The sequence below is a fragment of the Quercus lobata genome, chromosome 8 (assembly GCF_001633185.2).
Source record: "Quercus lobata isolate SW786 chromosome 8, ValleyOak3.0 Primary Assembly, whole genome shotgun sequence".
NCBI lineage: Eukaryota > Viridiplantae > Streptophyta > Magnoliopsida > Fagales > Fagaceae > Quercus > Quercus lobata.
Window position 1 is genome coordinate 24797571 of NC_044911.1, and position 72089 is coordinate 24869659.

At 35.5% G+C, this 72089-nt stretch overlaps 1 protein-coding gene and 1 long non-coding RNA gene across 4 annotated transcripts; one reads left to right on the plus strand and one right to left on the minus strand.

The window, feature by feature from the left end:
* Nucleotides 1-16916: 16916 nt before the first annotated feature.
* On the plus strand, nt 16917-20773 carry LOC115954644. Its single transcript, XR_004083935.1, has 5 exons — nt 16917-17037; nt 18273-18430; nt 18962-19029; nt 19859-19950; nt 20617-20773. It is a non-coding gene; the product is annotated as an uncharacterized LOC115954644 (long non-coding RNA).
* A 7523-nt stretch (nt 20774-28296) lies between these two features.
* On the minus strand, nt 28297-31699 carry LOC115957732 (protein FLX-like 1). Of its 3 annotated transcripts, none has more exons than XM_031076046.1 (5): nt 31548-31699; nt 30396-31067; nt 30121-30284; nt 29083-29159; nt 28297-28930 (listed from the first exon to the last, which is right to left on the minus strand). In XM_031076046.1, the coding sequence occupies exons 2-5, from the start codon at nt 30998-31000 to the stop codon at nt 28838-28840; spliced, it is 939 nt and encodes a 312-aa protein (XP_030931906.1). In that variant the 5' UTR covers nt 31001-31067; nt 31548-31699; the 3' UTR covers nt 28297-28837. The 3 variants fall into 3 exon arrangements, with proteins under 3 accessions (XP_030931906.1, XP_030931905.1, XP_030931907.1); XM_031076045.1 differs by having other exon boundaries at nt 29083-29165; nt 31548-31698; XM_031076047.1 differs by lacking the exons at nt 28297-28930; nt 29083-29159 and adding an exon at nt 29893-30003.
* Nucleotides 31700-72089: the final 40390 nt, after the last annotated feature.

The window sequence follows — 72089 nt, forward strand, 5'->3', positions numbered from 1 at the left end:
ATTTAGAGTCTAATGTGAAGCTTAGCCCTTGACATCTTCAGCGGAATCGCCACTATGAGAGATCGGGAAAAACTATGGTGCTCTCAGAAAAGGGGTTAGGCATTGGCACCTTCCCTTTTCAGGATTCTTTGGAGTCGCCACTTATTTTATAAGTAAAATAAGAAAACCTTACAATTTACAATACACCTTGAATAGTATGCATCTTTATTGGTTGGAAACAATTTACATCTTGGTAGAAAGAACTTTACATCGCTTTGATTCCTAGGTACAATCTAATAAAAAGAAAAATACAAAGCTTTGTTTCCTAGTTACATTCTACACAAAATAAAAATAAGACACTAAACTACCAACCTAAAATTCTAAGGTTCGGGGGCTAGGTTACAGGATGGGAAGGTGTTAGGCAACCACCTTGCCCAGACCGAGTCTAGTCTTTTAGACTTTAAATGACCTTTTAAATACCCATAAAAAATGACATGCAAACTACTGTGTCAATATTCCTAGATCTAAAATTGGTTAATATGCAAAATACTAGATTTGTTGCATTTATGCAAAGAGAAATTACATCTTAATTTTATTTGTGAAAAGAAAGATTTTTTTTTATGAGAAGTTTCAAATTAGCAAAATAAATTTTGTGATAAAATTTTAGATTTGATTTTTTTTTAAATAACAGGGAATAGATTTTTTGAAAAGTTCCCAAATCTGATTTCTTAATTAAATAATAGACTAGATCACTAAAAGGAAAATCCAAATATGATTGTTTAATTAAGAAACATAATAGGTTTTAAAAGAAATTTCAGATTTTATTTTTTAAACTGAAAAGAATGAATTTTTTTAACATAAAATTTAGATCTAATTTTTTGCTTTAAGAAAACAATGGGATTTTGGAAAAATATTTCAAATCTAATTTTTGTTTAAGGAAAACGGGAGGTTTTGGAAAAATATTTCATATCTGATTTTTGTTTAAGGAAAACAATGAGGTTTTGGAAAAATATTTTAAATCTGATTTTTGTTTAACGAAAACAATGGGGGTTTTTGGAAAATTATTTTAGATCTGATCTTTGTTTAATGAAAAGAATGAGGTTTTCAAAAAATATTTTAGATCTAATATTTTTTTTAAGGAAAACAATGAGGTTTTGGAAAAATATCCCAAAATCCTAATTATCTACAGCCTTTAAATATTATCAGCTTAATTGTTTTAATCCCATGCAACAAATCTCACTTTAAGAAAAATACTTAATCAATCACAAAAATTCATTTAATTAATTTTAATCATTAACCAATCAAAATTAATTTCAATTAATCACATGTGATCAGCTTCACCCTCATCAATGCATGCAAACCGTGAAAACTTAATCTTGTGATATCTTTCAATCCGACGGTCCGATTTGGGAATCGGGCATATCGTCACGACCTTTAGAATCTCAAGATCATTCTTAGAATATGCAATGAATGATTTGATGCATGTAATGCAACTATGATTTTTGGGTAATTGAAATGGTCATTTTAGTCATTTTCCAAAACTAAATTATTGGTGCAAAATCGAGTGTCTACAACTTGATGGTAGGTCCTCTCAGCTAAAAAGAGCTCCCAACTCAATAAAGCACAGAACCAACGCCACACACGCACTTTGTATGATGGACTCTCATGGCTACGTGAGTAACCCTCTCTAGTCATGAGAGCTCTTGACCTTGTAGTGTGGGTATGTTCTCAAGGTCATTGTTGTACGTGCATATTCATACTATATTGTGTGCATGATCATTGCGGTGTGATTGTCTTGATCCATGTCAACAAGTGACATTGGTTTCCCTGTGTATCTGACACGCATCAATATGCTTAACGCTTTGAAAGGCTTTGGCTCATCACAGTATGAGCATGTTAATGCGCACCATATACATAGACGTGAAACCTTGCTGGTGCGCCATAAAGCACCAAATGCGAAACTCTGCCGAATTTTCACCGTGAAAATGGGATATCCCCATTGTCATATTCTCACATCGAAAGCTTGGTAAGAATGGTATTTTGTGTGCTATGATGCATCTGAGGCAATGTGTTGCCGGATTTCCGCCAAGAAAATAAGGCAAATTGCTACTGAATTTTCGCCATGGAAATTTGGTAACGACTCCAAACACACTTGGAAAGCATCGATCAAGACCATACCCATTCCAAAATCAAACCTCAAAGCCCAATACATTTAAAGCTTCGGAAGCTAATGCCAACAACTTGTTTTCAACTGCCAATGTCCAAAAATTAAGGTTTTACCAAAACAAAGGATTGCCTTTGGATAGGTGTTATAGGGTGCCTAACACCTTCCCCATACGTAACCAAACTTCCAAACTCAAGAATCAAGAATTTTTGCCCATCCACATTAGATTAGGAAAAAGACCATTTTCTTAGCCTAGGATCAGTAATAAAATCAAATAGAGTCAGGAAACCAATCATTGGTAGCAACTTCACTTACCCTTGGTATTTCCTTAAAATTGACTCAGATTCCAGTCACACACACTAGTTACGACAAATCTCTATATTTCTCGCATCAAGAGAGAAGGCACGCGAGCATCGCCGCGATAGGTGGTTGAGTAGCTGCGGGGCATCGACAGCCCCCCTAGTGCAAACCCACACTTATTCTATGCTTAAATCCAAAGGATGGAGTGTTTTGGACAGCTCTAGAGCAAAGATTCCCTTGGTTTTTGCACTAACAGTGGTGCGCGACAAGTTCAGCGGCAAACTAGTCCCTCAAGAAATGATTTTGCACAACCAAGACTGCCAAAGCCTACACTAGGGCATTTTATCTTTGTATGTCTTGTCCGGCATCCTGGAATATCTTGAACCTCATTTTCAAAATCCGGTTCACCCGGTTCAGGGGTCAATTTAGCCCTAGTTGTCAAGACGTGTAATGGGATAGTGCCAAGGCCATTCCAAATCACTAATAGCAATACATCTAGCATGGTGTAAAGATTGCAATAATCAGGTCCTGTATGGAACCTTTTTCAAAGCATCGTTCGGTTCAGTTGATAGCCCGGTTAGTCAGTGCATTCCGCCGCCCGACAAGTCCAAAATCCTGCTAGGGAAATCCATGATCATCATTAAGGTTGTCAAGAAACCCACATCATCCAGTGTGATTCTAATCCCACATCGAGTCAGTTGATCATTTTAGAACCACGCAAAACCCTACACTGGTGCAGGTTATTTTGCGTGGTTCAGTCTGTTTTTTGCTAGTCAATATGCTCAAGAACGAATCCATCCCGCCAAGAACCTTTCCTCTCATGATAAGAATTGCATAAAACTTACCCTGGGGTGGTTTTATTTTATTCGGTCTCTCCTTTTTCCATATCCCTCAACAAGTCAATCAATGTTAGATTTTATTGGTAAACTCGTGAAAATACAGTGCAATGTGAATGAACTGATGCATGAGTAACAACCGTGGTGCAATTGGCTCATAAATACTAAAGTGCTACTAGCAAACATACATCCAGGCCTACTAAGGGGTGATATCAACATACATAAGGAGCCTACTAATAGGCGAAATCTAGAAGCATACATGTAAGGCCTACCAAGGGGCGATATCAACATACATTTGAGCCTGCCAAAAGGCTTCTAGAATCATACATGTAAGTCCTACCAAGAGGCAATGTCCATACAAACATCAAGAGCCCACTAAGAGGCGATATCAAGAATCATGCAGTCGAGCCTACCAACAGGCGATATCTAGGAACATACATGTAAGGCCTACCAAAAGACAATGTTCACACATACATCAAAAGCCTACCAATAGGCGAAATCATACATCAGGGCTCACTATAAGGCAATATAATACAGACATGCCTAAAGCCTACCAAGAGGCAATATAAAGATATAGTCTAAAAGCCTATTGAGAGGCAATATCAAAATACAATGGCCTGCTATGGGAAATATAATACATATATATCTTGCCTGCCATGGGGCAATGTCTACAAAATACAAGAATGTCTACAAAGTACAAAAAATGAAACATACCCACACAGGGGCTACATCATTATAATGGTACAACATACATAACTAGCCTACGGTGAATCATCATCTCTAACAACATCATTAGCAAAGCACCTAATGCTGCCGTCATCGACATTATCACTTACAACGGGACCTATAGAAGGACCGGCTTGATCCGCTAAAGAACCTAGGGCATATCCTGATTTGGTACAGGGCCCCATGCCCAATCATCCAAGGGGGCATATCCCTAACTACTGGCTGGTCATGGAGGAGCAGGCATATACTGTAACTTATGTCACCAAATAGAAGGGTCTCCACCAAGAATATAAGGCAGAGGAGGCACAAGCATCCTCTGCCCCCGCATCTTGCCAATCAGAATGGTAATGTACCCATGAAGCATGCCTATCTCAACCTGAAGATGACCCCTCTCTCTCTCTACCATCGGTCCCTTTCTCGAGCTAACAACCTGACAATCTCCTCCTGCACATATCAATCTAAAGTGGTAGCCGCACCCTCAAGCTCTCTCACCCTAGCCTATAGGGTATCTATATGTATTCTTAAGTGGGCCTCTAAAGTACGATGGGCGCTCACTATGCCCCTAAGCACTCTACCACCACTCACAGGGCAATCATCGATGATAGACATGGTCAAGGACTGTAGGAACCAAGTGATGTAATCAGTGCCCTCTATGACAAAGCCCTCAAAGGAGCCTATCCCATAGTTAAGGTCGTCCAAAATCATCGTGGAACAAGAAAGCTCACGAGGCGAATCCCTAGGCACTCTAAAAGCTAACATAACCTGATGATAGGTCCTCTCAGCTAAGAAGAACTCCCATCTTGATAAAGCCTAGAACCAGCGCCGCACGCGTGACTTAGCCATAGTAGGGGTGACCTCACATTTAGCCAACAACTGCCTATTATAGGGGTTGTTGAGTATCTCGCCCTAGGTGACACAATCCAACACAGCACCGATGGTGGATGGCTATGTCAAAACAACTCTGGTGATTGTATAGAGGGACTAGGCATATGCGCTAGGATATATCTTTGAAGAAAGAAGGGACTAGGTGTATGCCCTAGGATATATATCTGAAGAAAGGCCAGAATACTATAGAGACAGGGCTGGGATATGCTCATATGCCCACTATGTCAAAATCTGCTAGTAACCCTCAAACCTACAGGAGACCTTTGACACGTTTAGATGATCTAACATGAAGCTAAATCCAAACAAGTGTGCCTTCAGGGTTTTGTCAAGGAAGTTCCTAGGATTTATGGTGTCACATAGGAGAATCGAAGCAAATCCTGATAAGATCCAAGCAATACTGGACATAGAGCCACCAAGAAATATCAAGGAAGTCCAATCTCTCACTAGACAAGTTGCAGCCCTTAACAAGTTTATTTTGAAAGCTACTGACAAATGTTTGCCATTTTTTAAGGTTCTAAAGAAGCTGTTTGAATGGACGGACGAGTGCTAGAAGGCCTTCCAAGATCTTAAGGTCTATCTTACAATGGCTCCTATCTAAGTCCATCTATACCAAGTGAGGAATTGTATTTATACTTAGCAGTGCCCCCACATGCAGTAAGTTTAGCATTAATCAGGGAAGAAGGGAAATTATAGAAGCCTATTTATTATACAAGCCGAGCACTAAAAAGGGCAAAGGGACGATATCCTATGATGAAGAAGTTGGCCTTTGCACTGATAACAGCTTCCAGGAAGCTAAGGCATTACTTCCAGGCTTACATCATCAATGTATTAATAGATCATCCACTCAAGAAGGCATTGAACAAGTTGGAAGTCACAGGACAACTGATCCAATAGGGTATAGAGCTTAGTGAGTTTGATATCAGGTATCAACCTAAAAGTGTAATAAAGGCCCAAGCTTTAGCAGATTTCATTGTAGAATTCACTCCAAACCATGGTGATTTAGACGAGGTGGATGAAGTTAAGAGATGGGCCATCTATGTAGATGGTTCGTCCACATTATATGCAAGAGGAACAAGAGTTATACTGAAATTCCCGGAAGGGGACAAGTCGAAATATGCAACTTGTCTACAATACTAAAAAACCAAAATGAAGTTGAATATGAAGCCCTCCTTAAAGGGATGGAATTGGCTAAGTCCTTATGGTCAGAGTTAGTAGTCGTCCAAGGAAACTCTCAATTGATCATAGGTCAAGTGAATGGAACATGTGAAGCCAAGGAAGAACAGATGAAGAAGTATCTCAGCAAGGTGAAGCATCTTATTAAGAAATTTAAGGAAGCTATTTTTCTTCAAGTTCCAAGGGAGGAAAACATGGAAGTAGATGCCTTAGCAAAAGCAGTGTCAGTAGATGGGTCGGTGGACGAGCTTGATGAAGTCCAGTATGTACCTAGCATAGATCTTTTAGAGGTGCAGCAGATAGAAGGTGAAGAAAACTGGATGACCCTGATAGTAGCTTACCTAAGGGATGGAAGGCTTCCAAAAGAAAGAGACGAAGCCAGAAAGCTAAGGATTAGATCAGCTAAATATGTCCTTATAGACGAGGTGCTATATAAAAGAGGCTTCTCTCAACCTTATCTAAGGTGTTTAGCTCCAGAAAAATCAAACTATGTATTGAGGCAAGTTCATGAAGAAGCGTGCAGAAACCATTCAGGAGCAAGAGCACTCATCCATAAGGTCATCCGTTTAGGCTACTACTGGCCGACCATTCAAGAAGATGCTAAGACTTATGTTAAGGTGTGTGATCAGTGTACTTAAGCAATGTCCCTAGACAACCATCAGAGTACCTCACCTTGATGATGGCCCTATGGCCTTTTGCGCAATAAGGATTGGATATTTTGGGTCCTTTTCCAATAGGAACCTAGCAGATAAAGTTTTTAATAGTGGGGATTGATTACTTCACTAAATGGGTGGAAGCTGAACCCTTAGCAAAGATTACACAATAGAATGTCAAGAAATTCGTTTGGAAGAGCATCGTCTGTCGATTTGGGGTTCCTAGGGTACTAGTGTCAAATAATGGAAGGCAGTTTGATAACACACGCTTCAAAGATTTTTGTGAACAACTTGGAATAAAGAATCATTATTCCTTACCCTCCCACCCATAAGCAAATGGGTAAGCTGAAGTTGCAAACCGATCCTTGTTAAAGATCATTAAGACTCAGCTTGAGGGGTTAAAGGGAGTATGGCCAGGCGAGCTACCAGGTGTTCTATGGGCCTACATGATGACTGTGAGGACCCCTACAGGGGAAACTCCTTTTAAATTAGCCTATGGAAGTGAAGCAGTCATACTTGCAGATATACACATGACTAGCAATAGGGTAATGAAGTACAAGGGTGAGGAAAATGAAAAACAACTTTGTCTCAATCTTGATTTGATAGATGAGGTAAGGATAGGTGTAGAACAAAGAACAGTGAGGTATAAAAACCTCATGGCTAGACAATATGATGCAATGGTGAAACCTAGACGCTTCAACATTGGGGATCTCGTCCTAAAAAGGGTCTCCTTAGCAACTAGAAACCTGGCCCACAGAAAACTGGGGCCTAATTGGGAACAACCCTACAAGGTTATCAATTGCAAAAGGCAAGGATTGTACTACTTGGAAGCCCTAGATGGACAAAAATTAGAGCACCCTTGGAATGTTGAGCATTTAAGAAGATATTATTAGTGAAGTATCAGTATAGTCGAGCATCACCCTGGATAAGCATCATCCAGGATGAAGTTTAAGTTATGTTTTACTTTCCTTGTGTTTATTTGTATTTGGTACTACATGTTTTTAGTATTCTAATTCCCTAAAATGCACTAGCTTCTAGCTTGCGCACTGTTTATGGACATAATTATGATGGACGAAGTCATGAACTTAGTTCGTTTGTACATAAGTGTTTTCAATTCCCTTAAGGCACCAGCTTCTAAGCATGTGCCATGCTTGTGGACGATGTTTATGTTGTGTAAATATAGTTTGGATTTCCAATGTATATAATGTTGTGTGAATTTCCAATTTTCATGTTGTTGTTCTCATTAAAACTAATCCACAAGAAGGCTAAAGGTCTAAGATGAGTAAAATCTCGGGACGCAAGGATGTAATGTCTATAAGCTTTTCTTAAATAAGGTAAAAGCAAAATAAACCTAAGGTTTATTCGTCTAACTAATGGATGAGATAAAGCATGCATGTAGAGATATTTAAAATCCATGGATAAATGTGACTAGCTAAACAATCCAATCTATGGACGAGTGAATGCTGGAAACGTCTTGCCTAAAGACAAATAAAGAGTCGTCCAGCCTATGGACGAAGATTAATGCAAGCTATAAGTCGAATTTATGGACAAAGAAAGCTGGCAAAGAAAATTCCATTCATGGATGAGTTACACTTATAAAATATAATGAATGGTATAATGTTGAACATAAAAAAAATTATCCTAACATGGACGAGCTAAATGCGTTCATAAGTGGACAGACCACACTTAAAACCATAGGATATAATATGGATGATGTAAACAAAGGAAAATCATTCATACACAAAATACAATGTGTTCAACAGTAAATGAAGAATGAAGATGGAAATACACATTCATTCATAAAAAATTAAAAAGGGTAGACGATCATTGTCCAAAAATCCTTATCGTGTTTAATCTAATGAAGGTTATTGTATTTGTTATACGTCCATAAACTTGGACGAGGAAATTGTACTTAAATAATTTTTAAACAAAGCCCAAAACAACCGGCATTCCCAAGAAAATAAAATAATTTAAAAAAAAATGAAATAAACATTATGGGGATAAACCACTGAGGGCATTGCCCCCAGACTTTGGGTTGTCTTTGGCTAGCTCGGCAGCTTCCTTAGATGGCTTTCTTGAGGCATCGTCCACAACAATGACGTCCTCAGATCTCGTTTGAAGCAAAGAACTTTCTGTTGCAGTAGGAATTCGGAAGGAGTTAAAGTCCATCTTAGGTAGGCCTCCTTGCCATCAAAGTGGAAGTCTTCATAGCCAGCAACATAATATTGGTCTAGATGATTGGTGAAATCATTTGACTTCATAAATGTTGCAATGGCTTCCTTTTTAGCTTTCTCCAAGGACGAAGTAAACTCTTGACATTTCACCTCAAGGTGATTGATACGAGTCTCCTTCTCAATGGAGTCTACCTTGAACTCTCCCACCTCGTTCCATAGTTTCTTCTCTATTCCCTAAAGATGAGTAAGCTCCTCAGTCAGCCTGATCACTTCCCCCTTCTTCAAAAGGAACTCATCCTTTAGTTCTTTGCACTTTGCCTTAGCAGCCTTAGCCTTGTCACAAAGCTCAAGGCTTGACTAGACGTAGTATAGAAATTTAACATGGCCTGAAAAATAGATGGACAAAGAAGAGTTAGAAATTTTCCTTAAATTTCATAAAAAATAAAATGAGAATAGTAAGAAAACTACATACCTTGAAAATTTCATGGATGGCAAAGCGTTCAAAGTCCTTCACTAACATGTCATAACATGCACTCACTTCTCTATCAGTGATGATCCCTTTGAAAGTCTTCCAGGTATAATCCTCATCCAACACCAAGTTGGGAGGATGTTTGTCTGGAACTGAAGGATAAATTCTATGAGGAGACTTGGCTGTAAGGGGTGTAAGGTTTTTAGGCTGGATGGTTGAAGAAGAAGCTTGAATGAGCACCTGGTTCACTGTCGAGTCATCCAGGACTACCGTTACGTTCTGAGGCTTTGGAACCTTGGGAGAAGAAGTCTTGCTAGACTTTGTTTCTTAAGACATCGGCATCTTGGAAGATCACTAAGGTCAATATTGCTTGAAATGCTTTTCCTCTTCCTAGCAACGATCTGGACGACAGACTTTTGGACGACCAGTGGAGTTGGCTCGTCTTGAACCTGGACGTCTTCCACTTCCTCAATGATGTTGGTCATGTTCTTCCCTTTGTTCTCCTTCATGGTGGCTAACCCTATGATGAACAAAGATAAAGTTTAAAAAAAAAAATGATGATGATGAAATACAATGGACGACACTTACTTTGATGAGTGGTCTCCTCGTGTGCAAGGTTTTCTTTAGTGGGCTCAAGACCAAGTCCCCAGATAGTAAGACGACGAAGGGTCACCAAGCTATGGAAGGACCTCTCAGGGTGAGCACTAGCTTTATCAATACGCTCCAAATAAAACTTGTCCAAGCGTGGACGAGGTAATGGCTGCACAAATAAAAGATATGGTTAAATGAGGAAAAAAGTAAATAAAAATAGACAAAGTAAAGGGTGAAAGACGTACCCTCAGGACGAAGACGACCTAGGGCACTGGTAAAAGGAGGAAATAGGGCTTTATTTACATCACTTGGGTGCCCAGCCCAATTTCTAGAAACAAAGAAAAACTTTTTCTTCCATAACCTATCAAAAGAACTATGACCCCTAATCAAACTAAATTGAGGGCCCTAAAAACTAGCAAATTGTTTAATTTTTGAGGGTTTATAACAATAGAGGAATTGGTCCACTATGATTGGACAGTTCCCCTTAAACACCTTACACCATAGCATTTGCATGGCCATTATCGTCCTCCATCCATTAGGGTTGAGCTGGTTTGGTCCAATACCCAACCTATGAAAGAGACATCTAGAAAAAGAATTAAGAGGAAACCTAAGACCTACTAACAAATAAGAAGCATATACAACAAAACCAGAAAGAGGAGAACAACACCATTCTCCACTCTCAGGTAGACGAGGTCTAAACTCATGGGGAATTTGGTATCTACTTACAAGGGTTGTTAACTTATTTGCATCCAAAGTGGACGCTACCTCTAAGGCACAGCTATAGATGACATTTCATCCTCCTCTTCCTTTTGAGGGGGACTAAGTGACTAACTTCTTCTGGACGAGCTAGCCTCAGTCCCAGAAGTCATCCTACATTGCATTTCCTGAAATTCCAGGAACCCCAGACGAATAATACTTGTCTTGGGAACTACGATCACTACTACTCTCATAGCTGCCACTACCACTGGGGGACTTGTCCTGATACTTGTCTAGTTCTCTCTATGTACTACCACTGGAAGCAGAAATATTTATAAAAATGTACAGAATTTCCTAAAAGATGAAAACCTTAGGACGAAGGGAAGGAAGTGCCTGACGAGCGACTAAAGATAAGGATGACTAGACAAAGCTCTTGAATGAGATGGGAGAAAGAAAAATATTGGAAAAATGAAAGGGTAAGAGAGAGAATGTACATATTTATAGGCCCTAGAGGTGGGTCAATGAAGCAATGCAGACCAACCAGGAGTTGACATGTGGCATATTCCTTGAAAAATAAATCGAAGCGAAAAGTCAATCAATAAGTTTGTGACACATAGCGTAATCTGAAATGAAAAAATCCAACCAAAGCAAGGATGACACGTGGCATATTAATTAACCATTAAAATATTGACATGTGTCAAAAGCAAACAGTTCTACCACAATGTCCAGGACGACTCTTGGACAAAAGGGGCTACTGATGGTGAACCAAAATTGGACTATCTCCAGTTTATCCATAGTGTCGTCCAAGTCTAGAAAGGTTGTCCCAATACAAGAAGGTTGCCCAAGTGTAAGTAGGTCGTCTAGCATGGAAGCACCTGGACGACCTCCCAACACTTAGAAATTATTAGAGTAAATTTGTGTTTAAGAGCTTATAATTTAGAACACGTTCTATTATTCTGAAGTATGAGCAAAATCCTTATTCATTGCTCTAAATTCCCACTAATTTCTTAACTTCTGATAGTAGTTGTAGAAGATAAGTCTGAACCTTCTAACTTCCATAGCAATTGTCAAAGTTAAGTTGGAACCTTCTAACTTCCATCCATGTTGAGGAAGTTACCAAACAGGTAACCACTCCAAAGCTCACTATAAAAGGACTCATCCATATCAAATGAAGGTAAGTTTTCACCACTCCTAATTTTGGAAATCTTGAGTTCTAGATAAAAAACTAACTTATGCATTAGAGGGTTCTTGGCCGGTTCACCTCGGTCACCTTTGATCTTGTGTTTCTTTTCTTTCAGGCCTTCCAAGCAACTACTGGCCCATTGAAGCCCAGAGCTTTCAGCCTACTGATTTTCTATACATCATCATATACTTTAGCAACTTCTTACTAAAGTAGTTAGGCCTAACATTCTAAATAACCAAACTCATTAAACTTATCTCAAGGGAAGATTTTATATCTTTGTGAAGAGATTATGAATTCCATCTTGAGAATATATGTTCCTTTAACATTAAATGTGGCTGCCCAACATACTGAGGTTTTGATTGTGACTTTAGATCTCACTCTTGATATATCAAAGCAACCTACACTTCATGATCAGGTTCATTATTCTCTCTAGATTAAGAGTTGATGTAAATAAAAGTTGTGAGATTTATTATTCATTTGACAGTTGTTAGTAGAATAATAAATCTCACAGCGGTCGAGTTCAATATGTCTTAACACTTAAAACATATCAACATATCAACTAGAAGTCTCCACTTCCATGATGAAGACAAATCATCTTAGTTGATATGTTATAATCTTAACAGATGAAATGCCCAGTTTTGTCAATGACTACAAACTAAAATTCTAAGTTTACAAAGAACTTGTGATTTATATCTTCTGTGATTAAATCACATAAATCACATACTATGCATCTCATGGACTATATGATAATGTCCAAATATTTATGTTACCATTATTTTAGATAATAATAAAACAACTTTATTAATCAGAATATAATGTCATACATTTAAAGGGCACATATCCTAACACGAACTTCCTCAACACCTTGTGGTTCAAAGTTTTAGGTAGATTTATGTTGTTTGAAGTAACTAACTAATTATTACACCTTTTTTTTTTTAATTGCAATCCTTTTCGATACTTATAAATAGGTGGCTTTTTTGTTTTCTTTTTTTCTTTTTTGCTAAAATGTTACTTTTGTCCCCCAATTTTGCACAAATTTCACTTTCATTGCCTAAATTTTAAATAGTTTGCTTTCATCCATAAACTTTTTATAATTTTTTTCTCAATAGTTTAGGGACAACAAATAAGTATTCTATTCAATAGCTTAGAGATGAAAATGAAGATTTTAAATTAAAGATTGATAAGTGTAACATTTCCAAAAGTTTGGAGATGAGAAACAAACTCTTTTAAGTTTATAGATAAAAAGTAAAATTCTTGCAAATTTTAGGGGCGAAAAAAATATTTAGTCTTTAAAAAAAATAATAAAAAAACCCTAACTTGGTACTTATAGGTATGTATTGTTGGAAATCAAAATTTGTGAACTTTTGTGGTTGTAAATATGTGTTTATATATATATATAGAGTTATGATCAATAGTACTCAGTGATCCGCCTGAAAATGGACCATCTAACCAAAGGTGGGATACAAATTATTTCCTCCAATTTGACAATCAACAATTGATTGAAAACTAAGCTAATCCAACTTGATTTGTGAACACCCCTAAATATGGGGAAGGGGAATTAAGTGCCATATCCTTGATACTTGCAAAAAAAATTTCACACCAATTAAGTTGGTAAGTTTTCATGGTAACTGTTGTACCTCATTTGATACATCAACAAGGATTAACTCCTAAAAAAAAATAATAATAATAAAAAAAATAAAATAAATAAGAAGAAGAAGATTAACACCTCACCCCCACCCCCCAACAAAAAAAAGAGCTTCGGAATTATTTATTAAAAAAAAAAGGAAAAAAAAAAATGATGTGGAGTACAATCCGTTTTTATAGAATCACAAGGTCAAAATAGACAATCCACTCCTTAAAAAAAAAAAAAAAAATGTACTCACCCAGCCTCACTATAAGTAAGAAATGAATGCATAGGGTTTCATCAGGTGCCTTCGAGAGAGCAGGGCGGCCGCAGTGTGATGGCGCTCGTGTTCCGTTGCGGGCACATAGAAATCTCAATTCCTTTCTTTCATTTCATATATATACTCTGCATATGGTAATGCTATATAAGAAAGGTCTTGTACATCATTTTCGATTTTTTTTTTTTTTAACTACTTAATACTTATGTATTCTGGGTCTAGGCCGTTCCAATGGGTTCTCGCTTAACATAATTTTGTTAACATGTGCGAGTTCTCTATTTCACCCGGCCAATATTTGATTTTATGGGGCAGCCTCAAGGTTTTACATGTTTTCCCCAATCATGTTTCAATTCAGGGAACTGCCCTAAATCACCTTTCATATCTCTATCTTCCATTTTCATTTCTGTTGCAATTGGTTTGGTTTGCATGATTTTTCTTCAATTAATTGTTTTGATTCAATAGTTTGTTGGATTGGTTTGATGATGGAGGGATATGAATTAATTTTTTGGACTTTAGTTTTGTAGACATTTGCTTGATAGTCTGCTAGCTCTGATGCACCGATACGGCAAAAATGCCATCCTATCTGTATCGGATAAAAAAAAAATGAATAGGATGTTGTTATGTGATTATTTGTTTATTTGAACTCTTGTTTGTATTTGAGACAACATTTTATAATATCATTGTACTTGATTGTTGTTCAGTATCTTAGATATGTTTGACATTTTATTGTTATCTCTATATATATATAGACATTTGCTTGATAGTCTGCTAGCTCTGATGCACCGATACGGCAAAAATGCCATCCTAACTGTATCGGATAAAAAAAAAAAATGAGTAGGATGTTGTTATGTGATCATTTGTTTATTTGAACTCTATATATGTAGTTAACGATAAAATGTTAGACATATCTAAAATACTAAACAACAAACAAGTACAATGATATTATAAAATGTTGTCTCAAAGTACAAATCAAAAGTTCAAATAAACAAAACATAACAACATCCTCTACATATATATATATATATAGGTTTCGGTTTTATATATATATAAAATCGAAACTCTCACGATTTTTCACGTTAGCAAAATCAGAAAAGCCCTAAAATACTAAACAACAAATAAATACAATGATAGTATAAAATGTTGTATTAAATACAAACCAAGAGTTCAAATAAACAAATGATCACATAACAACATCCTATATATATATATATATATATAAAACCAAAACCTCTAAAACTTCCACGATTTCACGTTAGCAAAATCAGAGAAGCCTTTACACGCTCTGCCTTCTCCTTCCTCCAAAACGCAGACAGCACTTTGTTGTTCCCCCACACACAAATCGCATCTCAACGGCTCCACCTTTTGTCCAAAACGCAGGCCACCATCAGTCCTTCTCTTCCACAACTCAACAGCTCCACCTTCTCTAGCACCACCCTTCTCTAGCTCTATGTTTGTTGGCGCTACCCATCTCTCACTCACAACAATTTCTCCCCTTCTCTCCCCCTCAGTTCTACCCTAAAATGCTAAACAACAAGCAAGTACAATGATATTATAAAATGTTGTCTCAAATACAAACCAAGAGTTCAAATAAACAAATGATCACATAACAACATCCTATATGTATATATATATATAGGTTTCGGTTTTATATATATATATATATATATATAAAACCGAAACCTTTAAAACTCCCACGATTTTTCATGTTAGCAAAATCAGAGAAACCCTAACACGCTCTGCCTTCTCCTTCCTCCAAAACACAGACCACGCTCTGCCATTCCCCCACATGCAAATCGCAGCTCAATGGCTCCACCTTCAGTCCAAAACGCAAGCCACCATTAGTCCTTCTCTCCCACAACTCAACAGCTCCATCTTCTCTAGCACCACCCTTCTCTAGCTCTATATTTGTTGGCGCTACCCATCTCTCACTTACAACAGTTTCTCCCCCTCAGTTCTTCTCTCCCACAACCCTGTTGACACTTGGGTTTCTACCACCGGGTTTGTTGTGTAGGGAATTTCACCGAAATCCCAACCTATGAGAAACAAAAAAAAATAGAGAAAACACACGCCCAAAGAAAGCAATCACATGCACAAGACAATATTTACGTGGTTCGGCAATTTGCCTACGTCCACGGAGTTGCAGGGATTTCACTATTATTAGGAAAAAAAAAAAATACAAAGTGCGGCTACAATATTTTTCTCTCTCTTTTTAAAACACGGCAACACCACCCACACAATAAAACCCTAATCACTAAAGTCGATTTCTATATAAAAACGGGCCAAAAAATATTTTTCCAGGGGCGTTGCCCTCGGACCCCCAAAAGGCTTATCCATGAGCATTCCGACTTGGGCCTATCGACCCAAACCTCCACTCCATGGATTAAGCCTCAATAAATCTCCCATTAAAAACCACGCAATATTATTTGGGTTGTCGAACCAGATCAAACAATACTAGGCTCCATAAAGCCCAACATGCTGTTGGGTTCTACCCCTATCAAATTTTTATTTTTGGTAGCTAATTTGAGTTTGGGGTGAGTTTGTAGAGAAATTCAAGTTTGGTTTTGAGAATATTTACTTATACATGGCTGTATTTTGATTGAAATCAAAGAAGCCCCAACACCCTAAGGCAGAACAACCCCACTTGAGGGTATGGTTGCCTTTTTGGTTGTCATCATTGGAAACCAATAGGTGTTCTTTATCACATAAGAAAAGAACAAAATGCCAACACTTCGCCCTTAAAGTGTTTGATAAAATTCCTGAGCCAAACTGAAAAAGGGGCTTTGGCTTGGAGGTATGACGCTTCCTTTCCTCTTTCTCTTTTGTCTTAATTTAAGTTTTTTTGTTTTTGTAGAGTTTCCATGTCTTCTTCTTCTTCCTTTGGATTGGATTTTTGGTATTGGACTTTATTTTTCCCTTTTTCTTTGTATGCAATTTTTATTGGATTTTAACAAGTATGTTTTTAACATGGAGATTGAGAGACTACAAACTAATGAGTAATGACCCCCCGCACACTAAGTCAAAATTTATTATTTCAACATGATTTGGTTATTATGGTGCATGCAAATATTATGTTCTTACTAACGATCATATCATGGTTTTAAGCCAACTTCAATTCTTTGTTTTTCAATGACTTTTACACTTTTTTTTTTTTTTGCTCAAAACCTAATTTCCCAATAGCAAGATGCGATTAGGCTAACTATATATTACAAATTGCAAATGATATGCTCCCATTATGCAGATGATTGCAGTGGCTAATATTGATTTTTCCTTAATTGATTCAGAGAGGGCAAAGATGCCAATTTCCAAGGTAAGCTCTAAATCCAATTTCTAATAATAAAAAAAAAAAATGCCAGGGTTAAGAAATAGAGCCTTAAAATTTATAATTGAGTAGATGACAGATGTCTTTAACTTATAAGACAATTTTCTCCTAAACTTCTCTAAGCTCAACTGGGATGGTTTGAAGTAACTACCTAATTGGTAATCCACTTGGAGTGGGTACTTTCTCCTTTTAGGTAGCTGTGAACCAGTTGCCCCATCAAGCACAATTATACATCCCTGACACTAGGTGGATGTGATTTTGATAATAGGCCTATATTCTTGAAGCTAGCATGGTATTTTAACAAGTATGTTTGATTGACATTGTGAGTACAAGCACTAGAAATTTGGTTCTTTACAGACTAATATTACTACTTCTTCCTAACATGGGTGTCCAGAACTCTTCAAGCACACAACTATTTATCTGGATGTGTTTAGTATCCCCATCACTCTTACATGTACATAAGCTGTTTGATAAAATTCCTATGTGATTTTTTTTTTTTTTTTTTTTGGGGGGGGGGGTGGGGGGGGGGGGGGGTTACTCTAGGAGTCATATTACATGGAGATTGGTAAGGAAGAAGATAAGTAAAGAATGTGATGCTATGTTGCTGATTTAATCAGGTTAAGATGTGTTTGTCGACCTTCTTTTTTCAATGTCATTTTTTGCGATGTAAAAAAATGACTGGCTAGGTTGCTTATGCCTTTAGACAATTAAAGAATTTTGAACAAAAATTACCCAAACTCATGATTTGGAATTGGTTGCTGTGGTTTTTGCTTCAGATCTGATGGTAAAGTATTGAATGTTAATAATAGGCCCTTGGTTACAAAATTGTTATGATCCAATATGTAGGTATTATATATAAAAGGTCCATATATGATTTTGGATGAGGGATAGCATGAATGGTTTATATAAATAGTGTAAAGAACTCCACTCATTTTTCTTATGCTTTTTCAGTTGAACCAGGATGGATTTTGTTTCTCCAACTTAAAACGAATGATTGGCTTTTATGTGCTACACCTATTCTTTGAACTTGCTTTCAAGTTTCATATGATTGTATTCTTTACGAAAACATCTATTAAAAATTTGTTGTTTTTTACCTTCTAGAATATGCTTTTACATACTTTATAAGATTTCGAGTTACCAAGATTTGCTATAGCTCAGTTTGTTATATAGTTTATAGTGGTGGAACAACTGAGTGTGTATTTTGGCTTCTGCAATGAAAATAGTTGGTTTAAGATCTCTAAAGACAACAATTATCTGCAAAGTTGTGAAGTTTGTTTAATGGTGGGATACAAAATTCTGTGTTGGGCAAGAAGCATAGACAACCACAAAATTTCAAGGGTGCTTAGAGATGATAACCCAGAATGGAAGTGGTGACCAGATGGTATGGATGATATAATGTATTAAGTAAATTCTATTTAGGAATGAAACTTTTTCTTTTCATATCTTTGAGTTGTTTTAGTAGTGAATATTATTTTTTTCACTTTGACATTAGAGAAACCGTTACATCAATTATAAAGTTATATATATATATTATTTTTTTATCAATATATTTTATTATATTTTCTCCTTAAAATTTTGATAGAGATGGTAGTAGCTTTAAGGCATACACATGTAATTTCTTCATATTATTCTTTTCCAATAATTTTTTCTTTCTCCAAATCGTCACCATTAGCAATTCATTACTTTTTTTTTTCTTCAAAGTCATAATACATTTAGTGTTAATTTTGTGATTTTTCATGGGTTGTCCTTGATTAATTTAAGTTTAATCTTTGAATTGAACAGTGATTTTTCCTGTTACATTTGTAGTTTTGCAATGATTTATGACTATTATGCTACTATTTTAAAGTTGAGTATAGACATTTTTAATAATGTTTACTTTCATTAAGTGTTGTTTCTTTTACATGTACATAAGGTGTTTGGTGAAATTTCTTATGAGTTCTAGAAGCCATAATACATGGAGAGTCGTAAGGAGGAAGATAGGTAAGAAATGTAATGCTCTATTGTTGATTTAATCAAGATAACCTGTGTTTGATTCTTATTACTATTTATCAATTAAAAATGTATTGTATATAAATGTTTTTTTTTCTTCTAAACTTTGTCTCATTATTTTTATTTTCTTTTTTCACCCGTCTCCACCAAATTTTAGATGCCTTTTCAATTGAACTAGGATAGACTTATAGATATACATACTCCAACTTATGGATAGACTATCCATTTGGATTAATTTGTTGTTTTTTACCTCCGGTAATATGCCATTACATCATTTATGAGATTTGTGTTACCAAGATTTTGTATAGCTCAGTTTGTTGTATTGTTTATAGTGATGGAACTATTGAGAGTGTGTTGTGGTTTCTTCAATGAAATTGGTAGGTTTAAGAATATTTGCAAAATTGAGAATATTGTTTAATGGTGTGGAACATAATTTTTTCTTTGGCTGGAAGCATAGACAACCACAAAATTTTAAAGGGTGATTAGAGATGATAACCCAGAATATGGTAGGTGGATGGTATGTTGATGCAATAGTTTCAGAATTAGTCCCTTTTAAATTTGATGATTTTTCTACACAATGATGATGGACTATTTAGTACATTGATACAATTCTTTATTATGTTCAAAATCCTAACTTCCTTGATGTGTGGCTCTAACAACCTTTCATATGAAAGCCAAGAAACTTTGAAATTTTAAATTAATAATATAGATCATATAGTCCAAACAAGATGTTCAAATTTATGATTTATGTCCCTTCCCATTCCTCTCTCTCATTTTAGATAAAAAATTTCATCGGGAATGATCCTAATATGTATATCAGATTGCTTGCAGCCTTGCAATGTTGTTGACTACAAGTATTCTCTACATGGGCTATTAGTGGATTTTGATGAGTACCTTCGCATATTATATGAGGTTTCTTTTAAACCTTCTCTCTTTTTGTGCCATTGCAATTTTTTTAATAATGATTTCTGTTTGGTTACTAAGAAAGTGTAGCAATAGAATACATATAGTTTTAGGTTTTTATTTAGTTTGGTTGGGATTTGAGCATCTTCTTTATATAGCTGTTTGGGCTTCGTTTTTTTTTTTTCTCTCCCCCCCCCCCCCCCCAAAAAAAAATCTATTTGGTTGCTGAAGGAAATAGAGTTCAAATTAGAATCTCAAATAACTTAAATTGTCGGCAAAAGAATGCAAAAATATTTATATTTTCACAACATTATTAGATTGTATGTATGGGATCTCTTATGGGCATTCTCTCAAAATTTTACACTGTACTACTAACATATGTGGTGACTCTTGACAACATCATATGCATTGAGAATTGACTTTTTGAAAATATGTAACAAATTTTTGGAGAAAAAACACCATTTTCTAATCCTTTAAGCAAATATAGATTCTAATTTAAAAGTGGTTTACACATTCCAATCATTTTAAAAGGGTGTTGATGATTTTGCTTTAAACTACTGGGATTGTTTCTCTAATTAAAGGAGTTGCTGATATTTCCTAAAGGTATGAAAGGTTTGATTTAGCATTGACAAAAAGTAGATAACTCAATTCAATTATGATCCTGCTTTCATGAAGGAAATGAGGACAAGAAGACAAACATCTCACGAGTTTCACATACACAGTTGCAGAACCAGTTCATAAACCATAGAAATATGGACTATGCAAATGGACAAATGTCCATGTACAATGATAGATTTGCTAAGAAGTGTTCATAAAAGAAATATTCAACTTGTGGTGGTGTTCATAAAAGTAACATTCAACTAGCATTGATAACATCTACTCTTCTAAGTTTATGAAATTTTACATGTACTACTTTTGTGATCTTTTGAAATTATGTTGTTTTAGGTTCTACAAGTTCTGTGTTTATTTTTATTTTTATGTGAACTTTTATTTTGAACAAATTGTTTTTATTTTCATATATTTTCAAGTCAATACCTTGAACAAAATAAATATATTTAATTCCTATTTAACTATTTTGTGCATTGCACTGGTTAACGACTAGTTATTACTTAATTTAAAACTTAAAATAACATAAATTATATACAAAAATATTTAAATATGCTTAAAAATAAATAAGCTTAAAAATAAATAAATATTAATTAATTAATTTCCGTATCTACTACATATCTTATTCTAGATTTTTTTTAAATGTTGTACTCCCGTATCCTTACCGTACCGATATCTATATCCGTATAGTCTGCTAGCATAGTGCCCGTAGAGTCAGACAATACAGATTTGGTTCTGTAATATCTATATTGGAACTCTAGAGTTTGTAAGCAACACTTTTCTTTCATCTCAAACATTTTCTGGAGTGGTGGTTTATGTTCATATTGTATGTGATATGTACAGCATATGCACAGAGCAGCAGTAATTTATAGGAATTGTGTTAAAGGATCCTAGCGTTACACTGTTGCATCCGCAGTTATTGAATTCATGTCCAAGCTGAAGTGTGCTTCTCAGGAACCCTTACTTCAAAACTTGATGATATCTTTGATGTGAAATTCCATAAGCATAGGTTCTTAATGCCTATCTTAAAGCATACACGTTCACTCTGAGGATGTGATGTTTTTGCAATCCTAGCAAGTACTGATACTGATACAGGACATCGGTACTATATCTGGTAATAGGGCAATTCTTTTAAAACTGGGTTACAATATAGCATAGGTACAGCAGATTAACAATATATATTTTACATAAATGTTTAATTAATTTTAGGTTTAAAGAAAAAACCCAAAAAATTAAACAAAACAATATTATCATTTTTTTTTTTTTTTTGTATTGTTTTGGCTGGAAATTGCAAATCCTTTTTGATTATCATTATCTATATATATTAAAAACTGAAGCCACTGAACTTCTTTTTTTTTTTTTTACTTCATGTCGAAGCTCTCACATTTATCCACATTACCCATATTTAAAAATAAAAATAAAAAACTCTTTTTCTTCCCCATAAACGGAAGCCGATAAAAAGATCTCAAGAAACAAAAACTCTCTTTCTCATGTCTCTCAAACGCAACCATCTCCTACCCAAAAATTAAACCCAAAACTCAGGTCTTGATATTGGTAGCAACTAGCAACCACGATTATACTCACATTCAACTCTCTTTTCTACCTTAAAAAATAAATAAATAAATTCTCTTTTAATTTTTTAATAGTTATTTTTAATACCCATTCTTAAGCAATAGAATTGGTCTATTGGTATTTTCTATTGTTTTCAATGAAGATATTAAAGATCTAGTTCTCCTATATATATATAAAAGGGTAACAAAACCTTTTTTTTTGTCAAACAAAATTAATTTTGATGGCCATGTTTAGATTAGGTTCTCAAGAGTCAAGACTCTTGTGGAGGTGGAGGGGAAGGGAGGGGGACTCTTAAATTAGGTTAGAGTTAAATTTTTATTTTATATATTAAAAATTAAAGAAGAAGAAGAAAAAGAAGAAGAAGAAGAAGACTCATTTCAGATTAGGTTCTCAAAACTCTCAAACTTTAATGCTCGTTAATTAGAAAATATCTAAATTACAAATTATATGATAACTTTGGCTAATTTGTAAGCCAGATGTTTTCTTTCTATATTAGTATTTTAACCTTAATGCTCGTTACTTAGAAAACACCTAAATTACAAATTATATGTTAACTTTGCTAAGTTGTAAGTTAGATGTTTTCTTTTTATGTCAGTACTAACTTGTTAATAATTAAAAGAGTTAATGGCCGACTTAAGGATGGATTCATTATTATCAAGAGGGGGATTACTTGGGGATTGGTTGCATGTTGGCTAGGGATTGAAATTAGGGTACTAGGGTCAGGGTAATCAAAACTAGGAGGATGTGGTGGTGAAAACGGCTGACCTGAAGTCTTGTGAATGACCAAAGAGCACTTGAGTAGTCTAACATCATCTACGATTGTAAAATGCACGAAGTTCATTTGTAAATTGTGGCTGTAAAGCATCAAATTTGTATTGAACCTGATGAAGATCATGGATTCTTGTCTTTGTCGAAATAGCATCATCTTAATATTCTCCATGCAACTAGGGATGGCCATACCCATTGGGTAATGGATATCCAACCCTACCCAATCCAAATGTTTCGGGTAATACCCGGTTCTTAATGGGTAGAGCTTAACCGGGTAGGGTATGGATATTACCCGAATTGTTCGGGTAGGGTATGGATAATATCCATACCTGACCCGTTAAAAAAAAAAAAAAAAAAACCTAAACCTCTCTCACTGTCACTCAGTCTCACACTCTCTTTGCCTCTCCTTAGTCCTCATCGTCACTCACTCTCTCTCTCTCTCTCTCTCTCTCTCTCTCTCTCAGAGCTCTCCAGTCTCTGCCTCTCCTCACCGTCACTCTCTCCAGTCTCCGCCTCTCCTCGCCGTCGTTTCCACCCCTACCTTCCTCCAAATCGCCGATCGCGTTTACGACCCCCTTCATGGTATCTCTCTCTCTCTCTCTCTCTCTTATAGTCTTTGTTTGTTTGCTCAAAAAATTTTGAATTCTAATTTTACTTTTTGGATGTCATATGATTGACTAAGGTGGAGCTAACTTTTTGTTTGGTTGGTCAGAAATGTGAGGAAACATTTTCATACCCACTGGTTTTCCCTCTTTTGCTAGTTTGGCTTCAAAAGAAAATTCTTTTCTGTGGGTATCTGGGTTTGACATTTTGGGAGGATTTTGTTGATAATTAGCTTTTGTTTCCTTTTCTAGATTGAATTTGTCAACTGGTGAGTTTTTTGTTCTTTAAATGTTGTTTACTTGTGTTGTCTTGTTGAATTTATCGTTTGAGTGTGTGTTAGATTTTGATTTTAGAGTTTGAATTCAGTTGGGTATGTGTCAAATTTGGTTTTTGATTGAATTTTATCAACTAGGTATGTGTTAGATTTGGTTTTTGATTGCATTAAGGTATTTGATTCTATATGGGGATATGTCTATTTATAGAGAGGAGTGAATTTGTCCAAGTTTTTTGACAAATGGAGCATGTAAGACTTGGTTTACTCAGAAAAGCAATAAGAATTTTCTCTCTTACTCAGAAAATTCTCTCTCTGTTTCTCTCTGTTTCTTGTAGTTTCTTTGATGTTTTTTGCTTGATTTGAATACTCTGTTTAGCTTCTGATCTTTAACAAAATCTTACTGAGATGGTTATGGAAGTGACATTTCTTGAAAAAAGTCGAATAATTCCTTCTGTTAATATCAATATTTATGGGAATTGCAATAGATACAAAGTATCATATTTGGCTAGATTCTGCTTTCTATTTGAATTCTGGCTTCTTCTCTTAAGAAGTTCTAGAAAGATAAGAACAAAGGAGGAAAAAAAAAAAATTCTATATTGTTAGTTAGTATTAGTTGAACTCCCCAATCCCTTACATTTCTTGATTTTGAATGTTCTGTTACTTTATTATGCCTTATAATCTATTAATAGTTGCAACAACTTTACTTGCTTATCTTCCTAGCACTTGTTATACGCTTACTTTTTTCTAACCAGGGTATTTCTTTTCTTGCATGTTGCAATAATATGGCATCAGCTAGGGAATTTCATTAACATAGAGCCCTTGGAATAGTATAACTGATAGGCCACAAATTGAATGACCCCTTGTGATAGAAATTAATTAATTAATTAGCCAAGTTATTAATTAATCAATTTATCATGCAAATGCGTGGTAGCACAAACAAATCACCAATAAACTAAATATGCAACAGAAAATAAATAACACGGTGATTTGTTTATGAATGGGGAAAACCTAACGGCAAAAACCCCAACGGGTGATTTTTAGGTCACCACTCCCGAAATTCCACTATTATCACAACAAGCAGTTACAAGTAAAGGAATCCCAAGTATCTTACTAACTTACAGTTAAACCCTTACCCCAATACCTAATTGGACTTATTCTGTAGTGACAGTTCCCTTTTTTGATGCACTGCCCCTAAGTACGTGACTAACCAATTTGATGCGTGAATCCCAGTACGCGGGTTACTCCTTTGTACGAATCCCAGTACGTGACTAACTCCACAGCAACCCTTTGATTGTTGTAGTTGATTTGCAGCAACTTCACATAGAAACACCAATAAGATCTTCAATGTTGGTGTAAAAGATTTTGCTTGGTTATAGAACCCAAGGGTGTACAAGAAACGCAGCAAGAACTCTTTCTTCTGTAGGAGGAGGGTAGGGTTTTAAAAGGAAAACCTTATGAAGCTTTCTAGGGTTAGGTTTTTCTTTTTCCCACCTCCTTTAAATAGGAGCTTAATGGGCTCTCCTATTCCAAATAGGTTTACACAAACCTTGGGTTTTCCTAGTCCAATAAGGATTATACAAACCCATAAACAAATAACTTTTTAGAATAAAAACATTGCTGGCTATAATTTGAAAACCCGTAAGCTCGATCGATCGAGGCATCTGTCGAGCTTTAATGAATCTCGACAGATCGAGCTTCGAGGCCTGCAAATTTGCACTTTTCTTGAGCAGTTCTTGAGTAGTCTTCATGTCTTCAATTTAACTATTTGTAATAATCATCTTGAACCTACTTAGATTTACCCAAATACAAATAAAGTGCGTTTTGTCAAAAGATATGCTAATTACATAAAAATATGTCCCCAACAATAACAACAAGATTTTCTCTTGCTAAGCAGCAAAAATGGATTTGGCTTCTTCTGTAAAAGTGGTTCTAGGCTTAATTGCTTTTGCAATCTTCTGGGTATTGGCGGTTTTCCTAGTTGTTCCTTTTCTACCAGTTGGGAGGACTGCAGGGTCCATGGTTGTCAATGTATATGGTTGTCAGTGATTCATTTTGCTTAAACTATCTATTGTGTTTTCGTTGTTTTCATTTCTCTGGTGGTAGTGGCAGTGGCTGTAGATCTTTGAATTTTAATTCTATATGATTACTCACATTTCTGTGGGTCATGTCTGGTGCAAATCTCTGAGACTAGTAATATTTCTTTGTTTACTCTCTACTATATACCAAATCTTGGCTTTCATATGATTATACACATTTTTTTAATTCCTATATGTTTTAAAAATGTGAGATGATGAGATTTCTTATATGGTGAAGGAGCTATTTGTCAACTCAAAGTTATAAACTTCTTATGCTTTCTTCTCTTATTTGCAATCTTTATGTTTTGATATATGAATGTGTTGTGAAGGTTTAGATATAGTGTGACTCTATTATGATATATACAAAACTTTCTTGGTTTCATTTATCACATTTTTTTTTTCATTTTTTTTATTGATTAGTTTTTTCTTTTTTAAGATTGGTTGGTTTTTATGTTATAATGTTTTGAATTAAAAAAAAAAAAAATTAAATGGGTTTCAGGTTTCGGGTAGGGTATGGATATCCATGGATAATATATTCGGGTATAGATATTAACGGGTATTGATAATCGGGTATCCGTGGATAAACTTTTTGGGTCGGGTATGGGTATACTCGATTCATACCCTACCCATGGCCATCCCTACATGCAACGTGTACATTGGCGTCGGGTATGACCAATGAGTCCACACCTGTTACTCAACTTGTGTAGTCTCTCATATCTACACTGAATCCAAACTCTAGAGCCATCATCAAGTCTTAACATGAATCTTGCAATTAATAGAAGCCATGGATAGAGAAGAGGTTGATTTGACTGTCTAACCAATGGCAGTGCCATTGGCAGATACCCATAAGGGAGAGAGATCTTATGAGAGGAGTTGTTGTACACTTTTTTCCAAAAAATAAAAAAGCGTAATCTCTTTAAATGGTAAATCTTAGGGTTTGTTTGAGATTTATTTTGCTGAAATTGAAAATTTTTTACTGAAAATACTGTAAATAAAGGTAAAAGTTAGCTGAAATAGTACAGTGAAACCTATGAAAACACAAAAAAGTGTAATAGGGCCCATGAATAGTAGCAAAAATAAGCTGAATAGTAAAATGAGCTGGTTTTTTAATTTTTGCCAAACAAACACTTAAGGTATATTTAGAATTCGCTTATTTTGCTGAAACTGAAAACATTTTACTGAAAGTATGGTAGATAAAGATAAATATTAGTTAAAATAGAATAGTAAGACTCATGAATAGTAGCAAAAATAAGTTGAATAGTAAAATAAGTTGACAAAAATAATCTAGCCAAACAAACACTTAATAATCTATTTAAATTGTAGAAATATTATATATGATCGGTACCAAAAGTTGAGTATAGAGGTCCTTCTAAAATGGGTCCAACCTAAACCTAATCAAAGTGATCTATGGGCAATTTAACAATTCCCAAAAGATGTATTAGCTCATAAAAGAGAGACCAAAACCAATGAGAGTACAATCAAAGCAGTAGATATCCTTTCGCGTGCTCCTTTATCAATGCATAAAACAATGACTTATATCACACCCAAAAAAAAAAAAAAAAAAAAACAAAAGACTGACTTATATCATCTTTGGTAAAACACTAAAACTAGAGATCCATAAAAAAGTGTGATTAGGATTTTTTTTTTTTTTTTTTTTTTTTTTTTTTTTTTTAAATTTTAAGTTTTATTAGAATGACTCTTGCAGACCATTCCTCTATCCTTTTTTTTTAGTTATGTTCCTATTACTTTTTCTTAAAAAATTCAGTTGCATGTTTATTAGATTATTTCACGTCCTATTGTAAATTCATTGCTACAGTTAATAGATTACTCTTTCTGTTTTACGTTATGTGAAAAGTAATTCATTCCTATAGTTATAAATAGATTAACCTTTCATTATCCGTTTTGTGATTCATCTGCACTTGCTGTCTTACGTTTAGTTCTTTGTGCAGGTAAAACAAGCCGTGAAAATTAGGAAGATAAGTAATGTACATCATTTGCTCTTATTTTGTACCATCCTTGAAGCATTAGACATCTCTCTCTGAAATATTTCCCTTTTAAATATAAGTTTAAAATTCATATTTCCCTTCTTCAATCTATGTTTATCTGCTGGATTGCTTAAATATGAGCTAATGGAAATCAGTACCATCTGACTCAAAGTATTCAACGAAATGCTTGGGCCAAACTGAAAAAGGGGTTAGGTAACCTTAAAATTAGATTATTTTCCCCCTTTCCAAACAAACTGCGTTTTTTTGTAACTTATCAATCAAAAAAATATTAAAAATTAAAACTATTTAACCGTCTCCTTCACTTGCCTCAATGAAATTTATAAGGAATCAAGTTCAACCTAATAGCATTTTGGACTTTTTCTTTCATATAGAAATTAAACAAAATCTAATTACCATGTAATTGAAACTCAATTTCATACAGCAATAGAAATGTAAGAATGCTTAGAACAAATGGATCAATGCACGTGCAAGAGTATAGACACGTGTGAATGATGTGATATATGTAACCGCTACTGAACAATTGTAACAATGTTAACAAGTTTTGGGGTATATGGGGAGTACAGAATAGGCCTGACCTTTACCATACCCATAACCTCCTGCTTTAACATAACAATAGCAAAGATTGATCACAGCTTCCTAGTCCCAACCGCTACGGTTGAAGACCTTTGCTACACTTCAATGTCTGCTAGAAGTAGGTACTGCCGAACAAGTTTTCCAATGTCAATTGCTTTTAAAGACCCTAGACATTAAGATATAAACAAGTAGATGAAATATTTGCATTAGTAGAGACCAAAACAAATAACAGACTGCACCTCAAGCTAATAATATGAATTGTCAATTTTTTTGGGTACAATTTCAACAAAAAAGAAGACTAAACATATGAGCAAATCTCCCGAAATGTATCATGAAATAACACTTCCACCCCAGATCTGGTGTCTAATAAGTATCAGTCCAAGAGGCTGAACACTGCTTGGCATGATAGCAACACCAGTCTATCTGTGTCCTTGAGCTCGTTGCATTTCATAGGCACTCCAGGCCCCAGGTCCAGGTGCATACTGAGGAAAATTTTCTGCACCAGCCTGTACCTGCAAGTTAAAAGGAAAGAAATAGCATATCCAGTCAGCAAGAAGACGTGAATCCAGAAGACACAGCTCATTCACTTATGCATTGATAATGAAGATAGGAACATAGTTGGCCACACAGACAAACAAAGAAATGTATAAAATGGAAAACTCACAGGATTCATGCCAAAGCTAGCAGGATAAAGATTGCCCATGTAACCTCCTTCAGGATTGCCATAATTCACATTGTAGCCTGTCCCTACATAGAATAGACTCAAAAATATAAAAATATAATAAATAAACAAAAATCAATGTGCATTGTAAAATAAAGCTCCATGGGGAAAAGAAATTTGAGGAATAATACCAGCATCATGTGATTAATGCATCAACTCAATCAAGGCAATAAAATGAAAGGAAGAATTAAATTATTACACCTTGCTGAAGTCATCAAACAAGCAATTAGGCCCAAACTAGCCTTCCTTGATCAATTACCAACACTAACAACTCATTTAATCACTTTGTTGAACAAGTGATTTGCATATCTTTTTTAAAATTTCACCATCTTACATCATGTATTGACTTGTTTGAACCTCAATCAAGATGATTTTCACTGAACCAAGTCAATGAGAATATAGCAACATGCTGCCCCCTAATTTTAATCAAATGAAAAGTTTATGAAATTCAAACAATCATACAAGGTCATGGTTATTCAATGTTATAAAGCCATGTAAGCTAAAAGACTTTTACCCCTTCCCCCTTGTTTTCTCCATTCTATCAGAAGTATAATATCCAGTAAACTGATCGAGTAATTAGACTCATTAAGAATTTCCCAAAACTTATTATATTTTTTCTTGGTAAGAAGGAACCTAGGAATTTACTTTCTATGACCACTTCATATCCTAAAATACTAAATAGATTTTGCTTACTATGACTCTTTACATTAAATAGATTTTATCACAGCTTCCTACACGTCAAGGGTCATCCTTGGACTTTTCAAAACATACAATTCTTTGTTCTCTGGGAAAGTGTTTGACCATATTGTTTCCCTGTGCTTGTCAATCTTTTTTCTCCCTTCGCCATTCCTTTTCAGGTACTGCCTTCAATAAGTTTACATTTCTTGTATTCAGAGAGGGGAGCAGGGAGGAAGGGGAAAAATCTTTGAATTTAAAACTTCAAACCAATTGCAATGAGATAGACCCAAAGCTATTGCTTACCTGGATTCCCAACAGCAGCAGCAGCACGAGCTCTCTTCTCTGCATTAGCAATCTCTGCACGGAGCTTCTCCAACTCTCGGGCCATTGAGAGCAACTTCTTCTCCATCGCTTGACCATGCTCATAATTCTCCGCATATCCTTTCTTCTCATACTCAATTGCAGCTCTATATGCCAACAAAAAGCACATGGAAATCATCAGAAAATAACAAAACCATAATTGGAACACTATAACACTTCCAAAAGAAGCAGAAGAAGATTTAAACATGAACTACTACTTTGCACGTTGTAGCTCTTGTTTCATTGTCTCAATTTCTGCCCTTAAAGCTGGAGCCCGTTGCAAATCTGTTGTAAGTCTAGCCAAATCTTGTGTCATTGCTTGCACTTGACCTGTACGCTCCTGCCTTGTAACAGTAAGCTCTTTAATATTAGCATGAACTTGATGAAGCTCAGCACGCATAGCCTCCACCCCACGGAGATCCACCTCCAACTGAACAGACTTCTCATACAATTCTCTCATCTGAGCATCCTTCTCAGTCCGCAAGGAATCGGCAAAGTGACCCATCCTTTGCAATTCATGGTGAGTAGCTTCCAATTCCTGCTTAAGGGCAACATGGGTAGCAGCTAGCCTCTGGTTATCAACCAACAACACCTGAATATCTTTATACTGAGCATCAAGATGAGCATCAAGCTGGTCCTGAAGTATTGCAGGATGAGGAGGGAGTGATCTAGGACCCATCCCAAATGGGGATTCTCTCATCTCCTCAAGTAGTGCTGGATGCGACATTGGCCCCAAACCTCTGCCAAATGGCGGTTCATGGACTGTAGGGGGTAGTCCACCCCCTTTCATTGGAAGTGGTGGTCCACGATTTCTTCCTGACATTTTTTTATCTCTCAAAATTTTTTGGTATTGTTTTTCAACAAATGGGTAATTTATCTAATTCATGGACCTGAACAAAAAAAATAAATTTCAATCACTTTGAACTTTGAAGATCTTTACTCAAAACTAACACAACTAATAATAAATTTAACCCAAAATTAAACATAACAAAAAACTCTGCTTAGATTCTCCAAGTAAAACCATTAACAACATATAGGAAAAAAACAAAAAAAACTCTAAGCCTATGTTTGTTTCAATAGAGAGAAAATACACAATAAAATAAAATTTCATATTTACATATACATGAAAACCTAAAGCCCTATCTGCCCGTTTGGTTGCCTAGAAAACTGAGTAAAAGAAACGAAAATCAGAACTCCAATTCAAAACCCAGATGTTGTTTACTTAGAAAAGTGAATTCTACTAATCCAACACCACCACCACCCCCCCCCCCCCCCCCCAACAAAAAGAAGGCTTTATTTTGGTCAGCAAAATTTCAATGAAGTGATAAAACTAATAATAATAAAAAAGATAGAGGTGCGAAATTTCAGACCTTTGGCTTTGAGAAGTAAAGGACGGTTAGAGAGATTGAATCAGAGACAGAAAGGCTTCTTATCTAATCTTCAGTTTCCAATAACCCTAAGGATCGGATTTCTTCACTTCGGAGGAAGAGTAAAAAATTAGGAGTTAAATTTGCGTAATAAGGATTTCTTTTTCTTTTTGCTATTTTTTTTGGGGTTTAAAACTGGGCCAAGACCCTAGAAGGCCCAATGTTATGAATATAGTTTTGGACCATATTTTGGTTTATCTACTATAATGGAATATTAGCCTGTTTTCGGTACCATTTTAGGGGTTACCGGTTTACTATAAATAAATAAAGGCGTAAATATACTTTTAGTCTTTATATTTTACATCTTTTTTATTTTGGTTCCTACATTTTAATTTCACCATTTTTAGTTTCTAAATCAATTAACGCGTATTACTTTGGTCCTTGCCGTCAGTCAACAAATAGAAATATTTGACGGGGCTAACGAAGGACTTAAAATATTATTAAAAATCCACATCACCCATGCCACGTCAGCATCTAAATTTTAAAAATTAATTTATTAATTTTAACTAAATAAAAAAATTAAAAACAGAATTAAAAACCAAAAATCACATAAATTGAGATCTAAGTGTGTCTTGAACAAGAACACAAACCCAGAAATAAAAAATTAAAAAAAAAACAAAAAAAATAACCAACAAACAACCATTCAACACCGAATTCTCCAGCAAATCACTAATCCACATGATTTTCACAAAGTCCATAATTGAATAACTAATAAGCCATACAACACCAAATTCTCTAGCAAATCAAACCCATAAACCCAGTAAACAAACCAATTTCCAACAAACCCATAAACCTATATTTTCTTAGGAAACAAATACAAAAAAAACCCAAAAAAATTAGCTCAAATACAAAGGAACAGATCTCCACTATTCGTTGTCGTGCTGATCTTTGATGTTCATGTACAACTTCAAATCTCGAGGCTTTAGTTGTTCGATTTCATTGGATACCGTATGGATGTGTTGGAGATAAGGTCGGAGGATTCTGCATTTATTGGCTTTTTTGAGACTCAAAACGAAATAGTTCTTGGAATTGGTCCAGGTTACCTTGGCGCCGAGGAAGTTGTCGATGGTCTGGTTTGGATCGAGGCATAGAACGATGTCGTTCAGCAATGCCCTTCTGTATCGTTCACTAGAAGTGAAGACATGAATGAGACACTAGTGAAGGAAGATAGGTAGTTTGTGAGGTTATACAAGGGAAGAATGGTGATGAGGAGTGAGATTGAGATAGAGAGTGGTTTGCACGAGAAAGTGGGATTTATGAATTTGTATTTTTTGCTTAGATGTGTCCGATTTACATGGAGAGAAAAAGAGTGAAAGAAACTAAAAACCTGTGAGTCCAAATTGTGAGAGAGAGAGAGAGAGAGAGAGAGAAACTTTTAGATATGGGTTGGGGTTCTTGGTGTTCTTGTTCAAGAAACTTTTAGATCTTAATTCATGTGAATTTTGGTTTTTAATTCTGTTTTTAATTTTTTTATTTAGTTAAAATTAATAAATTAATTTTTTTAAAAATTGTATGCTAACATGGCATTGGTGATGTGAATTTTTAATAATATTTTAAGTCCTCCGTCAACCACGTCAGATATTTCCGTTTGTTGACTAATGGCAAGGACCAAAATAATAGGCGTTAATTGATTTAGAGACTAAAAGTGGTGAAATTAAAATGTAGGGACCAAAATGGAAAAGATGCAAAATGTAGGGACTAAAAGTGTATTTACGCCATAAATAAATAAGTATATATATATAGAGAGATGAGTTTAAGTTACACCTGGTGTAACTTTAAAGAGTTATCCATTTTTTTAAACTATTAGATTTAAGTAGATCCAACGGTAAAAAAAAGACTCTCATTAATGCTAATATTTTTATTAAGATCTCACTAATTATTCCTCATTTATTATATTTTATATTTATCTCTAAACCCAAAAAAAAAGTGTTATATTTGACTCTCTCTATGTTTCTATCTCTATCTCTTTCTCCTCCACCATTGCTCCATCTTCATGGATATATTGCAGGCAAAAAAAAAAAAAAAAAAAAAAAAAAAAAAAAAAAAAAACCAACCGTGGAACACTGACATTAGAGGTTTTTGCTCATATGCTTCCATATAAACAACTGAAGGTTTTAGAAACGTATTTTCAATCTCATATCATAATTGGGTATCCACACGATCAAGAGAGAAATAAGCACCAAATACACATCAATGATTACATTGATTAGCAAGCCAAAGATTAGATTATTCAACTTCATTATTAGAAGAATAAAGATAGTATTCAAATCCATCCGATACAGTAAGCAATTTTTCAAAATTTTCAAAGTATAAAAGTAAAAAGTAGGGAGTCAATTCAAGTTAATCTCTATATTGCCAGACTAGTAAAAGAATTAAATGTCTCATGTACTCTGACGGCTATCTCTTTTGAACAAGTTATATAATTATTACAAGTAATTAAATGTCTCATGTTATTTTTTTATTAAACACAGTAACAATTACGCAGTTATTTTTTTATTAAACATAGAAACTAAAACCAGCTCCAACATTATGGCTAAAAGAGCAAATATCATTCTCTCTCAGATTGTTGTTTCAGCTTGGTTAGTTTTTTTCTTCTCAAAAAATAAAAAAAAGCTTGGTTAGGTTTTTTTTTTTTTTTTTTTTTTTTTTTTTTTTTTGGCAACCTGGAGAGGTGGAACAATGGTGGAGGAGCAATAGTGGAGTAGATAGAGAGAGAGTCAGACATTTTTGGGTTTAGAGATAGGTTTAGAATGTAATAAATGAGAGTAATTAATGAGATCCTAATAAGAATATTTGTAATAATGTGAGTCTTTTCTTAACCGTTGGATCTACTTAAATCCATCGGTTTAAAAAATGTTTAGAGTTGTACCAGATGTAACTTGAACCCATCTCATATATATATATATATAGGATTGGGAACTAAACGAGGTCTTGCTTCGTCTTCTCTTCCATACTTGTTCCAATTCTAGTAAACCTCTCAGGGTTACCTTTGTCTAGAGGAATGTCTTCCAGTACTTTAGTGGATTCTGCAGCAACCTTTCTCTCTTTTATATTCATCGTCTACACATGCTCATCCATTGCCAACATGGCTAAGTAGCATTCTCTAGCTGCTAACTGATCTCCTTGCACTTGTCCTATTCCATAATTTGTTGGAAACTTGATAGATAGGTGGTAGGTAGATGTCACTACCTTCCAATTATTCAAAGTTGGTCATCCAATGATGGCATTGTAAGAAGACGAACAATCTGCTGTGGATATGCCCCTACCACGACTATTAGAGTAATAGTGCCCATCGGTTGTACCTTCATTCCTCCAAATCCAACTAAGGGTGAATTCACTGGACGAAGTTGATCTCATCCAAGCCTCATCTGCTAGAAGGCAGGATAATATAAGATATCTACTGAACTCCCATTATTTATCAACACCCATCTAGTCGTGTAGTCTGCAATGAGCAAAGTTATAACGATTGCATCGTCATATGGATGATGGACTCTTCCAGCATATTTGTCCGTTGAAGGTAATAGCCTGCTTGTCTACCCCTTTCGCCTTTAGTGGTTGTCTAGAGAATTGGACGTTCTATACCACCTTTAGGTAGGTCTTCCTTGACTTGGAAGATTGTCCTACTGAAGTTCCTCCTACAATAACTCTTATTTCTCCAAGTGGGGGCCATAATGGCTCTTCTACCTTTCCTTTTAACTTTTCATCCTTATGATCGCGTCAAAGAAAATTTCTCAACATTCCATGCCTAATGAGGTTCTCAATCTGCTACTTCAAGTCATAACATTCGTTCGTGTCATGCCTGTGATCTCTATGGAAGTGGCAATACTTGTTCTTATTACACTTGTTAGGATCTCCTTTCATCTTCTCTGGCCACTTCAAGGATGAATCATCCTTGATTTGCATAAGCACTTGATCAAGCGGAACATTCAAGGGCATGTAATGCAGATTTCATCCTAAAGACGAACTTGCCTTCCTGTTGTCTCTAACTGTCTTCTCTCTCGTCCGGGCCTTCTTTGGGTGAGGGCTTTGTTCAGGATGACGTGGGAGTTCCACTTCCATCCACTTTGCTCTCTTCCTCTTCTTGGTAATGATTGCATCCTCTACATTCATGAAGCTTTGGGTTGAATGGACGAGTTTAGCCATGGTTTGTGGTTTTTGATCATAGAGCTTGTAGATGAATAAATCTGAATTGACTCCATTGTGGAAGGCTGCTAACAGTAGCTTGTCATCCATCTCGTCTTCCGTCAAGGCTTCCTTGTTGAAGCAAGTGATGAAGGACTACAAACTTTCATTATCTCCTTGCTCTATAGTTAGCAGGCTGGACGAGGAGCGTTTATGTCTTTAACCTTCAATGAAGTTGTTGACGAACAACTTACTCAACTCCTCAAAAGAACTAGCAGTGTTTGGAGGTATCTTATTGAACCACACTCGTGTTGACCCCTTAAGGGTGGTTAGGAAGCCCTAAACATTATCTCATCTGGAACCCTTTGAAGGTGCATTGTGGTCTTAAAGGTTGCAATGTGATCACATAGGTCATGTGTTCTATCATATGAATCCAACGAAGGCATCTTAAACTTAGAAAGCAGGGGATGACTATTGATGGAATTTATGAAAGGTGAATCGGTTCGATGAACTAATTCATCTATGTGATTCCTCCTTCTCATATTTTCCCTCATCTCATCCATGGCCTTCCTCATTTGATCTATCTCCTTTTCCAAGTGTGGCATCCTACGCGAAGCTGTACCTCTTGAATGATTCTCACGCTCAACATTTTCTCCTTCTCTAACTTCTTGACTCAAAGCTTGTCCTTCCACACACCGTTCATAACATTGCCTTCTTTGGTTGATCTCTCAAGTCAACCCCTAATTCTGACAAGTTAGCTCTGCCATGGTGGCTGCCATTGACTACATTTGTTGGACGAAAGGCAGTTGCATAACCGGTGCGAACTGGTGAGCACGGTTGGGGTGGCTGGAAGCGTTTCCACTTTCCTAGTGGCCTGGACTAGTGGCCATTGACCTTGTCTGGACCATACAGCCTTTTGTCCAAGAAAGATTATACGTTTTTAGACCCCTTAAAACATAACCAGATTAACTTAGTTAATTAGTTAAGTGATTACTTAGTCAAATTATCAGATCTAGGTTAACACAAATATATCACATCATTGTAAAATGTGGAAAATAAATAACACAACGATATGATAACCCAGGAAAACCAAACAGGTAAAAAACTTGGGGAGAATTTAACCTAACTATCCTCAAGGTAAAATGAAATCCACTATGAAAGAATTGAAGTTTACACAATAGTGACTTAGACCACTAGCATTCTATTGTTACGTTGAGTAGGAAACTTACTACCATGACCACGTGACAACTCCAAGACACGGACTACTTCTTTCTTGGATTCCTAGCAAGTACAAGCACTCTCACTTGTGTATCTTTAAGCTCTTGAATCTGCAACTGAATTGATCACTAAGCTCTCGACATCAATCTTGAGATTGGAAACCCTAAGTGTATGTGAAAGCAAACACCTCTAAATCTCACAAAAGATTCACATACACATCATAAAGAGCAACCTCTAAACGTGGCTAGGGTTTTCCCTTTTACACTTAAGACAAAACATAAAACCCTACACGTCAAACCAAGCTTGGGTTGAGTTGGAAAATTCTGCAGAAAAACAATCTACATGAGCTTCGATCAATTGAGTCTAATTTTTGATCGATCGAGCCAGCTAGATTTACACAGTAAATCCTGCAGTACACTCAATTCCAATTTTACACTTAAACACACTTTGAGCAAGTCTAAAACAAGACTAAACGTTTTGATCATGGTTTGCCAACATTACAAATTGAAGTTCTAATACATTTAAACCTAAAATCTTAGAACCCAACAAAGATAAATTGCAAAACACAAATTTAATCTGTTTCCACAGATGGCGCCAACTGATGATCCACAGAAAATTAGTAGGCTGAAGGCAACGGGCTTTAATGGGCTAGTATTTGCTTGGAAGGCCTAAAAAGAAAGAAACACAAGATCAAAGGTGACCAAGGTGAACCGGCCAAGAACCATCCGATGCTTAAGTTAGTTTTTTCTCTAGAACTCGAGAATTCCAACTTTAAGAGTGGTGAAAACTTACCTTCATTTGATATGGATGAGTCCTTTTATAGTGAGCTTTGGAGTGGTTACTTGTTTAGTAACTTCCTCAATGTGGATGGAAGTTAGAAGGTTCAAACTTAACTTTCAAGATTGCTAAGGAAGTTAGAAGGTTCAGACTTATCTTCTACAACTACTGTCAGAGGTTAAAAACTTAATGGGAAGTTAAAGCAATGAATAAGGATTTTACTCATACTTCAGAATAGTAGACCATGGTCCGTATTATAAGCTCTCAAACATAAATTTACTCTGATAATTTCAAAGTGTTGGAAGGTCATCCAGGTGCTTCCACACTGGACGACCTTTTTACACTTAGGCGACCTACTCGTATTGGGACAACCTTTCTGGACTTGGACGACACTATGGAATGAACTGGAGATAGTCCAATTTTGGTTCACCATCAGTATATATTTATGAAATTGGATTTCATAAATATATGATGAATAATTTAAAGCATTAAACGGGGTACTTAAGGATTAAGATGTAGTAATTTTCAAAGTGGCAGTTAACATTTATAACTTTGTATTACTACGAATATTTTAATGAAGGGGTAGAATGTATAATAAAGTCTTGGGATATAATTTATTAATAAGGCCTAGAGTGCAATTATATTTATATATTGGTATTAAATATAATTAATGATAATTTTGGGCTTGTCAAGAGTTGACAGAAAAACCCAAAACCTATTGGAGCTAGTGTCTTATTTGTCCATTTTGGTCCCACTCCAAGCCACATACTAAAGCCCAATTGGAATGGCCCAAAAGGCTAGCCCAATTAGATAAATAGTTATATATAAGGAGAGAAAGATACATAATTTTAAGAAGTATGGAAATGGTGTGTATGTGAGTGTAAGCCACTTTCATATTCTCCCTTGAACACATACGTCTGAATTGATTGAGAGACCACACTTCTTGGGCAAAAGTGGAATTGAAGTGAAGATTTAAAGTGTTCCCATATTCACATATATCATGAATAACCTTATAAATATAAATCAATAAAAAATGTGAAACAAGAAACATATATAATCAAAGTATCTCCCCCTATCAACAAAATACATCATAAGCCGAAAAAGTAAATACAGAATGAAGCACCTAGATACTATTTAAACACCTAAATACAATCTAAAAGCTCTAAAGCTCTAACACAACAAAATCTCCCCCTAACAACAAAATCCCCTCTACATATGTACTCCCCATTTTTGTGACAAATTTCCAAAGGGCAATCATAACTCATCATTAAAAGGAGGCGACCGTCTAAAACTCTCCAAATCCTCTCGCAAAGATCTAAGCTCATCAAGCATGTCCACCAAAAGCTGACCATGAGCCGCCTAAACAGTCATGACAATCTCCAACATATGACGAATGTCTAAATCATCTGAAGTAGAAGGTGGGGGAATAGCAATAGCAGCAACAGCAGGTGGATCGACAGATGCCTCAGCTGAAGTATCACCTGTAGAAGAGGGAGGAGGAGGTGCGACACCAAAAGACTCAACCCTAGGATGTTTAAAGCTTACTCTCATCTGAGCAGCCCTTTGCCTACTAAAGGTGGCACCTATGAGAGCTATAATATGAATGGGCTCAGACACAGGAAACTCCTTTAAACCCAAATGCAAAAGAATTAGATGAATAAAAACCAGAAGGAAAAGAGCATGAGCAGTAGAACTACTCCTATGAACCTTAATCAAAGAACGAATGAAAAGATGAGGAAAGCTCATAGGAGCATCTATGACAAGGGCATACAAAAATGCACATCTCTCTATAGGAATGGTATGCAAATAAGAGATGGGCTAGATGGAATGGTAAGAAATCCGAAAGAAAAGATAGTGAATCTCGGTCAACTCGTGAGAGATGATCCGAGGATCAGAACCCCACTGGATAGAAGTACCAGTAATAAATGACATAATGTCATCTAGAGGTGGAGACTCATCATACGGATAAACAGGATGCTGGACCAGTGGCACCCCAAGAGCATCAGCCACTACCATAGGAGTAATGGTGTACTCATCACCCTGTATCCAACTTCTCACGAGAGTGTTGGAATCATAGGAGTGGACATAGAGGTTCAAGTAGAACTCTCTGATCAAGGTAGCCAGAGGAGGATGATCAACATCCAACAAAGGCAACTAGCCCCTAAGGTCAAAGTTTCTCCTAATCTCACCATCTAACTCATCTAAAATGACCTTACGCTTAGCCCATACATTCCTACGAAGGTTCAGCTTCTCATACGCTTCCTGGTTTTTCTCACTCAGGAACCTCTCACTATTAAAGGTGGGGACAGAAGAAGAAGAGGATTTCCTATTAGCTCTAGTCTTCCTAGACATGATGCTAAAAAAAAAAAAAAACAAAAACAAAAACCAATGGCAGATTGCAAATTAGCACAGAAATATATAGAAATAACAATTCTATATAATGCATGAGCAATATCAACACATGATGCATGCTCTAATGCAGTGAGAATAAATTCAATTTTACTTTAAAATCACAAAATTGGCTTGAGCATAGAATTTATATCAAAAACTCCAAATTTTGAAAAAACCCACTTTCAAAAAACCAACAAATTGACCAAATTAATCATTACAGAAGATAGATAGCATAAAATAATGATCAAATCAATCAATCTAACAAGCCAATTTCATTAAATTAAGCTCAATTGAACAAAAACCTCAAATCAGGTAGTTTCAAACCCTAGAATATTCAATTCTTCCCAAATCATCAAATTGATCAAATTAATTCACAAAGATCACTTTTATATTGTCCCACAACAAAAACCTATTGATAAATTTCCAAAGAAAAGGCTTAAATCAACAAAAATCCCAAAATTTCATAGGTTCAAAATTTTCCCACAATGCATGAAAAATATGCATGAAACATGAAAATAAATGAAAAAGGAGGAGCATAAAGGTCTTACAGCCTTAGAAGACAAAAACCTTGCAAAAAGTTTGAGGGAAAACGACAAAAAATTGATTGGAAGCCTTGACCAATCGAAGAGAGAGAGAGAGAGAAAAGAGGTTTTGAAAAAGTTTGAAAGTGATAGAACACATGAAAACTCAAAGTTTCAAAAAACTCTCTATGCGATTTTCGATTGATTAAAAATTAGATTCGATTGATCGAAAATGGCTTTGATTGATCCAACAGCGATCGAGCATCGATTGAAACAAACAGAACCCAACCAAATTTTTAATCGCAATTTCGATCGGTCGAGAAACAGGTTTGATCGATCGAAATTCTTAAGAAAACAATTTTTTGAAAAATCAAAGCAATTTTATGTAGAAACTCCTCAAAGCATATTATTTTATGAATAAAATGAATGAGTATGAGATGAAATGCTTTTCAAAAACACTTATTTTGAACCTAGTTTTCCCAAAAATAAGATTTTCAATCAACTATCCTTAAATTCTCAAACTTCAAACACATTTTGCATTAAAAATAGGGAATTTTCAATCTTGAATGGCCAAAACAAAATCACACACAATAAAATGTACAAGGTTTAGCAGAGAATAACTTGTGTAATATGTGCAACTAGCAAAAGCTTGAGATGCATGTGAGATGATATGTAAATAGAAATCAAGCACAATTTTTACAAAATTCATCACATAAATTTGAAAGAGACTATCACCTAAAGAGTTACATCATATAACTCCCACATCTCATAGAAAACAGGCTTGCAATCATGTAAATTTCTTGATTTGCCTCATAATGTAACACCAATTTTATTTGTTCAGAAACTTATTAAAATAGCCAGTATAATGTACACACCAATTTTAATTGATTGAATTAATTATAGTCCAATAATGTACACACCAATTTTAGCATTTAAACCGAGGCTACACCTTATATTCTTTTTGTGCATGCGTTACACTTTCTTGAGCACAAAAACATATGATATGCACTAAGGTGTTCGTGATTGGCTAGTAAACAGTGATGAGATGGTTATTTATGCATTTCTCAATAAGTTCAAGTCCGACAATCTAAGGCATGTGATTTCAAGATCAAGATTATGTGATAAAAAATTATAGACATCTTCCCACACAACATGCACTACAAAGTTTAAACTAATAAAGTACAATAAATAAGCTTATCCAAGCTAAACAAGGTACATAGACATGTTATGTAAAGATAAATTGGCCAACCTTGATTTCAAATCCAAGAAAAATAATGCAAAACACATTTTGCTTCCCTTTTCCGTTTTTTTATTTTTATTTTTATTTTGAAAAGAAATAACAAAAAAAATCCTAGAATAAAATGCATGAATGTTATACAATGCAAATACTAGAAAACAAAGAAAGCAAAAGCAACAAAAAAAAAATGGTCACAAAGAGTAGAGCGATGAAGTACAAGGACCATGTCAGAAAAACTCAATTAGATTCAGCATTTTGCATTCAAAGCTTTTTAGATGCAACTCTAGCATTGGAGTTGTTCTTCGAATTACATTTCTGAGCAACTCTAGGATTGGAATAAAGGTTTAAAGCCTTTACCAACTCACCAATAAGTACCATAGGATCTTATGCTTGAGGCACAAGTAGTTTTGGTTTATTTGCTACTTAGCAGTTTGCAACTTGAAACAATTAGGACGAATGTGCCCAGACTTTCCAAAAAATGACAGACCCATGCAGTTCTATCATGCAACTTGCCCTTAGGAGGGTTAGGAGTCTTAGGTTTAGATTCTTAAAGATCAACCCTAATCTTCCTAGGAGGTGAAACTTCTACAAGTTTGGCAACCTCACTCACAGGGGGTTCAAAAGAAGGAACAAAGTTAGTGGAATGAGTTTCAGGCATAGAGATGCTTTCTATAAAACCTAAACCAGTTTTGTCTTAGGGAGACTTTTGAACACTTAGCATATGATCAAGTTTGGAGCTTATAAACCTATTAGTTTGTTCTCTAGCAACAGATAATTCAAGTTCCAAATTCTTAACTTTATTAAGCAAAATCATGTTCTTAGTCTTCACATTATTCAACAATTCATTAGCATCAAATAGTTTCACAAGAAAAATTTTCTTATCAAGTTCAGGAGATGCAATTTTCTTTAAACCTAAATCAACACTCATAGCATCCTTTGCAGAAACTTTGCAAAGTTTATTGTAGGCTTCTTGCAAATCGTATCCTCAGAGAGTTCTCCATTAGAAGGGTTCTCTTCAATAGTAATATTTTCATCAATTACAGCAGTAGTTGTGAAAGCAATGAAGTTTCCATCCTCATCACTACTAGACTTATTATCAGAAACTTCATCATCACTAAGGGTTACAGCCATAACCTTACCCTTAGACCTTAAGAATATAGGACATTCTGATTTCACATGACCATACCCTTAACACCCAAAACATTGTTGACCCATAGAATTATGAGAAGGTTGACCTATTTTCTCTTTAGGTTTTTCAATGTTGTTCACCTTAGTGGGATCATTCCTCCTAAAATTTCTAGGTTCAGCATTGTTTTTACCTCTTGCCCTTTTGTTATTGTTCCTAAGAAAGTTTCTAAAGTTCTTGGCAAGATAGGCAAATCTTTGTAGCAGAGAGTTCATCATTAAATCCATTCACATCAACAACATCAACAGATTTAAGAGCCATTGATTTGGATTTGCTTGTCTTAGGTAGATCCAACTCATAGGACTGAAGAGATCCTACAAGTTCATTAACAGGGATGGAGTCCACATCCTTACTTTCAGTGATGCTACTCACTTTGGGTCTAAAATCTTTAATGAAAGATCTAAGAATCTTCCTAACAATCTTAAGTTGATCATAGATTTCACTCAAATTATAAGCAAAATTAACAATATCATTAAGCTTAGCATAAAATTCATCAAAAGTTTCATCATCAAACATCCTAATGCTTTCAAATCTTATTGTTAATTACTGCAACTTATTGATTTTAATTGTCTTTATGCCTTCATGCACAGTTTGGAGGATATTCCAAGCAGTATGAGCAATCTCAACATTAGAAATTTTCTTAAATTCCTCAATAGAAACAGCATTAAAGATAGCATTCATAACTTTGCTATTAAAAGCAGCTGCTTCTTTCTGAGAAGTTTGCCACACACTAACAAGAGTAGTGGGTTTCTCCCATCCATATTCAATAGAGTTCCAAACTCTCTCATCAATGGATTTTAGGAATGCTTTCATCCTTACTTTTCAATAAGCATAATTATTTCCATCAAAGTGAGGTGGGATAACAGAGAGTTACCGTGTTCCATGACAACAAGGGTCAAGGATCAGCTCCAAGATCAAAGGATCTACAACAGAAAAGCTACCTGGCTCTGATACCACTTGTACGATTTTAGACCCCTTAAACACACAACCAGATTAACCTAGTTAATTAGCCAAGTGATTACTTAGTCAAATTATCAGATCTTGGTTAACACAAATATATCATATCATTGTAAAGTGCAGAAAATAAATAACACAACGATATGATAACCCAGGAAAACCAAACCAGTAAAAAACCTAGGGAGGATTTAACCTAGCTATTCTCAAGGTAAAACGAATCCACTATGAAAGAATTGAAGTTTACACAATAACGACTTAAACCACTACTATCCTATTGCTACTTCGAGTAGGAAACTTACTACCACGACCACGTGACAGCTCGAGTCCACGGATTACTTCTTTCTTAGATTCCTAGCAAGTACAAGCACTCCTGCTTGTGTATCTTTAAGCTGTTGAATCTGCAACTGAATTGATCACCAAGCTCTTAAAATCAATCTTGAGATTGGAAACCCTAAGTGTATGTGAAGGCAAACACTTCTAGATCTCACAAAAGATTTACACACACAGCATAAAAAGCAACCTCTAAATGTGGCTAGGGTTTTCTCTTTTATACTTAAGATAAAACATAAAACCCTACACGTCAAACCAGGCTTGGGTTAAGTTGGAAAATTCTGCAGAAAAATAATCTGCATAAGTTTCAATCGATCAAGACTAATTTTCGATCGATCGAGTTAGACAAATTTACACAGTAAATCCTGCAGTACACTCGACTCCAACTTTACACTTAAACACACTTTGAGCAAGTCTAAAACAAGACTAAAAATTTTGATCGTGGTTTGCCAACATTACAAATTGAAGTTCTAATACATTTAAACCTAAAGTCTTAGAACCTAACAAAGATAAATTGCAAAAGAAAAATTTAATCTGTTCCCATAGATGGCGCCAACTGATGATGCATAGAAAATCAGTAGGCTGAAGGCTCTGGGCTTTAATGGGCTAGTATTTTCTTGGAAGGCCTGAAAAGAAAGAAACACAAGATCAAAGGTGACCAAGGTGAACTGACCAAGAACCATCCGATACTTAAATTAGTTTTTTCTCTAGAACTCAAGAATTCCAACTTTAAGAGTGGTGAAAACTTACCTTCATTTGATATGGATGAGTCCTTCTATAGTGAGCTTTGGAGTGGTTACTTGTTTAGTAACTTCCTCAACGTGGATGGAAGTTAGAAGGTTCAAACTTAACTTCCACGATTGTTATGGAAGTTAGAAGGTTCAGACTTATCTTCTACAACTACTATTAGAAGTTAATAACTTAATGGTAAGTTAGAGCGATGAATAAGGATTTTGCTCATACTTCAGAATAGTAGACCATGGTTCGTATTATAAGCTCTCAAACATAAATTTACTCTGATAATTTCAAAGTGTTGGGAGGTCGTCCAGGTGCTTCCACGCTGGACGACCTTCTTACACTTAGGCGACCTTCTCGTATTAGGACAATCTTTCTGGACTTGGACGACACTATGGACGAACTGGAGATAGTCCAATTTTGGTTCACCATCAGTATATATTTATGAACTTGGATTTCATAAATATATGATGAATAATTTAAAGGATTAAACTGGGTACTCAAGGATTAAGATGTAGTAATTTTCAAAGTGGCAGTCAACATTTTATGACTTTGTATTACTACAAATATTTTAATGAAGGGGTTGAATGTATAATAAAGTCTTGGGATTTAATTTATTAATAAGGCCTAGATTGCAATTATATTTATATAGTGGTATTAAATATAATTAATGATAATTTTGGGCTTGTCAAGAGTTGACAGAAAAGCCCAAAACCCATGGAGCTAGGGTCTTATTTGTCCATTTTGGTCCCATTCCAAGGCCCATACTAATGCCCAATTGGAATGGCCTAAAAGGCTAGCCCAATTAGATAAATAGTTATATATAAGCAGACAAAGATACATAATTTTAAAAGGTATGGAAATGGTGTGTATGTGAGTGTAAACCACTTTCTTATTCTCCCTTGAACACATACGTGTGAACTGATTGAGAGACCACACTTCTTGGGCAAAAGTGGAATTGAAGTAAAGATTAAAAGTGTTCTCATATGCTTCTAATCTTTGGTTTTGAATTTCACCGCACCAATGTATGCTCTCTTGTTCTTAAATTCTGAAATTTACATAGTACAAGTTATCAATTGCGAATGAAGTAGATCCGTTAATTTTCTGCTGCATGTGTTTTGTATGCGATATAAACCATGTTTTTCCAATAATTGGTACCAGAGCGGTCTTCAATTTCGAATTTGTATAACATGTTTTGTGAGTTTTGGAATCAGAGATAGTAATTTCATGATGTTAGAAGATTCTACAATCAATTTTCTGCATGGTTGTTGAAATTACTGTAGAATAAAAATTGATATTGATGTTATGATGTTGTTTAAGTTTGATATTAAGTATGTTAGATTAAACTTTAAGGCTATAGTATCAACGAATTTCATTTTTTGATCTCAAACTCAATCTATTATGTTCATATGATGGTAGTTTGTTCATGAAAAACCGTTGAAAACTATTTGGTGAAAATTCTGGAAAATTCAGTTTCACGAGTTTTGACCGATCGAATGTTCCTTTTCGATCAATTGAACGGGAATTGAGAATCGATCGAGTCAACTTGAGACTTTGTGATGAATTTATTCAATTTTCAACCGATTGAAATTCCTTTTGATAGATCGAATTTGCCTTTTCGATTGATTGAATAGGAATCGAGAGTAGATTGAGTCATCTAGAAAGTTTATTAAATTTTTCTTCATAATTTCGATTGATTGAGGGATACATTTGAATGATCAAAAGTTGTGAATTTTGAATTTTCACTAAGTGTTTTCACATTTAAAAGTGCAAGGCTATTTGTGATGAGATAACACATGATTTCTAATTAAAAATCTTTCTTTTAAAATATCTAGTGGGAGAGAGATACAAGGGTTGCATCTCATGGCCTCTATTGTCAGTTCATAGTAGTATGAAATATATACTTTGTCTTTGCTTCGAGCTTTGCACTCCATGCGGAGAGTATTTATTTCATGGTGCTACAAGATTGAACTTCCTGGTTTATAGTGGTTTGATCAAACACCTTGTCTTAGCCTTGAGCTTTGCATTCCATGTGGAGGGTGTTTTGTATCATGGTACTACAATATAAACCTGTTAATGGTAGATGAAATGTGGCTACACATGGTTCTGGACAGTTGTATACACTAGACTAAATATTATAGTATCCTCTATGTTGAGTTCTTACTATTATTATTTAGAGGCTAAATGTATAACAACATATTTTTAGTGTTTGATAAGAGTTATCATGATAGTATTAATAATGAGAATAGTTCTTAATCAATCATATTATTTAATGTTCACTCTACGCTGAGGGATATTGAATATTAATTGGGTTGTCATTGCATATTTTATATTATGGTTTTATTAAGGTTTTATACTATATGTTTATATGCTAAATTGATTATGTCCAATTTACTTATTATATTCATGTTTATTGTTTTTAGATTTAAACATGGCATCATTTAGCCCACTTGTTGCTATTCTTAATCAAAATAAATTGACTAGATCCAACTATGTTGATTAGAAAAGAAATTTGGACATTGTTCTTATTGCTGAAGAGCAAATGTCACACCCCAAACTCCAAAGGGTCCAAAGCATGAGAAATACATCTCAAAGTACCTGTAAACTTTTTTTCTTTTGACAATCCGATCCACATAATCATATCTAATATCAACATCAAGAATTATTATAATAATTCCATTGAATATACTCTCAGAGTAAGTCAGAGCTCTAAGTAATAATTACAAGGACCAATGGCCATAAAAGTATAGAAGTCTGAATAAATAATTACATAACAACAACTTGTCCCATTAGTGGGAATAAAGTCACAACCACTATAATACACCAAAAAATGAGTCAAGCCTACTCTAAGGTGTACAACATCTAGTATCTCCATTACAAAAATTCAGTCTCCTTCAGTAGTTAGTCTAACTACTATTAGCCATCAAAAAGCTGTCTCAAAAGATTGTTGCCTACTCTGAAAAGATTATAAAATAATGGGATGAGACAAAGCCTAGTAAGTAGCATATTTAATGGGGGTGGGGGAAATGCAAGTTTCATCTTCACTAATAATAATAGGATAAGAATGATTTAATAATGAAACACAAAATTTCTCAAAGTAAATACCTTGAAACTATATACTATAATCTGTGAGCACTAATAATATAATTCAAAAGCCATAATATCTAACATAAGATAAATGATCATAAATCTACCACACTACCACATAGACCGGTCAGGGGATCCACCCATTCACAACTGGCATGATATTGTCCTCTCTGGTATGTAGACTCTTGGCCCTATGGACAGCAGCCTCACCCATACCGTCAAGGTTTTGCTCTCCCCCCATGGGCAGCAGAGAGAGCGCGTCAAATAGGACCTCTCTTGCATGTGGTCTCTTGGCCCCATGGGTAGCAGTCTCATCCACACACAATCAAGGAACCTCTCCCCCCATGAACAGTAGGGAAGAACGCGTCATCCAAAGTGAAAGGGCACTGACCTGGATTTGATTCCGTTGTCACAAAGACTATGAAAACCAAATTGGGTGATCACTAAGAAATCACACATGGCATGGTGTTAAAACCACATAAACTCACAGGTTACATTACTTTGAAACACATAGTTCATATCCAGGTAGTTTTAAAAAAAAACCTTAAATAATCTAACTTCAACAAAGTTTGTAAGGTTTTCAACTTCATTCTTGTCAAAAGATTTTCTAACAATTTCCCACATAATAAGACAAAATAAGCATCTTTAAATTTTCTAATATACAATAACATCCAAGATTTCCTTATCAAAGATTAAACAAAAGATGCTCATTTTTCCATATCAACAATTCATGCATTTCGCCAAATGCAATATCAAATATGATACATTTTCTTATATATATATATATATATATATATATATATATATATATATATATATATATTAAGGTTAGGACACAATAGTTTTTAGGAAAATATAGTTTCCATAAGTAGTTTCCAAAAGTGCGTCTAACCCAAAAACAACATGATTATTTTTCAAAATCCCATTAAAAAGCTACTTACCTTGCAACCGCAAAATCCTAATTCTTCAAGCTCCAAGGAGATTAGCTAGAACCTAAACAATATCAAGTAAACCTATCACAATAAGTATAGAGCTTGAAATTGCATCTAGCCACAATTTAGTAATTGCCAAATAATCACTTAATTAGGCAAGCCTAGTACTTAACCTCATTAATAACAATATATTCCACTTCCATAGTTTCTCAACAATTTGATTCACAAGGCATAAACTCCAATTTATAAAGTTAACCCATTTAATATCATCTCCAACATTATGACTAGTTTCCATAAAATTTACACTACATCATTAAGAGACCCATAAAAGCAAAATCAATATATCCTCCAAGACAAGAAATTTAGAACTTCAACTAACTCCAAATAAACCCAATGGCAATGGAAAAATTAAATTTACCAACCATCACATGTTATAACTTAAACCCCTAAATTTTCCACCATAAATAAACCTTAGGTAGTCATCATTTGCACAAACCATATACCCACTCATCAAATAATTCCACCAACACAAAACTCATACATAAAAATACATAAATATCACTTCCAATGCTCATAAATCACATGGGTTTCATTATTAAAGCTTAGATAAACAATAACCTCAAGCAAAAGTGTAAAACCTACCAAAAAGATGAGAAATTTTTACCTCAAAAAAAAAAAGATGTGAAGGTGTTTATGGGTTCCCAAAAATTTTCCGGTGATCTTGCCAGAAAAATGATGGTAAAAATGGTGATATGGAGGTGCTGACAGGAGAGCTTGAAGGAGCAAAGAGAGCGTTCTACCGAAAATGAAAAAGAAGAAAAAGAAAGAAAAGAGAAATGAGGGAGTGAGCCGGCCAAAGGAATGAAAAAATGAGTGATTGTGTGGTGGGTAATGGGGTTAGGTGGGGCTTGGCATGTGGGAACCCAAAACAAATATCTGATCATGACTTTTTTTTTTTTGGTTGCTGACTGGGACGTTACAGCATAAGTATGTGCTTAGTCAACCATGTCCTAACTTCCCATCATTAGATGCTCTTCTTGAGGAAAAACAGCGATATGATTGTTAGTAAAATCTAATGAGATGGCCAAGTGCTATATCCTAGCATCTATCTCAAATGTTCTACAGTATCAAATGCAGGATGTAGAACTAGCTTCGGACATAATGCCAAATCTGAAGGAGATGTTTGGTGAGCAAGGCCGTTTTGCAAGGCAAGAAACTATAAGGCAAATTTATAATACCAAAATGGCTGAAGGTACTCCAGTAAGGGAGCATTGTCTTAAGACGATCTTACATCTGAATACACTGAAGGTCTTAGGTGCCAACATTGATGGAGAATCCCAAGCGGATATGATACTCCAATCATTGCTAGAATCATTCAAGGAATTTAGACTTAATTATAACATGAACAAAAATATTTATACATTGTTTGAATTAATGAATGAGTTGGTGCCAGTGAAAGGCATTCTTGGTACGGCCAGTGTTGATGCTAATATGGTTGAAGCTTCTACTTCTCAACCTAAGTCGAAAGGTAAGGGTAAAAAGAAGAAGAAGAAGGACTTCACCAAGTAAGATGGTAAACAAATTGCCTTAGGAGTTGCCAACAAGGGAAAGAAGAAGGAATACACCAAAGGAAAGTGTTTCCATTGTGGCAAAAAAGGTCATTGGAAGAGGAATTGTCCAAAATTTAGAGCTGCCAATGATAAATGTATGAAAAGTTCATTCCTTCTTGAAATATATTTAGTACAAAATCCTACGTATTCCTAGTATGTGGATTTTGGTTGTACTAATCATATCTGCAATTCTTTACAAGGGTTCCAGGAGACTAGAAAGCTGAATGAAGGGAAAATGTTTCTTACTTTGGTTGATGGGAGCAGAATTTCAGTTGTAGCTATTAGAGTGTTTAATTTATTCTTTGATTTTAGGGTTTTAACATTGGAAGACTATTTATATGTACCTAATGTTCGTAGGAATTTAATTTTTGCAACTTATTTAGGTAAACATGGATATTATGTTATTCTGAAAGACAATGTTGGAATAAAGAAGGATAAAGTGTTTATCTATTCTGATAATATTATTGATGGTCTTTATATTATAACTCCTGATAAGCATGAATTATACAATTCTGAATTAGATAATAATTCATATGTAAAATCATTAAAGAGAAAGTTTCCTTCTACTAGTGATGCATATCTTTGGCATTTAAGTTTGAGTCATATTAATTCAAATAGGATTCAAAGACTGATCAAAGATGGACTCTTAGAGCCATTGGACTTTGACGGATTTCCAGTTTGTGAATCTTGTTTGAAGGGCAAAATGACCAAAAGACCTTTTAATGCAAAAGGTAGAAGAGCCCAAGATTTGCTAGAACTAGTACATTCAGATGTGTGTGGTCCTATGTCAACCCAAGCAAGAGGTGGATATGAGTATTTCATTACTTTCATTGATGATTACTCTAGATTTGGTTATGTGTACCTAATGAAACGGAGGTCTGAAGCCTTTGAAAAGTTCAAAGAGTTTAGGGGTGAAATTGAGAATCAATTAGGTAAACGCATAAAGGCTATTCAATCTGATCTTGGTGACGAATACCTTCTTAGTGTTTTCAAGGATTACTTAACTGAAAATAGGATTATATCCCAGTTGACTGCACCTGGAACTCCACAACAAAATGGTGTAGTAGAAAGAAGGAATGAGACTCTTTTAGATATGGTTAGATCCATGTTGAGTTATTTGACTCTACCAATTTCTTTTTGGGGATATGCCTTAAATACTGCAATGTATCTTCTAAATTTAGTACCTTCGAAGTTTGATCATAAAACACCTGTAGAGTTGTGGATTGGGCGTAAGCCTAGTATGAGACATCTCCATATTTGGGGTTGTCCAGCACATGTGTTGAAAGGAAATTCTGACAAGTTACAATCTAAAACAGAAGTGGTTTTCTTTGTAGGGTATCCAAAAGGAATTGTTGGAGGTTTATTCTATAGTCATAAAGATAATAAAGTGTTAGTACAAATGCCAACTTTTTGGAAAATGACTATATGAATGATTATACTCCTAAAAGTAGAGTTGTTTTGGCTAAAATGAATGAACCTGTAATTGAACAATCAATGAATGAAACTATGAATGATGTGGTTGTATCAGATACACCACAAGATATTACTTATGAGATGACTAGTACACAGGAGCCTTATCATAGTAAGAGGATTGTTAGGCCACCTATAAGATTTATAGGTTTGGAAGAAACTTATGAAACTATCTCAAAAGAGGCTGAATCTAATCCTTACACTTATGAAGAGGCAATGAAAGATATAAATGCACATCATTGGGTCAAAGCTATGAAATCTGAATTGAATTCTATGTATTCCAATCAAGTTTGGGATCTTGTAAAGGCGCCTAACGACATTAAACCTATTGGTTGCAAATGGGTTTACAAGAGGAAGAGAGGTATAGAAGGAAATGTTGAAACCTTTAAAGCAAGGCTAGTGGCGAAAGGGTATACACAAAAAAAGGTATTGATTATGAAGAAACCTTTTCACCAGTAGCAATGCTTAAATCTATCAAAATTCTCTTATCCATTATTGCTCATTATGATTATGAGATTTGGCAAATGGATGTCAAGACTACATTTCTAAATGGCAATTTTGAAGAAGAAATCTATATGATGCAACTGGAAGGTTTCATAGCAAAGAACCAAGAGTATATGACATGCAAGTTGAAAATGTCCATTTATGGACTTAAGCAAGCATCTAGATCATGGAACATCAAATTTGATCAAGTAATCAAGTCATTATTTGGTTTTGAACAAAATATTGATGAACCATGTGTGTACAAAAGATATCGAGATAAAGTAGTAATGTTCCTAGTGCTTTATGTTGATGATATTCTACTAATTGGAAATGATGTGGGGGTAATGTCATCATAAAGATTTGGTTGTCAAGCCAATTTGATATGAAGGACTTGGGTGAAGCTAACTTTATTCTAGGGATCAAGCTTTGGCGAGATCGAAAGAATAGAATGTTAGGCCTGTCACAAGTTGGACATATAGATAAGGTTCTAGAACGGTTTAGTATGCAAAACTCCAAGAAAGGATTACTTCCTTTCAAACATGGAGTTCTTTTGTCTAATGACCAAAGGCCTAAGACTCTTGAAGAGGAAAATACAATGAGACAAATTCCTTATGTGTCTATAGTGGGAAGTCTCATGTATGCCATGCTTTGTACTAGACCAAAATATCTGTTATTCAGTTGGCATGGTCAGCTAATATTGATCAGATCCAGGACTTAAACATTGGCAAGCTGTAAAGCATATTCTCAAGTATCTAAGGATAACAAGAGATTATATGCTTGTTTACCATAGTAAGCATTTGATTCCCATTAGTTATACAAATTCAGATTTTCAATCAGATCTTGATTTTAGAAAGTCCACTTCAAATTATGTGTTCACCTTAGGAGGTGGAGCCATAAGTTGGAGGAGTGTTAAGCAATCTTGTATTGCTGGCTCCACCATGGAAGCTGAATATGTTGTTGCTTGTGAAGTGGCAAAGGAAGCTATTTGCATCAAGAAATTCATTTATGATCTTGGTATTGTGAGAATGGAGCAAGTTCCTATCACTTTGTTTTGTGACAATAGTGGAATGGTTGCACAATCCAACGATCTAAGGAATCACAAGAAAAGAAAGCACATAGAAAGAAAGTATCACATCATTCGAGACATTGTTGCTTGAGGAGATGTAACAGTAGCTAACATTGATAGTGTAAGTTATCTAGCAGACCCCTTTACCAAATCCTTGCCCCAAAGGACATTTGAGTCACATTTGGAGGGAATGGGAGTTAGATTAGTGCACAATAGTCTTTAGGGCAAGTGGGAGATTGTTAGGATATGTGCCCTTTAAATCATATTGTATGATGCTATGTATGAAAGTATGTTGTGATTAATAAAATTGTTTTATTATTATCTAAAATAATGGTAACATGAATATTTGGACATTATCATATAGTCCATGAGATGCATAGTATGTGATTTAGTCACAGAAGATATAAATCACAAGTTCTTTTGAAAACTCAAAATTTTAGTTCGTAGTCGGTGATGAAATTGGCCATTTCATCTATGAAGACTATAACATATCAACTAAAATGATTTGTCTTGATTATGGAAGTAGAGACTTCTAGTTGATATGTTTTAAGTGTTAAGGCATATTAAACTGAATCGTTGTGAGATTTATTATTCTACTAATGACTGTCAAATGAATAATAAATCTCACGACTTCTATTTACATCAATTCTTAATCCTAAGATAATAATGAACATGATCATGAAGTGTAGGTTGTTTTGATATATCAAGAATGGGATCTAAAGTCACGATCAAAATCTCAGTATGTTGGGCAACCAATTTAATGTTGAAGGAACATATATTCTCAAGATGGAATTCATAATCTCTTAACGGAAATATAAAATATTCCATTGAGATAAGTTTAATGGGTTTGGCTATTTAGAGTGTTAGGCCTAACCATTTTAGTAAGAAGTTACTAAAGTATATATATTTATGAAATTGGATTTCATAAATATATGATGAATAACTTAAAGGATTAAACTAGATACTCAAGAATTAAGATGTAGTAATCTTCAAAGTGGCAGTCAACATTTATGACTTTGTATTAATGAAGGGGCTGAATGTATAATAAAGTCTTGCGATATAATTTATTAATAAGGCCTAAAGTACAATTATATTTATATAGTGGTATTAAATATAATTAATGGTAATTTTGGGCTTGTCAAGAGTTGACAGAAAAGCCCAAAACCCATTAGAGCTAGTGTCTTATTTGTTGCTTTTGGTCCCATTCCAAGCCACATACTAAAACCCAATTGGAATGGCCCAAAAGACTAGCCCAATTAGATAATCAATTATATATAAGGAGAGAAATATACAAAATTTTAAAAGGTATGGAAATGGTGTGTATGTGAGTGTAAGCTACTCTCTTATTCTCCCTTGAACACATACGTGTGAACTGATTGAGAGACCATACTTCTTGGGCAAAAGTGGAATTAGAGTGAAGATTAAAAGTGTTCTCAAGTACTTCTAATATTTGGTTTTGAATTTCACTACCCCAAGGTAAGCTTTCTTGTTCTTAAATTCTGAAATTTATATAGTACATGTTATCAATTGTGAATAAAGTAGATTCATTAATTTTCTACTGCTTGTGTTTTGTATGCGATACAAACCATGTTTTTCCAACAATTTGGTATCATTTTCTTCGAAGTGGTTGTGGGCACAGGTGCTTATGATGAGTGGTTTCAGTCAGTACCATATTTTGTCCGGCCGCAATTCACGCGTCAAAACAAGTGCCAAAAAAATGTGCAAAAATACAAATTCCAAAGCCAAAAGGAGTAAAAATAAATACAACATGATCAGATAGAGGATCAAAGGGTCATAACATTTAGAAACCTTTTTTATAACAATTGAGGCCAAAACCCTAACTGGTATGGTCAAAAGGCTGACTTTTGGATCGTCTTGTAAGGTATTTTTTTTTTCCCTTTGAAATGATAGTTTATAGGTCAAAATCGGAGTTAAAACGGATGTGATACCACCAAAATACCAAAAACCCTAATAAAAATCTCAAAGTATGTTTGATAATTGTTTTTTCCCCTTATTTTCCATTTCCAAAAACAATTTTATATTTTTGAGACTAAAAAACTTGTTTGGATACCCAAAATGGATAGAAAATAAAAACTGTTCTCAAAACTCAATTTGTGAAGGAAACTAAAACCATGCAAAAGGCTGTTTTTAGTGTCTAATTTTCAAAAGTTAATGAAAACACATATTTAATTTAATGAATCTGTCTCATTTAATGAGTTATCATTAGAGTTCAAATCCTAGTAACAACATATTTTAGTATTTTCTATATTTTTCTTCAATTTTTTTTTAAAGAATTTTAACTAACCAAACATGTTTTTGATTTCAAAAATACAACAAAATTGTTTTTTTCTTTATGTTTCCAAAAAAAAGTTTTTGAAAATAGAAAACTAAAACTATTACCAAACATAACCTCACATTTTTTCAGGAAAAACAGGTAGTTTTTGGGTCGACCTCGCACAATAAGCTGTATCAATTAGGTAGGAACTAAAGTGATCTGGCTAAACCGTCTTGAGGCACAAGGTCTTGGATACTTCTCATAAAAAGGGCTCAATGATATCTGCCCCGAATTAGAAGATGCAAATATTTTAAGGAAAAACGTCATAGAATTTTTCAACACCGCATCACCTTCTTTCCTAACACAATATCTCGACGACCATAGCCCCAAATCTATCAAGGACAAGACCATTGGAAACTAGATATCCAAAGCTTTCTAGAATATAAAGTTTGAAGAAAACGGAGCTCAGAAAGGCCCCCAAACAACTGAACAAAAATTGGACCAGAATTTTTTTTTTTTTAAAAGACAAAATAGGCCGATGAGGTGGCAAGAAATGGGAGGCTAGCTAGGTATAACATGTTACACCTAGCTAGCCTCCCATTTTTCCTCATCCACTTGTAAACCCCCTCATTTTTTGAGAAAAATAGGAAAAAAGTGAAAATTTTCTGTGAAAATCCTATAGAATTTCTAAAAAATAGTTTCTCTCTCCTCTCTCTTTCTCTTGAGGAAACCCACCACAAAAAAAAAAAAGTCTCTTCCATTTTTGCTTGTAATTTTATGGGTAAGCTTGTAAAGGTGGGGTGGTTTCTTAATAACTACACCCACCCAATCTTTTTTTCTATCCTCATGTAAACATCATCTTTACATATGTGAGTGCAAGCACCCGCGACATGGGTCATCCTCCCTTCGATGGGAAGTACGCCTTGGCCTAGGGTGGACCATGATGGAGGGTGTAAATGAAGTTGCCACCTAGTTTAGATCTAGGAACCACAAATATAGTACCCTTATGGAAGGACTGATCTTTACTAGAGCACAAATCCGAAGTTTAGGTATGCAAATGAGAAGGTGTTAAGCACCCAACCCTACCCGACCTGTGGGTCAACTTTCACTCATTGTATTCCAAATCTTAATTTCTTTAAAGGCATATTTAACATATTATTCTAATTCACACACACACACACACTAACATCCCAAGCCTAATCATTCATCTATCATGGCATATATCTCCAAGGGCATAAATCATGTTATAACATCTAAACCTTAAGATCATGGGATTCAACCAAGCATATCAACCATATCATATCCATCAACCAAATCAAATGCACGTTCACAGTATTATGCATGGCTTACTACACTTGCCTCACTGCATTACAACACTTATGCATCAATGCACGATCATATTCAAATGCATGTTCATGATATTCAAGAAATCTAGAACCCTAATAAACTTCAAAGAGATAAAAAAAAAAAAACAACAAAACAACAACAAAACAGGAGAGATAGAGACTTGGGGGTATGAAAACTAGGTTAAATAGAGACTAAAACATGTAAATAAAACAAGGGAAAAACAAACATGAGTGAATTTGGGTTTCTAGGCAATAGTATGCATGCGCATACATAGGGCATACGTGTGCATCCCAATTGTATGCGTACACATACTCGAAGTATGCGTACGCATACACACCCAAAACGCTAACCCAGAAACTCAGAACAGAAAAACTCAGAAAATAGACAATCAATCAACCTATCATGCTTAGAATACAAACATAAAGTAAACCTAGGCTAAACAAACATATTAAAGCAATTAAAATACGTATGTAAACATAAAAACAAAGGAAACACAAAGAAAAAGTGAATAGCCAAAGTTAGAAACTTTACCTCAACACTAATACTCTCTAGAGCTTGATTTTGACTATTCCCTTCAATCAATCTATTCACAACCAAATTGAGAATGAGTTAGTAAACTTAGAACTTAAAGATCAAGACCAAAAAAGGTCTCAATCAAGCAAAATTTGACTTGAGGATGTTTTGTAAAATACTCCCTCTTTGATTCACTATTTTCTAGTAAATCTTATGTGTTTTACCACCGGAATTTGTCCTCCTTGAAAAAGTACCTTTTATGGCTTTATATAGTCAAAAAATAGGGGTTTGGGGCGGCTTCCAAATGATGTGGGATTTGTTCCAAACCAAGTTTTAAATGTAGAAAACTTGTCTTACATAGTTTCTAGAACCCTATAATGCATACACATGCACGTGTATGCATACACATGCATGGAGCATGCGTACACAAAGCTTGAGCATGCGTACACATATGTGTGTATGTGTACTTATGCCCTAGGGTTTCCATGGCCTTACTTTTCCAAAAATAGTTTACTTCCTTCAAAAATAAGTTATATTTTCCATAAAAACTTTTCTCAAGTCAATTTTCATCTGACTGGGCCCTAAACTAACCTTGGGCTTTAGAATTCTAACATTATTGGGGAGCAAGGGCCCAAGTTGTAAGGGGTACAAAATGTGGTGTCTATAGATGCTTACTTTTGATTCGTGAGCTCTGATAACGAAATCAAAAGAATAAGAGACAAAACATTTTGTTTTGACGTATGGCTTAGGCCCAACCCACACATACAGTAAACAACATGCATACATGGGGTAGGGTGCAACTCCACAGAGTTGTGTGGAATTTGTATGTTTGAAGTCCCACTTATGTTACTCAGGAAATGAGTAATGACAGGTTCACTATCCAAGAACTTGGTTTGCCAATTGCAAGCAAAAGGTGAGTAACTCACTATCCTAGAGTCACTAAAAAAGAAAACAAACATGGCCAACGGCCTCAACAATTAACCAAATAAACAAGGTGCTCTTACAAGCTAAAAAAGATACGTATTTGTGGTGTCCACTGGGGCTGTTGCCTCAAACTTCTTTAGGTGGCTTTTGCCTCTTTGTAATTTCTATTTCAATCTCAATCTCTTCTATTCTGGGTGGCTCTTGCCTTTATCTTTGTGTTACATGTTCAATTTCAAGAAGGATATATAATTTAACTCTGTATTTTCTTTTCTTTTCTTATCTAGGGGTTTGTGCGTGCATATTCAATCCTTGAAGGATATGTGCACAAGTATTGTGGTGATTTTGGTGAACTTGACTTGCGAGGGAGTTTTATTGGTAGCTTTCAACTTACGAGGAAGTCTTTGATCACATATGATCCACTGGATAATTCTTTTAAGGGATTTTGTCGATGATCCTAGCTTTCTAGGGAGAAATATTTTCTCATAACTCACGAGGGAATTGTCTTGGTGCTCTGAACCTGCGGGGAAGTCCTTGAGGACTCTGACCCACTAGGGAAAAATCTCAATGGAAACTCACAAGGGAGTTGTCTTGGTATCTTGGACCTACAGGGAAGTCCTTGATGTTCTAATCCATTGTGAAAAAGCTTTCATATTTGTGACTTACTAGGGAACTAGTTGATGGTCTTAACTCATGAGGGAGTTTCCTTGGTGACTTCTAATAAGCTAGGGAATGTTCTTGGGCCTTCCATTCCACTGGGGAGTGCTTTCAGAATTTTTATGTCTTTCAATTTTTTGAGGGTATTTCTGTCATTTCAGTGCATCTTTGTAACATTTTTGATAATCCATGACCTATTGGGGATGTTTTTGAAAATTTTCTTGCATTTCTCATCTTCCAGGAGTCCATTTGGGATATTCAATTTTTTTTTTCTAAACTGCACGTAGTTTAGTGGGAGACCTAAAATACATGTACTTTAGTCATTAGACACCATCTTGCCTTTTCATTTTTCTTCAACGGTTAGTAACCGTTTCTTTTTCTTCTTATTCTTCTTCATCTTCCTCATCTCTTCACATTCTCTCCAACTCTTCAACTTCCCTTTTCTCTCTACAAAATCCTTTTGCTCTCTCTCCATTCCTCACTCTTCTCATAATTTTATCTCTCATTCTCTTCCAAACTCTCTCATCTTCTCTAATGGCACCCAAGACCAAGAAAACCTCCTATGTGATTTCCGGTGAAGTCTTCAATCTCACTGGCTAACAAAGTCCCCTTCGCTGATTTCCAGTTCATAAAACCACCTTTCAAAGGGTGCATGGACCAGATCAATAACCTTTTCAAACTTTGCTCGTTCTCAAGTTTTTCTATAATTTTCTATTATAATCCATTTTTGGACTTGTAAATGCTTGGGTTTTTCTATGGAATGGGTCTAAATGAAAACCTAATGTCCTAAGAGGGGTAGGAACATGTTTAGGATGAGTTTTGATTCATGGTAGGCTGATATGTCAAAGAATCTGTTCTATCTATGTTCACGCATACTCTTGTATCGTGTATGTGTGTGTAGCTAGTCTTCATACGTATGCATCCATTCTTCATGCGTATGTGTTCGTGTTCATCAGTTTATATGGACGCATGCCCCAACATGCGTATGCATGTAGGAACCCTACATACGTATACACAGGTCCTGTGTATGCATGTTGGTACTCATAAACTCCAATTTTGTCCAGCTTGAATTCTTTTCACTTATTTCTCTTATCCAATATAATTCTCATGCTCCTATTCTCATCTATTGCAGGTCCTACCATCTTTTCATGGTACAGGGCCTTGATAAAAGATACGAAGGCCATGGTGCGTGGCTGGCTTTGAGCCCATCATGCATTTGCTTCTAAAGGGTGCTGCCAGTAATATCCTAGTGCAGGCACTACCTGAGAGGTAGTGGGATACTACCCATACCTCCTATGTTGATGAGAGGGAGATGATAGTAACGCTCTATAAGTTCCTCTAGATGACTGGCCTAAGATCCAATGGGCCCAACATTGATTTTGAGGGTAAGTCGGGTATTCAGCTAGGCATAGACCTATTAGGGCATAGGTACTCGAGTGAGCGTGTTCGTTACTTTGACCTAAAGATGGACTATAGACCTTTTTCTCAAGCGACGCCTGGTGATTGCGCCTAAATGGCTAGGGTGTTCTTGTTGTTTCTGCTAGGTGCATATCTCTTCATTAACAGAGTGCAAACTGTGTCTTTAAGGTGGCTCACTCTCTTCTGCAACTTCAAGCATGCGCGGGAGGAAAACTAGGGCCAGGCTTGTCTCGCCTACCTTCATTCGGCAATGGACACACTCAGCCGGGGGACTCTACGCTAACTAGTGGGGCCTTGAAAGCTCTTTAAGGTTAGGCTTTTCTCCTTTTCTCATGTAGTTTCACAAGTTGTACTTCGTACTCTTGTAAACTGTATTTATTCATATGCCATCTAGGTTTAAAAAATTGTATTTCATTCTCTTTGCAAACTGTATCCATGCTCTATCTTGCAAACTATTCTGCGCTCTTTGCTTGCAAATTGTCATCTTGCAAACTATCATCTTGTAAACTATTGTCTGTTTCTCTTGCAAACTATTATCTTGCAAACTGTTATTTGTATTCTTCTTCCTTACAGCATTAGGCCTTGAACTATGGCCTCATTGCCCATGGTGTAGATGTGAACGAAATTATTTTTACCTAGTTGTGCTTGCATGTTTTAGAGGGTTTCTTTCTAATCATGAGTGCTTTTGTAGATCACTTGGGGACCTTGGGCGGGTATTCTTCCCGTCACTAATCCAAGCCTAGAGGCAGCTGCAATCATCTCTTTTGGGACCACCCAACCCTTGAAGGGTGTGAGCTTAAGGGTTCTATACTTAACCGAGCAAGTTTCTTGCCAGCTGGTGGGTGCATATACGCCTTAGATTTCAATGGATCCTCCTCCATTCATGCTTGCCCTGCTTTCGATGACTGATGCTGAGTACCAACTATGGAGGAATGGTATCCCCTATACTGAGTGACTCGTGGGTGACCTTGACTATTAGGAGTTCAGTGAGGATCACCTCATGTCTCCCTTTCCCATCGAGGTATGATTCTTCTCTCTTCTATCTTTCCCTTCATTTTATCTTGCATATTCTGTATGTTTTGATATTCAAATGTGGTAACCTTGTCAAGATGTGCCTGGTCTTGCTGTGGGTGGCCCTATTGACCTTCATCACTTGCCTTGGTCAATTTATTCCTATGGTTCTGATGGGTTTGCTTGGGAGCATCCTATGGGATGTAACTTGAATGTCATGGGTTATCCCTTCCCTCAGGGTACACAATCGGCGAGTTTCCTCTATCTTTATCCCTTGCACTTTCTTCTTTGCATTCCTTAGGCTTGTCATAACATTGTCTATTTTTTTTTTAAAAAAATCCAGCTGTAGCAAAGCACGAGGAGCTTGTCTGGCTTGCTGGGAACCTCAAGTTAGAGGTGACTGAGTATTCTAGGTAGATCTATGGGCCTGATAGGTATGCCTATCATGGTAATGATGACAACGATGATGATGATGGAGATGAACTTAAGACAACCTTGACCTATCAGTCGAGGAAGAGGCACTACTGGCAGTGATCCTACAGATAGACAGACACACACACAGACAAACATACTTTTCCCAGTTTCTTTTCTTTTTCTTTTTTTAGCATTACCTTTTGTACTTTAGATTTTATTTAAGACATTGGGTTGTATTTAAGAACATATTTATGTTTCTACTTTTTTTTTTTTAGGACATGTACTTATTTTACACATAGGAATTTTGGATATGTATGTATTGTTTTTGCTCTCCCTTCTTTTCTTCCCTTTGATGCATGAAAACCTAAGTTTGAATCTATCTAGAGTAGTCCCTTAGGCTGGAGGAGTCATGAGAGAAGCCTTGGTACGGGAATCATACTCCAAAAAGGAAAGGGAATTCCTCTTATATGTTATATGTATACATGTTATTTTCAAACCTGTAATTGATGTTTTGGTCAATTTCACCATTGCCTTTGGTGATTATTATGTATAAGCTACACTTATGTCATCAGTTGAAGAAGTGGTGTTCCTTTGCAAAGCAGCCAATAAATATACAGTTGTCAACTTCATTTTCTTTTGTTCTTCCATGAAGATGAAGGGGATGCACGTTCACAAAGCTTGATGTACAGGTTGAAAGAAAAGAGATGAGATTCTAGGAGAAGAATGTTTGGATCTAGATTGTAATAGTATCGAGCAACTGTGATAGCTATTGCAGTTGTAATTGGCTTCTATGTAAATTAAATGCCTCTAACAAATATAGATGTGGCAATAGTGTTTATTGGAATTCTTTTGACAGTATTTGATCTACAAAATACATTAGAGCGAAAAGTGAATTTATGTAGTGAAACTGATTTACAATTAATATAAAGTTGTATGTTTTCATTGTTTCAAAATTGAATTTGGATTTTGACTTTGAGCCAAGTAAACATACAAAGGTTGCAATCCTTTGCAAATAGTTTTCACGTTGTCTTAATGTTACTTTAGTTTTCAACATTATTTTCTAAAAAAAAAAAAAATAGCTTTTTCATTCTTTCTTTATCAATGTTTTTTTTTTTTTTTTTTTTTTTTTTTTTTTTTTTTTTTTTAAAGCTTTTTCTTGGTGAGCAAATCAGCCTTTCCCTGATTCTTTTAGCTTTTTCTTTGAATGTGAGGTTGATTAATTAAATATTTATTTAACTATCCCGTGTCTTGCACGGGTTAGCGACTAGTTATATTCATGTTTGTTATTTTCAAATTTAAATCATGGCATCTTTTAGCCTACTTGTTACTATTCTTAATCAAAACAAACTGAATGGATCCAACTATGTTGACTGGAAAAGAAAGTTGGACATTGTTCTCACTGCTGAAGAGCACAAATTCGTGTTTTATGAACCTTGTCCTAACCTCCCATCATTAGATACTCCTCTTGAGGAAAAACAACGATATGATCATTGGCAGAAATCTAATGAGATGGCCAAGCGCTATATCCTAACATTTATTTCAAATGTTCTACAGCATCAAATGCAGGATGTAGAACTAGTTTCAGACATAATATAGGTCTTTGTTTTGTTTACCTTGTTTTTTGTTGATCTTACTTTAATGCTTTATTTTTTAGTGTGTCTATCATTACCGTAGTGCATTTACGAGATTAGCTTGTTATGTATGCACATTTTTAAGTGTAAGCAACATCTAGAAATCTATATTTCATTATTGTAAATAGATCTTCAAGCTTATCATGAATGATTAGTTAATAGTCTTGTTTGATCTTGATACATACGTAGGCTTGTGCCTATATATTCCCTCAAATTTATTTTTATGTAAAAAGCTCTACAGATATCAGTCTCGAAAAAGAGAAAAAACTGAAAAAGCCTTGCTTCGAAAACTAGGAAAAGGTGGAGCAAATTGTATTCAAAACGTATGATGCCAAAACCAAAGGCTAATTCTTCAAAGATATATCAAAAATATCATGGCATCGCTGCTCAAAAATTGAGTTGTATTTGATCAAAAAGTATGAAAAATGGAAGCCAAATGAAAAGTTTTTAATGAAATGTAAACACTTTGGTGGGGGGTTATATATGTTCATTTCTACAAGTGAGATAGGTCACTTGACTTCGTGATAGTTGTGTTTAACTTGATTGAATTCATCATTGAAGCTTCATACTAGACTATGGACTAGTTTATACTTGACTCACACACAACACACAAGACTAATGTTTAATGAATGCCTATTTAATTTGTGTGATTGTATGTGTTCAAATATGATTTGTATATACTCAGTTTCTTGATGATGAAACCTATTAGGTTCTAAATGTTTAGAACAATTTGCAAATCGTGAACATAAACTTGTCTAGATATAGATCTTAGAGTCTATAGGTATTATTAGAGAATGCTCAAGGTGATTCAAGTCAAGATTCAAGAACATACAAGCTGTAGGAAGAAGATTTCATAATCTGCCTGGTTCGATTAATCGAAAGACAGGCTCGACCGATCGAAAGTTGTATCTGTAGAATTTTAATTAAGCCCAAACAACAGTTCAAGCCCCCTAAGGATTAGGTTTTTTGATCTACTTCTTCCAGTATATAAAGGAAACTCTAAGCACGTTTTTATAAGGTTTTTTAGAGAGAGAAGATTATGCCTCTTTTATTTTTAGGGTTTTGTACCTAAAAAGCTGTCTCATATTTTCTACCGATGTTATCACTTGAAGAATCTCAAGATTCGATATTGTAAAAGTTGTTGCATTCTCTAGTCATCAAAAGTGCTGATGATCTAAACCTTCAAGGGTGGTCTTGGAGTCACAAACATGAGAGTTTGTGTTGCTAAACCTTTGAGTGGGATCTCAAAGTCACAAACGTGGGTGTTTGTGTTTTGCAAAGGCCAAAAAAAGAAGTAGTCCGTGGACCCTGAGCTATCATGGGGTCGTGATAGTAAGTTTCCTACTCAAGGTAGCAATAGAATGTTAGTGGTCTAAGTTCTATTGTACAAACTTCAATTCTTTCATAGTGGAATTGCATTTTACCTTGAGGATAGCTAGGTTAAATCCTCCCCAGGTTTTTTACCGGTTTGGTTTTCCTGGGTTATCATATCGTTGTGTTCTTTATTTTCCGCACCTTACAATGATATGATATATTTATGTTAACCTAGATCTGATTAATTTTTCTAAGTAATCACTTAGCTAATTAACTAGGTTAATCTGGTTGTGTTTTAAGGGGTCTAAAAACAAACAAGTGGTATCAAAGCAGGTAGCTTTTGTGTTAGATCTTTTGATCTAAGAGTTGATCCTTAATCCTTGTTATCATGAATAATTTTAAGTTTCTTACTGATTTTGATTGTGATGATTTGAATAAAAAGGACATTGTTGTTTCTGTTGATCTTATTGATGCTTGTGAAACTCTTCGTAAAGAATTATTGAAATATATGAAAATTGCTAAGAAATTCAAGGAAGAGTTGAAATTGGCTAATCTTGAAAAAGAGGAATTGATTGTTAGATTAGATGAATCAAATAAAAAGAATGATTTTTTGAGAAATCAAATTTCCTCTCAAGATGAGAAGATGAAAAGTTTTGAACAAGAGTTAGTTGAATCTAAAGCTAAAATTGAAAATTTAACTAGTACCAAGCCTACTATTGATAACAGAAGTGTTTCTGTTAGACAAAGGTAAAAGTTCTGATGTAGACGCTGAAGTTTCTAAACCTATGTCTAAACCTACTGTTAGAGAGTATAATAAATCTGTTTTTGTGCCTACTTGTCACTTTTGTAGTGTTGTTGGTCATATTACAGCAAATTGTTCTTTGTTGAGGCAAAAATCGAAATCTGAGACTAGATTTGCTGTTAGGGATACTGATGTTCCTAAATTTGTTCCTGTTTGTCACTTTTGTGGTGTCTCCGGTCATATTCGTTCTAATTGTCATAAATTGAAATTTAAGCATTCTGTATTTCAATCTAGGATATGTGATGATATTTCTCTTGCCATAAGTCCATACAAATTGTTTCATATTCTTTTGAAAAATTTAAGCTTGTTGGCTTGTGAAAGGAATTTGCAAGATTTCAGTTTCTCTCAAAAGATTGGTGTAATCCCTCAAATACACTTTGCCTCTCATGGATTTTAACCTACAAAGCCAAAGACACGTGCTACATGGGAAAAGATTCTCTAAGGTGAGTGTTGTTTATGTAAGGTTGAATTTAATCAACCATGTGTTGGCTTTATTCCGTGAAAAATTTGCTTGTAATACAGCATTTAGAAACCCTGTATTTAGGTGGGAATCATGTAAAGGTAGTGTGTGAGAGAGTGTGAAGAAATGTTCAAGACAGTGCAGTGAAGCAGAGACTCGCGGCTAGGACTCGCGGGAGGCTCGCGGCTTGCAAGCCGCCAAAAGTTGCACACGCGCAGAACATGCAAGGGAGCTGAACAGTCATGCCAGCTGGAGCACTACAGGACAAAAATCCAGACTGGCCATTCAGCTAACTCGCAACTTGAACTCGCGACTCAGTCAAGTTGCGAGGTCAAGTCGTCAGCTAGCCTTGTTTTGGAAAAATTGACTCTTTGCATTCCATTCTCACACCAGTATAAATACCCCTCATTCCCACAAAATATGCATGGTCATTCAGAAAGAAAAACCCTAAGAAAGGTTTCTTCAAAACACCCACCCAATTAGAGAGAGCTACTCATTCTTAGAGAGAAATCTTTGTAGTCTCTTCTCATTCCCTCTCTCATTGTCATACCTATTGAGAGGAGATTTCTATCCAAACACTACCCACACCCATTTAGAGTGTTGAGTGTTTTTGGAGTTTTGGGAAGCATTGGAAGATGCCAAGGATGGCAGATGCTATGGATTATAGCGGAATCCGGTAAGCTAGAAAAGAAAAAGGTTCGGCGCAACCTCGTTGGAGCAAGAAGCTTGGAGGGCTTAGGTACATCGGGTAGATTAGGCTTGGAGGGTCTATTGTTGTTCATGTATCCCAACTACATTTTCTAGTGGATTATTGACTACTTGGAGGGCGGCGGAGAGGTTTTACGCCGAGGGTTTCGGTTTCCTCTTCGATAACACATCGTGTGTTGTCCTTGTGTTTGCATCTCTCTTCCCTTTATCTTTGCCTTTTATTTTCTGCTGTGGATGTGATTTTAATTAGCTTAGATTGTTTACCAATTATGTATTAAGCTTTTGTTCATGTTCTGCACATTAATTGTTTGATATAAAACTTGAATTGGTTAATTTGTAAATTGGGGTCTAAACGTTCAAGGGTGTTTATACACAAATTGAACTTTCAATTGGTATCAGAGCGGGTACACTTGTTGTGGTTTAAATACCTAAGTGTGATCCTTGACCCCTTGTGTTTATTTCCCATGGATTGTGCTTTGTATGCCTCTTTGCATGATTTGGTTGGTGATGAATGCAACATGCCACGTGTTTGTGAAAATGCCTCTATGAGTGTTAATCCTCATAAGTGTGATGACATGTTATTTGAATCTATGGGTGTTGTTGACAAACTCTTGAAGAAAAATGCTAAGAAGTTTTAAAAGAATTTGAGCAAGTTATTTTGTGAAAATGATGATTTGATTGCTAAGCTCAATGAATCCAACAAATTGGTTGAGAAATATAAAAAACTTGCTGAAATTTCTCTTGAAAAACTGAAAGAGTTTGAATGTTTGAATATGGACTTGGATGCTAAATTTGTTTTGTCTAACAAACTTGTTGATGATCTTAAATGTGAAAATGAATCTCTTAAGATGCATGCCAAGTGTTTGATTGCTGAACCTACTTTTAAAAAGGATGAAAATATGTGTTGCAATCATGTTGTGGTACCCGATCTTGTGCCTAATGTGTATTCTACCTCTAAGGACAAATCGGTGTACGTTCCTCCACACAAAAGAAATCAAAATGTGGAGAGAAAGACTGTTAAGTCAAAGCCTCTGTTTAGGTCTCAACCTAAGGCTTTGGATGGATCTAAGTTTGTTCCAACTTGCCACCATTGTGGTGTGATTGGTCATATAAGACCTCAATGTCATAAGTTGAAGAAGGAACAAAACCATGTTGCTAGATCCCTTCCCAAAAAGCCTAGTGGACCTAAACACATTGTTTGTCACCATTGTGGTGTCTTTGGTCATCTAAGACCTCAATGCTCTAAGTTTCATGTTTTTAAAAGAATCAAAAGAAAAGAAAAACTTGAGTTTTTTGGAAGTTGTGCTAAAAAGAGTAAACCGATTTTGAGTGAAAATAGCATGTTGTTAAAAAAAATGTTTAATGCTCTTAACTCCTTGACTATGTGCATCTCCGGTTCTCATTCTTCCAACCCTCGTCTCACTTCTCTTGAGACACTCATTCCAAACAATCATTTCATTTGGATGAGGAAGGGTTCCTATGGTTAAGTTTTTGCTCTTTTGGTCCTTGATCTAATTCTTTCGATCTTTGTAGGACCCTTTATGCATTAAATGTCATATCTTCATGCATTTTGTGCATCTTGCATTTATTTATATGCATTGTTTTGTTTTTTATCTTACTTTTGTTTTTCAGTTTTGTGTGAGTAAAAAATTCAAAATCACATAAAAAGTGAAAAATTCAAAAAGTTTGATCGTATATGTTTGAGCACATATCACATGTGAGTTTGGCCTTGTACCTTTGTACAAATGGCTTTGTGCATTTACGAGCTTAGCTTGTTATTTTTGCACTTATATCTTTGTGGGAAAAATCTTGACATCTTTGTGTGATTGTTGTAAATCGATCTTCAAGCTTGTCATGAATGATTTGTCAATTGTCATGTTGGTTCCTTTGCCTAGGACTTGAGCATGACTTCCATCACCAAAGGTCACATAGTCACCGACCTTTTCTTTGAGTGTCTTAAACAGAGACTTATCCCCTGTCATATGGCGAGAACACCCACTGTCAAGATACCACAAACACGCATTAAACACCTTCAATGAGGTATGCACAAATAGGTTCACATATGACAGACATTCTTGACCTTCAAACACAAACTCATCATCAGTTTTCATGCTTCTTTCAGTTTGATTTTTCATTTTCAGATTCTCAATCATCTCACACAACATTCTATTCTTTCTTTTATATTTCTTAATCAATGATTTAGATTCAGATATGCTACTGTGTAAGACATGATTCTGATTTTCAAGATATTCCAGCATGTGAACAAATACTCTAGCATGTTTCTTAGTTTTTAACAACTCTACAAGATCATCAGTAAGACACCTTTCAGACATATGCATAGAGTCATTTTCACAAACACTTAAGCTACAATTCAGCATGGTATATTCCAAAACAATCAACCACAACACAGGGGTCTAAGATCACACTTAGGTAATAAAACCACAATAAGTGTACCTGCTCTGATACCAATTGAAAGTTCAAAAACGTGTACAAAACACATTTGAACGTTTAGACCCCCAAATTGCAACTTAACCAATACAAGCAATATGTCAAACAACTAGTGTGCGGAAACTTAACATATGCTATAATACGAAATTGGTTAAATACTATCTAAGCCATAACAAAATAAAACCACAGCAGATAATAAAAAGGCAAAGATAGAGAGGAAGGAAGATGCAAACACAAAGACAACACGCGATGTGTTATCGAAGAGGAAACCGAAGCCCTCGGCGTAAAACCTCTCCGCCGCCCTCCAAGCGGTAAACAATCCACTAGAAAATAAAGTTGGGATACAAGAACAGCAATAGACCCTCCAAGCCTAATCTACCCAGTGCACCTAAGCCCTCCAAGCTTCTTGCTCCAACGAGGTTGCGCCGAACCTTTTTCTTTTCTAGCTTCCCGGATTCCACTACTAGACCGTAGCATCAACCAATGAAGATTGGTTCCTTCCTAACTGCTTCCCAGAAATCCAAACAGCAGTCTCACAATGATGATGATGGTGAGAACCAGGTTTGGTATAATACCTCTCAAGGATTTGACAATGGAGAGGAAGAGAGTTGAGGAATTTGAAGAGTCTCTAAGGTATAGATTGTGTGTGAATCAATCTTGTTTTCCTTTAGGGTTTCTCTCTCAAAATTCTCTCTAGAAGCTCTCTTTCAATCGTGGGTAAAAGGGGTATTTATACTGGAGTGGGAGAGGAATGTGAAATGTCAGGTTTTACAAAAACAGGGGTGGCTCGCGGCTTGACCTCGCGGCTTGACTAAGTCGCGAGATCCAGTCGCGAGATAACCGTATGGCCAGTTGTCCTGTTTTGTCCTGTAGTGCTCCAGCTAGCATGACTGTTCATCTTCCAGTATGCTTGGCACGTGTGCTGCTTCTGGCGGCTTGCAGCCACGAGTCACCCGCGAGTCCCAGCCGCGAGTCTCTGTTTTCTTGCACACTCTTGAGCAATCTTCACTCTATCTCACTCACTACCCTTACATCAAACCCACCTAAATACAGGGTTACTAAATGCTGAATTACAAGCAAATTTGGCACGGAATAAAGCCAATTAGATGGTTGAATAAATTCAACCTTACAGATTCAAAATGATCAAATGATATGAATTGTAAGAATCCAAATGAAAAGCTTCAATCTTATGTAATCATTTTCTTGTGGGAGGCCATATATGTTCACTTCTATAATTGAGATAGACCACTTGACTTAGTACTAATTGTATATGACTTGATTGAATTGATCATTGAAGCTTCACTCTAGACTAAGGACTATTCCATATTTGATACACACACACAACACACATGCCTAATGTTCAATGAATGTCTTATTCATTTGTTAGATTGTACTTGTCTAAATGTGATGTGTGTGTGCTCAATCTTATATGGATTAATCTAAATTTTTTTTGATCATTTTATATGTTTTTGGAAGTGATTTTTATCACTCTTTGTGTTCATGTTTAGTGTTTACTTTGTTTTTCATTGTTTAAACATGTTCTGTTTTGAAAAACAAGTGTCAGAGTTTTTCGCGGCTCAACTGGCGACTCGCCAGTCACGAAACCCCAGTCGCGAGTTCATCCAAAAGCTTTTGGCGACTCACTCGCGGCTTGCTCGCGACTCACTCGCGACTCGCGAAAATTTTCGTGACTGAACCTCACGACTCGCGGCTTGCTCGCGACTCACTCGCGACTTGCGAAAATTTTCGCGACTGAACCTCGCGACTCGCCCAGTCGCGAAATGCCCAGAAATAGTTTTTTAAAGGGCTTTTTGTGGGAAACTTGTTTTAAACCTCTCCCATCCTCTCTTAAACCCCTCTTTCACTATTTTTTCATCAAAACCCGATCAATTTGAATGGTTTTTCATTCCTTTAACATCTCTAAGGTAATTATAAACTCTTTTCATTGATTTTGATCTTTAAATTATGTTTTGGAGAGTTTTTGTGCTCTTGGTTGGGATTTTCATCATAGGGGTTGGAAAAACTTAATTTTTGTCAAATTTCTTCATGGGTTCGGTTTTTTTTGCTGATTTGCATTGGATGTTGGCCCCTTGTGGCAGATAGAACATGTATTAAGGGTGGATTTCATGATGTTCATGCATTGTTTCACATTATTGTTCATAGTGTGCATGCTAGGTGTTTGATAAAATACCTCTTAGACATTTTCTTGCTTGTATGGACTCTGATGAGTACCAAACTTTAGGGTTTCTCATGTTTCCTCATTAGGAACATGTTTGGTTCATTGGTTGTGTATTTAACACACTTTGTCCCACATGTGCATTTTTTATGCATTGGTCATGCATTGCACTTAGCCACCTCTTACACACACCTTTGCTACCCTTGTCATGCATTGGTCTTGACCTTGCTTTTTCATCCTAGCTTATCATATCTACCTTATGCTCTG

Coding starts and splice junctions, on each gene's coding strand:
- LOC115957732 (XM_031076045.1), bottom strand. CDS start 31,000: ATGTCAGGAAGAAATCGTGGACCACCACTTCCAATGAAAGGGGGTGGA. Junction 30,285..30,395: donor CAAGAGCTACAACGTGCAAA/GTAGTAGTTCAT, acceptor GTTGGCATATAG/AGCTGCAATTGAGTATGAGA. Junction 29,166..30,120: donor TGCTGCTGTTGGGAATCCAG/GTAAGCAATAGC, acceptor TATTCTATGTAG/GGACAGGCTACAATGTGAAT.